Source organism: Hordeum vulgare, chromosome 4H (genome assembly GCF_904849725.1).
Source record: "Hordeum vulgare subsp. vulgare chromosome 4H, MorexV3_pseudomolecules_assembly, whole genome shotgun sequence".
NCBI lineage: Eukaryota > Viridiplantae > Streptophyta > Magnoliopsida > Poales > Poaceae > Hordeum > Hordeum vulgare.
Window position 1 is genome coordinate 198,686,909 of NC_058521.1, and position 72,089 is coordinate 198,758,997.

Sequence of the window (72,089 nt, forward strand, 5' to 3'; positions counted from 1 at the left end):
CCGTGTTGTAAGTTTGTTTGTCGCATTCGTAATCGCATCATTCGCATCATCCGCATTGCACCGGCATCCCGTTGTCGCCAGTTTTCAAACTTGCATCCATTATTAGTTGTCGGTTCTCTCCGTTCTCGTTGTTGCCCGTTTTGAGCCCGACCACACTCGCACGTGTCGCCGCATCGTCAAAATCATGTTTTTAAAAGTGTGTATAAAGTATTCTAGGATTGGGATGAAACCTGGTGTGCGGTCTTATTTTAATATAGGTAGGCTACCTGCCAATTTTCGTCGCAATCGGAGTTCGTCTCGTACCCGAACGGTCGACCGTACAGGTACCGTCTTCGGTTATCGTCGGACGTTTCTCGGTGTTATAAACTCGTTGCCGGGTTGCCCGTTTTCCCCCTCATCTCTAGCTAGCCACTCTACACAGCCCACCTAGCCATTCCCGTGTCCGTGGCCGTCGATCGCGATCCCGTGGTCGAAAACGGAGCCGGGTTCGGATAACCCTAGCCACGTGTCTATATATAGACAGCCTAACCCTAGTATCCCCTCGGGATCCGTGCCCAGCCGCCAGCCCCGCGTCTCCATGCTCTCTCCTCGCACCTCGTGCGCACCAGGCCCGCCCGAGGCCGCGCGCGGCCCGCCAAGCCCATCTGACGCCGCCACGGGCCCACGCGAGCTCGTGGCACCTACCCCGCCGAGTGGCTCTCATAGCCCCGCCGCCAGCTCCTCCCGTCGCCACTTGCTCCCGATGGTCGCCGGAGGACCTCGCCTGCGCGCCGCCCCAGTTCCCCGTGCCGCTCCGCCCCGAGCCCGGCCGCCGATGCGCCGCCGTCGCCCGCCGGTGTAGCCCATGTCCCCGGCCGGATCCACCTCGCATGCAGACGCAGTAGCAGCCTGCAGCGCCGTGCCGCCAGATGTGAGCCGGCCATCGGTCGCCGCCGCCGACGAGACTCCGGATCTCGCCGGATCCCACCGCCCCGGACCAGTCCTTACCGGATCCCTTCAACCTCGCCAACCCCGTCGTCGTCGGCCTCCTGCTCGGGATCGAGCTGGCAAAGGAGGTGATGACCCAGTGCCCCCTCGCTCGCTGTCGCCTCGCCTGGGCCGCCAGCCCCGTCATAGGATGGGCCACGTGGACCGACAGCCCAGCTCGTCCCCAGCGACGGCCCAGCCCTCCACTGCCTCGGCCTGCCTCCTTTCTGTCCTGGGCCAAAGCCCACGAGGTGAGCTAGCCCCTGCCGCCCTATCCCGTGCCCTGGGCGCTACATATTAAATTGCGCATGCACAGATTCGGCCCGTTTAGATTTTTAGGTTTTGCGAATTAATATTCCAGAAAAATGCTAGATTTTAAAACGCCCTTATCTTTTTACTCGTGCGTCGGATCGCGGCGAATGATATATGGAACTTGTGTAGATTTTCGCGTAGAATATTATTTTACCAATTGCATGCATGTTTGAAGTAGTTTGACCCGCCGTTTGCCTAGATTTGTGTGCTGTCCTATTAGTGTTATATTCTATAGTTATTTTTTTGCGCGTCCGGATTGTTCCAACCCTGTAGATAAAATCTTCATGTTGTTCGGGACCCTTTGCCATATATTTTAGAGTAGTTGTTTGCATTTTTGCATGTAGGTCCCGTCGCTTGTTTGCTATGTCGTGTTTAGGACATATTCTCGCATATATGTGTGGCGCTAGTTTTATTTTTCTAACCCCACATATTATATATGTTTTCGGGGTAGAAAAATCCATAGAATTTAACTGTGCATGTAGTTTTGTCTTTCGAGTAAGTTGGTGTGCATGATATTTCTGCCATGTGACCCTCTTGTCTATTTTGTGGGATTTATTCCGTGCGTGATATGCATGAGTTGTGAACTAGAGATATGCCCTTGGATATGTATGCTAGCCCCTGGTAATTTTGGTTGCACTAGAAATCCATGTTTAGGTGTTGTTTGTTTGTTGTCAACATGCTAGAAAATAGTGCTGATTTGGAGATGCTGAAATATTTCTAAGTCTGAAATCTGTTATATTTTGTTGCTGTCTTTCCATGAGTTTTGCTAGTGATCTATAGCTCCTTTGAGATTGGTCCAATGGAGTTATTTGTAGTCCTTAAGATTCTCTAGAATGCTGTAAATTTTCACGCCATTTGGTGCCCTGTAGCATATAGTTTTGCTGCTGTCAATATGCCTTCAGATCAAAAACTGCACTGCCAAAAACGGATATTTTCACTAAGTCTGAAACTGTGTGTGAGATGCCATTTTGTGAGTTCTTTTCCTAGTGATCCTTGCTGCCGTACTAGATGTTATTAGTAGTATGTTGTAGTGCATCTTGACCACTACTGCCTCATGTCTTGTATGAGCATTTTAGATTTATATAACTTGTTGTTCTGGGGTGTAGAAAATGACATGTTGCTGTTTTTGGCAGATTGTAGCTATTTCTTGTTTAGCTTGTATTTTTTGAACCGTTGCTCCATTTTGATTGTGTCCTATATGAAACTTGCTTAGAATCTTGTGTAGGTTCATATTATCTTGGTGCTTGTATGTTTGGAATGCTTATGACTATCATTGCACACATATTGCATTCCTGCCATCATATCTTGCGGTGATCGTAACTTTGAACCGTAGCTCCGTTGGAGATGTTCCATATATGTAAATGGACTAGAACGACGTGTAGTTTCACGTGAACCACTTTACTTTGCTGTTAAACAAATATTAAAACGTGTTAGTTCAGATTTGGACAGAATTACAAATTAACGTATGGGGTCACCTCGGAGATGTTATATGTCGCGTCCGACCTCATTTAAATGTCTAGATAGGTAGCTTAATTACGCTTCACCTCTTGCCATGTTTAACCAACATTTAATATTGTCGTGTACCTAATCGGGATAGAACTAAATAATTCGTATGTGGAGTTCCGTCAATATGCAACTCGTTGCATATTAAACTTCACTTAATGTGTAGTGTTTGATTGGAGTCAATTGCGTGTCATACCGTGCATAAATGTAACTGCTCATGCATCATTTGTGTTGTGCATCACATGGTGAATATTGTGTGTTGATTCTTGTTCCATGTTTCCTTCGTCTCGATAGAGTTCCGCAAGCGTGTCGAAAAGTGAGGATCCGTTCGACTACATCGGTTTGTCTGCTTCACGGAGTCGTTCTTCTTCCAAGCGGGATCTCAGAAAGATGACCATTTCCCAAGATATCATTACTATCATTGCCATGCTAGTTGTTTCGTTTCTATCGCTATGTCTCGCTGCCTACCACTTGTTAAATATCAGCCTCCCAACATTGCCATGAAAACCTTCAACTTGTTCTCCACCTAGCAAACCACTGTTTGGTTATGTTACCGCTTGCTTAACCATGTGTTAGCATTGCTAGTTGCGGGTGCAATTGCTTTCATGTGATAACATGGGTTCCTTGTTATATCACCATATTAATTGTTATTTAAAATAATGCACCTATATACTTGGTAAAAGGTGGAAGACTCGGCCTTTCTAGCCTGGTGTTTTGTTCCACCTTTGCCCCCTTAGATTCAGCTACCGGTGTTATGTTCCATAAATGAACGCTCCTAACATGCTTCGGGTTGTTATGGGGACCCCCTAGATTTTCGTTTTGGGATAAAGCTCGTCTGTCAAGGCCCAACATTGGTACTATATTTGCCCAACATAATAATTTTGTTAATACTAAAAAACATAGGGCGTCATGAACCCGAGGAGTAATTCAACATAATACAGGTAGGGCAAGTGCTGGTCCAAAACAGAGCACCGTGTGGGGTCAACCCGGGGCAACTCGGGTCATGTCTATCAGGCCATCGTACGCTTCGCTTATCTATCGTGTCCTAAGAACGAGATACGCGGCTCCTATCGGGATCGTCGACACGCCGGGCGGCCTTGCTGGATTTGTTTTACCTTTACCGAGCGTCTCTTGCGAGGGATTCCGAGGATGCTTTGATTAATCTCGAGGTTGAGGTTTTCCAATAGGAACCCGAGGAGATCATGGGTTATCCATGATCGAGGTCATTCAGTCGCAGTGTGTGGTAGTTTGTATTGGACTAGTTGGAGCACCCCTGCAGGGTTAAATCTTCCGGAAAGTCGTGCTCGCGGTTATGTGGCAACGTGGAAACTTTGTTTAACATTCGGTTCTAGATAACTTGAAGTAATCTTAATTAAAATATGTGAACTGAGTGCGTAACCGTGACTGACTCTTTCGTGAGCTCCTTCTCCGATCGAGGACACGCTGGGGTTATGTCTGACGTAAGTAGGTGTTCAGGATCATTCATTTGATCGTGAGTAGTTCACGTCCGCTATGCGTAGATCTTCCCCCCTCTTATTCTTGTACTCGTAAGTTAGCCACCTCATATAATGCTTAGTCGATGCTGCAACCTCACCACTTAACCATACCTCGCCTATTAAGCTTTGCTAGTCTTGATACCTTTGAAAATGAGATTGTTGAGTCCCCTGTGGCTCACAGATTACTACAACACCAGTTGTAGGTACAGGTAAAGTGATTTTAAGACGTGAGCACGGTGATTGTTCATTTGAAGTTTCTTCTTCGTCGATCTAGGATGGGTTCCAGCCCGGCAGCCTGGGATAGCAAGGATGGACGTCGTTCTTTTATCGTTTGTTTTCGTCCGTAGTCAGACCCTGCTCTTCTTCATGATGATTATATATTGTACTGATGTGACATTGATGTAGTTTGTGGCGAGTGTAAGTCAATTCCATATACTCTTCTTTTTAGTACATGTACTTGTAACGATATCCATTCTTACGAAACGACGAGATGCGCTTCTATCCCTGTCGAGGCCCTCATGCCAAAATAAAGATAGGGTCGCATCTTGGACGTTACAATGATACTACCTAAGTTACTCCCACTATGGTCAGCCTCATGTCTCTCGTTATGCTTGTTGTTGCATGTGCAATGATGTTGTTTTGTTCATCTAGTATACTAGAGCTATATATGCTAATTACTGTTCTACTCATGAATTATTTACTAGAATTAACCACAAAGCAGCCTAGTTTCCAAACGGAAACCAGTTTTCAACAAATATAGGCTCTGTTTGGATCCTAGGGTTAGAGTTAGAGTGGGTTAGATTTAAGCCATCTAACCCTCAAAGATCCAAACAGGTGGGTTAGAGTTGGTTAGATGCATCTAACTCATCCAAAAACTCTAACCCATCCAAGAGGTGTTTTTTTGGGTTAGAGTAGGTGGGGTCCAAGAAAAGAGAGAGGTTCAAAGTAGTCAAATGATTAAGAAAGAGCATTTATTGTCAACCTAACCCTTTCATCCAAACATCTTTAGAGTTAAAGTTAGTTCAGGTTAGTTCAAGGATTAGAATCTAACTCTAACTCTAACCAGGTTAGAGTATCAAACAGGGCCATAAGCCACTTTCTGCCAAATAGCCAAATAGAAATTGCTTTCCAAAAACAGCGTAAGGTGCAACGCCCCGCGGGTACATGGCGGCTTTTGGTTAGCCAGGAGAACGTTCGGACTCCGGCGAACCTCCCTTAACTTTGCAACCGGTTTGCCGTAATTCAAGCACATGGATGCGGAGATGCCCTTATCACTGCACAGCAAAGTGATGGTACCTTCTGCACAAAAGCAATCGCTACCCCCTCAATGTGACACATCGTCCACCGCTCATAGCAATCACTGTCATCTCTCTAGTGCACAATGTCCTTATCCTGTAGCGGAAGTACAGCGCGTAGAAGCCAGAGCAAACGGCACACTGCCTTTGTAACAGCGTGTGCATGAGCAAACGGCACACTGCCTTTGTAACAGTGTGTGCATGAGCCGCCGCAGGAAATGCATACATGTCTAATATAGATTTTTCCCATTAGATTACAAGTGGGTTGGATAGCGTTAGGCCCTTCCCAATGATCCAACAGTGTACAGTGCTAAGCATACTACATAGGCAAAAAAATGAAGTACAGCGCGTACAAGCCAGAGCAAACGGCACGCTGCCTTTGTAACAGTGTGTGCATGAGCAAACGGCACACTGCCTTTGTAACAGTGTGTGCATGAGCAGCCGCAGGAAATGCATACATGTGTAATATAGATTTTCCCATTAGATTACAAGTGGGTTTGATAGCGTTAGGCCCTTTCCAATGATCCAACAGTGTACAGTGCTAAGCATACTACGTAGGCAAAAAAAATAATGCGGCAAAGCAATTAAAGATGAGACAAAGCACTTTGGTCACCATAGAAAGAAACAATGTCAAGCGAGTAGACCTATGCCAAACACTTAAACGAAGAAAAATTACCAAAGCGTTTACTGGCTAAATAATTGAACGAATAAAGCTTAGCTAGTACAAACTAAGGACATTAGCATTGAAGGCTTTACTTCTTTCATGTTCTTAGCACCTCATCTAAGTACTTGTGCACTGAAAGAGACCTTAGAAAGAAGATCAACAACAAAATCAGAAGGATCTAAAGATGGCATGTCTTAACCATCCAACAGTTATTTCATCCCCATTGTTCATTGAGCATGCTCTAAAAATCCCCCTTATCCAGATTATTACCAATATAATCAGAAAAGGCTCATTCGATTGGGGTCGTTGTTGACCCATACGACATAATTCCAGCAACTACGAAAGCTGCAAAAGAATAGCCTCAATACTACCGAAAAGTAAAGTTTCAAAAAAATCGTTTGGGAAGGTAGTCGTGCGGCGGTAGCAGTCTGAGGCAAGGAAGGAAACATACCAACTTAAGTACTACAGTAAATATCGAGTATAGCATATCGCTTTTATCAGGAATTTAGACCCGGGGTACATTAAGGTTGGTACAACCTACAAGTACAAGACCCCAATTAGGCAATCACAGTAACATCAAACTCAAGGAAAAAATACATAGTACAACGCATTCGGACATAGTACAAGACTGACTCTTCTCCTTGGAATGCACATGCACTCTAAATCCTGGAAGAGGTAATACGGATGTCCTTTCGAAACGCATGCCTTCTAGGAGACGCCAAAAGGGAAAAGAAGACACTCAATCGCTGGATCATGCGAAGCATTTTCGTCTCTACAAAAAAAGAAATAACATTAGTTGACCACTATGAACATGTGTAATAAGAATATATTTTTGTATTTCTCAAGTGAGATCCTCACCCATCTCTCAACTTCTGATGCTGATTCAGAAAGTCTCCTCTTAAGAATAGACTTCTCTGCTTCACAACTCTCTACATCAATATCTGCATGCAAGTCAAAAAAACTGAGGCTGAATTGTGCACCTTCAGATTTCAAATGAACAAATATCTATGACATAAAGCTAGCCCACAAAAGAGAATACCAAAAGACAACTTACAGTTATGAATTGTCACTCAACTATGTGCGTACAGACATAATACTAGAGGCAAACAGAGGAAAATAGTGCAACATGGAACATGCCAATTTTACTATAGCACCGAACAAAAACGAGGCAAATCTGTGGACCTTGCTGACCTAAAGTTTTAGTACTCAAATATGGTGTTCTAGTCAGTGGGATAACCCTATATTACCTCTCAAGCAAGAGAGAGAAATGTACTCAGGTTCACTTGTGGACTCTGGTTAGGAAAAGCATTCAGTATAGGCAGTGGCAATGCTGGCGTTAAATCCTCACAGGAGAGAAGCTGGTACTAGAGAATTGGGGCGGACGGACGCCGGCGGCGTCTGGGAACGGATGTAGGCGCAAGACACATGACGCCGATATACCCAGGTTCAGAGCCCTCCGGTGAGGTAAAACCCCTAATCCTGCCGATTTGACTATAGGCGATCACTGTACAATGGTGCTCCTCGAGCTGTTCGTGAGGAAGGGCACGGAGTTGACAATTCAATCAAAGTAAGAGATCATAGATCTTATCCATAATTGGCTTATTGCTTTATAGTCCAGCCATGGATGTGTGTGTGCGTGTGTGTGGGTGGGGTGGGGGGGGGGGGTATTTGAGTGTTCGCGGGGCTGGGGTTTTGCTTTATAGTCCAGCCATGGATGTACAATAGTGGGGAAAAGAAGGAGGCGGGGCTCGGCTAGCCGTGGGGCCCGCCGGCTGTCGGGCCTTGTCCGATGCGGGGCCCGCCGGCCGAACGTTACAGTGGCCAGCACGCCGGTCGTCTGGTAGTAGGTAGGCGCAGGCATGGCTACAGGGCCGCCTCGCCAGTCAGCCTCCGGGGTGACCGGTGGCCCTGTAGCCTCGCTGCCCCTCGCATCATCACGCCCGTGGCCACGCCGGGTGTTGGGGCATAGTTTATGCCTAAGTAATTTTGGTGATTGATGACAGTACCGTACAGGACTAACCGTGTGTGTTAAGGTTTCAGATAACACACGTCAACGGCACAAGACGACACGTCTCCTCATACATGGAACGGAAGCACGGCGCTCTCTACGATTCTCTTTATTTGAGTCATAGGAAAGCCGTACTATTAAGAGGGGATCTGTAGTGGAAAGGCTTGGGTGGAATCTATCTTTGCACGCGCACACTTCACATTCTCCCTTTCCTTCATCTTTGGAGCGGCCCCCGCCACTTTGTTTATCGCATCTTTGCAAAATGGTCCCCAGCGGTAGTACCGCTGGATTGCTAGCGGTAGTACCGCTGCAGCCAGCGGTAGTACCGCCCTTGGTCAGCGGTAGTACCGCTCCAGGAGCTTTGTTCCACCTGCCTAGCGGTAGTTCGTGGACGGACCTTTTTGCGAAGACTTTCTTGGCGGTAGTAGTGCTTTTGCACTACCAAGGGGCCAGCGGTAGTACCGCTAGTGTCAGCGGTAGTACCGCTGGAGTCCCAGCGGTAGTACCGCCAGGCGGCGGTAGTACCGCCCCTGTTCAGCGGTAGTACCGCTGCAGCCAGCGGTAGTACCGCTGGAGCTCGGGCAGAGAGTGGGAAAACGGTCTGATTTTTTCCCCCACTATATAAAGGGTTCTTCTAGCTGAGGAACCCTATCTCTTACCTCTCTAAGCTCCATTGTTGCGCCCAAGCTCAAAAGTGCCCGATCTCTCTCCCTAGCCAATCAAACTTGTTGATTCTTTAGGGATTGGTTGAGAAGGCCTAGATCCACACTTCCACCAAGAGAAAAGTTGATTCCCCACCAATCCCTTGCGGATCTTGTTACTCTTGGATGTTTGAGCATCCTAGACGGTTGAGGTCACCTCGAAGCCATATTCCATTGTGGTGAAGCTTCGTGGTCTAGTTGGGAGCCTCCAAGCTTTGTGTGGAGTTGCTCCAACCTTGTTTGTAAAGGTTCGGTCGCCGCCTTCAAGGGCACCTATAGTGGAATCACGGTACCTTGCATCGTGCGAGGGCGTGAGGAGAATACGGTGGCCTTAGTGGCTTTTTGGGGAGCATTGTGCCTCCACACCGCTCCAACGGAGACGTACTTCCTGTCAAAGCGAAGGAACTTCGGTAACACATCCTCGTCTCCATCGGTTCCACTTGTGGTTATCTCTATCCTTTACTTTGTATTTGCTTATGCTTGTGACTATATCTTACTTGTCTTAATAACTCTCGTTGTTAGCTTCTTTAGGGTTCACCTCATTGTCGTATTATTTGTGAACCCGTATGTTGTTTACCTTAACTTGCTAAGATTATTTAAAAAGTGGTCGTTGTCTATTCACCCCCCCCCCTCTAGCCAACCATATCGATCCTTTCACCGGGCCTGTCAACGCGTATTGTAGCCACGCACGCTTCTGCATCAGGGATCTGGTTTAGTCGCCGTACGTCGGTACGGCCGGATGGGACGGGCGCTGACCCGCCAGCTGTCGTTCGGGCCAGCCGAATGGGCCGGCCGCCGCCAGCCGGCCGGCAGCACAACGGCCAGACGGGTCGGCTGCCGCCAGCCGGCCCAGTGGGCCAGTCGGCCCCCAAATGCCTTGGGGAATGGTTTCCTCCGCTTTGGTATACCCAGGGGCCATTACCCCGTCAGGAGCCCCCGAAACCGTTGGGGTCCGGAAACCTCCGGGCGAGGGGGGCCAGCGGTTTCCTACCACCCCCAGAGATTGATCGTTGTTGGAGTTGATGCGCCCGTCGGAGCCGGCGAGCGAGACGCTTGGCCACCGGCCGGCTGGAGCAGCAGTCGACCGAGGGCCAGTCGGACGCCGCGACGCGTGGGGCGGCAGCCGGCTGAGGGTCAGTCGGACGCCGCGGCTCCTGGGGCCCCGCGCCAACGGCATCGGCGCCGGCCGACGAGCACCACGTGTGGCTCAGTCATGGGTGGCGGGCCCGCCACCACGCGCGCGACGGGACGTCGCCGCGGGTATAACCTGATAGGCCTCGGCACGCGGACGGGGCCCTTTGTGGCCGCGGGCCACCGGTTGGGGTGCCCCGCGCGATTAATGCACGCGGGCGTCATGGGTTAGTGAGGGGCATGGGCGTAACTGATCCCACGCCCCCGCACCTCCCTGGGCCTTAAAAGGAGGAGGGGGAGGCCGAGGTTGTCGTTGCCTTCCCACTCCTCGCCTCCGTCTCGCCCTTGCGATGCTTCAAAGCTCGCCACCGTTCGCCCTTCCTCCTCGTGCGCGCAGTGCCTGTCGCCGTCGTTCCTCCCTCCGCGTGCCCGAAACACTCGCCGCCGCCATCCCACCCTCCTCGCGCCCGCAGCGCTCTCCCACGGTCGACCCGCCGGGGGGGCGTCTCAAGCCTCTTCTTTTCCGCCCCGCCGCCGGCGAGCGTCGAGATGGCCGCATCAAGTACCTCCGAGGGACGCGGAGGATCCCGTCCCCAGAGCACGTGGGGGCGAGCGCGTGCCAGAGCCCCGCACCGACGAGCGTGTCGTGTTTGGCACGCACTTCACCGTCGGCTTCGGGCTGCCGGCAAGCCGCTACCTGCGGCAGTTCTTGGGTTTCTTCGGGCTCCAGATGCATCATCTGGGGCCGAACTCGGTGCTATATCTCGCGTGCCTCGCCACCCTGTGCGAGGGCTACCTGGGGTTTTGGCCCTTTCCTGCCTTGTTCCCGCTCTTCTTCCACTTCCACGCCCAGAAGAACAACGACGTGTCGTACTCCTGCGGCGGCGTGGTGGTGCACTCGCGGCGGAACAGGCTCTTCTCGAAGATGAGGTGGATCGACTCCTTCAAGAAGTGGCAGCGGTCCTTCTTCTACGTTCACAGCGTCGAGGAGGGGCGGGACTAGGTCAACCTCCTGTCGTTTGCCGACACTCCGACGACTGGTGCGAACTGGAGTCTCGAGGTACGCAACGACAAGATGACGGTGATCGCGGGCCGGCTGAAGGAGCTCCATGCTTCCAAGGGGTTGATGCCCGCGGACCTGGTGGCGGCCTTCATCTCCTGCCGGGTGCTGCCGCTACAGGAGCGGCCACACCGGATCTGCGACATGAATCTCCGAAAATACCCCTGCCAGTTGTCGACCGTCGAGCTGCTGCCGGGCAAGATCGCCGCCAAGGTGAACGCCATCACCCGATTCGGGCTGGACAAGGAGGGGTGGCGGTTCGGCATGGCGCCGTTCTATCACGACAACCGTGCGCTGCAAGTAAGTTTGGTCCGGCTCAAGTTGCTTTTACTTTTACTTGTGGCGACTTACGCAAGGTCGCACTTCACTTCAACTCTTTCCTCGGCAAATGACTTTGGACGATCCGAACCCGCAAATCTTTACGCAGGACCGCACGGACTCCGACTCCCTCGGCAAATGACGCTGGACGATCTGAACCCGCAAATCTTTACGCAGGACCGCACGGACTCCGACTCCGAGGAAGGCTAACCCCGCCGGCCCCGGGGACTCGGAAGCGCCGGAGGCGGAGGAGGAGGCCTGGTAGGGTCGAGACGTCAAGCGGTCCCCTCCCCAAGGTGACTTTGAAGGACTGGACCAATGACGACGACGACGACGTGCGCATCGTGGAGGCGCCGCCTGCTGCAACTAGAATGCCCCGACGCCACCGGCGAGGAGTGAGCACGGAGCTCCCGACTGGGGGTCGGCCGGCTACGGGGCAGTCGGTCCGCCGCCAGACGGCAGAGGATCGACGCAGGGAGAAGCGGTCGATCGAGAAGCGGTCGATCGAGGGGCCGATCGTCGCACCGGCCGCCAAAAGGCTCGGTCAGTTGTGCTGCCGCCGAGCACCCGTCCGCCGCCGAGGAGGGCGCCAAGGCGTGGTGCTCGTCCGCTTCCCCTCGTTTTGGGGTAAGTTTCCTTCGGGGCTCGTGCCCTTTCCTTCTTTTTGTCCTTGCCACGTGGCGTTGAGCTCGTGCCCTTTCTTTTTGGCAGCGAGGCCATCGATCTCTCGCCGCCAGCCCTATCGGGTCCCAGGGGCGAGAGGGTTGCACAGCTGGCCGTGGAGCACGCGACAACGACGCGACTTGAACAGGAGCGCGCCTCCCAGTTACGCGCGGCCAAGGCGGCGGCCGCGACGGCTGCAGCGGCCCTTTGGCCAAGGCGTCGTCAGTGACCCTCGAGGCTTGTGCCTCGAAGGCCTCGCCGGCGTGCACGGCGACGCGCCAGGAGCCGGCCCCAGAGACGGAGGCGCCGCCGGTTGTGGAGCCGGTGGGGGAGAAGGTGTTGAGTCCGACGTACGACCAAGGGCGCCGGCCGGGTCTGAGGCTAGGGGCGTCGATGAGCGGGCCCTGGTCGTTTCGTCGGTGCAACCGAACCCGGCGGCACCTGGGGCGGACGCTACTGGCGGGGCCAGCCGGACGGGCCGGTCAATGTCCGCCGTCTCGGACGAGCGGGCCAAGCTGAGCCGTGCCCTGGGGTCAGCCGGGGCAAGCTCCTCGGCCGGCGGGCAGGTCCTTGTGTCGACCGGCGTAGCCGACCGATGGCGCGGTACCACCAGGGAATAGCCGGCTTTGCCCAGTCGGCGGTGAACAACTTCGCGCTAATGGAGAAGGCGGTTCAGGTAAGCCATGTGGAATTTTTTTCTCTTCGCATGTTTTTTAGTGGGAGCGCCCGAGCACACCCACTGGGTGTAGTCCTTGAGATTCAGGCCGGCTGCGCGGCTGCGTGTTTACTTCTCTCGTGTTTACTTCTCACGCTGACGCGGCGAAATGCGACGCGCTCTTCAGGGAGGCGACCGCGTTGTACCGCTATAGCAAGACTTCGTACTTCAAGGTCCGGAAAGAGCTCAAGATGCAGAAGGCCGAGCTGCAGAAGGCCCGCGATATGTCTTTGAGTTGGTGGGTGCGCGTGAGCGCACCCACTCGGTGTAGTCCCCGAGATTTGGGTCGGCTGCGCGGCTGCGTGGCAGCATGGCCAAATCGTTCTGCTTTGGATAATTCTTCATAGAGCCGACTGTTGACTTCGAGCTTTGTACAGAGGGGGGCGTTTCCGAGGGCGAGGTGGCGGAGCTACGCCGCTCGCTTGCCGACGTCCGATGCAAGCGCAACGAGGTCGCCGGCGACCGTGACCGGCTAGGGAAGGATCTTGAGGCCGAGCGGGCGGCCGCAAGGCAGCTGAAGGCGGAGGTGGAGCGGCTCACCGAGGCGCTTCAGCGGGAGACGGCAGCCAAGGAGGCGGCGTCCCAGGCGTCGGTCGCGAGCGGGCAGGAGGCGGGGACTCTCCGTGTCGAGGTTGCTCGGCTCGAGGAGGAGGTCCGTCGGGCGGGGGCGGCCAAGGCGAGGGCGGAGCGGGAAGCGGCCGCCGCGCTCAAGCTCTTGCACGAGGTGGATGTGATGTTCGCCGGTGAGTGTCTTGGTCCTCATTTGTTGTGTTTCGCTGATCCTCTGTCTTATCATCTTTCATCGGGCCAGCTCACTTTCCAGAGACCCAAGCGTGGGCGGAGCGGGCCGTGAAGGCCGCCAGGAGGAGCTGCGCTGGGGGGTGCGAGGCGGATGCTGGCGACGGCTGGGGGATGGAGGAGGTGGTGCATGCCTGCGAGGCCCGGCTGACCCATGTGCGTTGCTCTACGAGCAGCTTCAAGCGGCGGGCGGGAGCCTTATCCAGACTCTTTGGCCCGACCGGGCGGAGATTCCCGTCAGCCAGGTCGCACGATGGCTCGAGTACGCAGTGGATTGGTTCGACACGTGGAGGGCGTCAGCGGCGAGGGGTGGTGCTCGGATGGCGTTTACCTTCAACCTCTCCTGGTACCCGTACATTAGCCTGGGCCAGTTGGCCACCGTGCGGGCGGAGGCGCAGGCGGACTTGGCACGGCGCGACGAGGCCATTGGCTTTCGCGCCAACGAGCTCGTCAGCCACGCTGCGTTGGATACGTACTACCCCGGTCTGGGGAAGGACGGTGCGCCCATCCCGGAGGATGAGTTCGGCGTCCCGATCAGCTGCAGCGACGAGGAGGTCGGCTCCAGCTCGGAGGAGCCTGCTGCAGATGACGAGGTCAGCGAGGCGGGCGCCGGAGGGGCGGCCGCGTCCTTTGTGGAGGCGGCGGAGCCGCCTGCCGGCGATGCTGAGGCGGTCCAGACGGAAGCGGGCGTCCTGGTCGTCCAGCTGACGCGGGCCGACGCGCTCAGACACCGGGCGTCGGGGCGATGGCCCCTCGGCCGCCCGGTCGCGATCTTCGCGGTGGGTGCTTCGTGCCGGCTTGCGGTTGCCCTGGCCAGCCGGCTCTTTCGCGTGGCTGTTGACACCGACGGGTTGCGGTCTCGCTGACCGCGGTTGCCCGTGTGCCGACTATCGCGGTGACGGTTCGCCTTGACAGGCGAAGATGCCTGGCGCGTATCTCGCCAGCCAGTCGCCGGCCGACGAGGGTTGACGGGGTCGTCGTTGGTCCTCGAGCAGGAACCGGCCAGGTCGCGGAACGACCGTGCCGGCCGCTCCTGCTGCGCGTTGGCAGCCTCCACGAGAACGCAAATGCGCTCCTGCTGCGCCACGCGGGCCAGTCCCTTGAGCCCTCCTAGCTTGCTGAGGGCGGCTTGCGCAACTCGCATGTTCTTGAGGTGTCGTATGCGGGGCGGCCGGGCCACCTCCTGGCCGATGGCGCCGCGGCGGCGCCGCACTTCCCCCAGACAGCTAGGCCAAGGGCAGCCGGCATGAGGCCGGGGGCCGCCTTGAACTCGCGTCGAGTGGCCTCGAACTCACGCTGGGTAGCCTCCAGCGCTTCCGCCCCCCTAAGCAGGTGCTGGCGGTGGCCGTCCAGCTCCGCAGTTGCAGCCGCAGGGTCGGCCACCACAGGGATGGGTGCACGCAGTGTGTCAACAACGGTGCGAAGCGGGGTCCGGACCATGATGTACCGCTAAACGAGATGGCGGTCATTACCTCTACGCGGGTGTAGAGGTCGCCAAGGTCGGCGAAGAGGTCGCCGTCGTCGGGCAGTGGCAGGTCGCCAAGGTCGGCGAAGAGGTTGCCGTCGTCAGGCAGTGGCAGTTCGTCGCAGCTGAGCACCTCGGAGGGGTACTCGTCGGGAACGACCGCGACATACACGCGGTGCGAGCCGAAGAGGACGATGGAGTCGTCGACGGGGAAGTCCGCGTCATCGAGACGGTGAGCGTTGTCATTGACGCAGTCGAGCGCGCCGTAGCGCACGACCAAGCCGTGCGCCACGCGCTCGCCAGAAGGGGTGAAGGATCCCGCCCGGGACGTTACTCCGACCGGCGTCGCTGCCGGCCCCACGGTGGGCGCCAACTGTCGTGGTATTTCCGCAGCAAATGCCAGGGGATTGCTTAGATCGTGGTTTGGGGCCGACGGCCGCCGGCGACGTCTGGGATCGGGTGTAGGCGCAAGACACATGATGCCTATATACCCAGGTTCAGGACACTCCGGTGAGGAAAAACCCCTAGTCCTGCCAGTGTGGCTATAGGTGATCACAGTACAATGATGCTCCTCGAGTTGTTCGTGAGGAAGGGGGCGGAGCTCTCGTTGTCGGTCTCACTACCTCTCTGGTGTGTTGCATGGGGGGGAGGGGGGGGGGTATTCGAGTGTTCGGCAGCTCCTCTCTCGAGGGGCTGGGGTTTTGCTTTATAGTCCAGCCACGGATGTACAGTAGTGGGGAGGAGGCAGGGCCCGCCGGTTGTCGGGTCTTGTACGACTCGGGCCCACCAGCCGAACGCTACAGTGGCGAGCACGCCAGTCGTCAGGTTGTAGGTAGGCGCAGGCATGGCTACAGGGCCGCCTCGCCCGGTCAGCCTCGGGGGTGACCGGTGGCCCTGTAGCCTCGTTGCCCCTCGCATCTGTTAGAGTATATATATAATATAGCCATGTACCCCTTCGTATTTATCCAGTTGTATAAGGGGTTTTCTGCATATAGTCCAAACCTGTACATGTATATATATCTGCCTATGGCCTCATGGGAATACAAGTTGCATATTCCTAACATGGTATTAGAGCCTAGGTTCTTTTTTGCACGCGCAACTCGTGCTCTTCCCGATCCAATCCGCATCTCGTCTGCCCCCATCGATCTCTGGTGCTAGCTGGTTCTGTAGGCCGGATCTCGTCCCGCTCGCTGGTTCTGCTCGTGGAGGTTCCGCTCGCAGGTTTTGCACTGGTACGAGTCCGCCCCGTCGATCTCTGGTGGAGTTCCGCTCGCATCTCGTCAGATTTGTCCGCTCCCGTCGACCGTTGCTGATTCCCGCTGGATCCGCTCCCGTCGGCCGCTGCTGATTCCCGCTGGATCCGCTCCTTTTGGGCCCTCGTTTGCAGCTGGTTCTGCCAGATCTCGCGGATCACGCCCAGTCCGCTCCTGTCGTCCTGCTGCCTCGTCTGCTGCTGGTTCCGGCAGATCTCGTGGATCACGTCCAGTCAGCTCTCATCGCCCTCCCGTCACGCAGCTGCCGCCGTCCAAACCGGCAGTTGTTCTGGATCCTGGTCAGAGCTAGATCCCATGACTCTCTGTTGGCTGCTGCTGTTGAGGGTTGTTGACCAAAAAAAAAGAAAAAAAATGTCTGCTGCATCAGGCTACGTTGTTGTTCCTCGTTGTCCGGTGATTTTTTATGGCACTAACTACACCGAGTTCATTGGCTTCATGCGCATTCACATGCGTGGCATCCGTCTATGGGGCGTTCTTTCTGGCGAGATCCGTTGTCTGCCACGTCCGGTTCCTCCTGTGGCCCCCACTCCACCGACGCCACCGGTTCTTCCTACGGATGCTAATCAGGCTGCGAAGGATGCAGCTAAGCTTGCTGATGAGGCCGCTGTTCGTACTTATGATGAGCAGGTTTTGATTTATGAGGAGGCTCTTCAGGTGTATCATGGTGCTCTGTCTGTTTACACCCGGTGGCTTGATGATGATGCTTGTGCTGCAGCTGTTCTCACTACTAGTGTTCTGCCCCAGTTTGCCTCTAAGTTTCTAGGTCTTCCTACTGTCTTTGAGATGTGGATCAGTCTTCGTCAGCGTTATGAGCCCTCTGGTGATGCCTTATACCTCTCTCTGGTTCGTCAGGAGCATGCTCTTCAGCAGGGTGACTCCACTGTTGATGATTTCTATGCACAGAGTTCTGCTATCTGGCGTCAGCTTGATTCTCTCTGCAGTGCTGGTTGTCGTACTTGCCCATGTTGCCAGGCTGTACAGGCCAATTTGGAGTTTCATCGTGTCTACGAGCCCCGACGTGATCAGTTGTTTGCTCGTGGCCGTATTTCTCTCATGGAGGCACTTTCTGAGATTCGTGCTGAGGAGACTCGCTTGCGTGGTGCTGGTTTACTAGAGATTCCCTCTGTGCTCGCTGCTCGAGCCCCTGCTATGACACATGCTGCACCGACTTCGTCTCGCTCGAGTACTCCGTCGCTCTTGTCCACTCCTCCTGGCGGCTCGGGCCGCCCCCGTCCAGGACCGTCGCACGCACACTCTGGTTGGGGCTGGCCCTCGCCACCGTGATTCTCAAGGCCTTTGGGAGTTAGACTGGCTTCATGTTCCTTCCGCTGCCACCACTATCGTCAGTTCCTCCGCTTCGGTCGCCTCTGCTACCGGTTCCTTCCAGCAGTGGCATCATCGACTTTGTCATCTTTGTGGTTCTCGTTTGTCGTCTTTAGTTCGTCGAGGTCTTCTGGGGTCTGTATCGGGAGATGTCTCTTTAGAATGTCAGGGTTGTCGTCTTGGCAAGTAGATTCAGTTACCATATTCGCATAGTGAGTCGGTGTCTAAGCGTCCTTTTGATTTAGTCCATTCTGATGTATGGGGTCCGGCTCCCTTCGCTTCGAAAGGGGGTCATAAATACTATAATATTTTCATAGATGATTTCTCTCGTTACACATGGCTTTATTTCATGACTTCTCGTAGTGAGGTGTGGTCTATTTATAAGCATTTTGCTGCCATGGTTCACACTCAATTCTCTTTGCCCATTCGTGTGTTTCGTGCTGACTCCACTGGCGAGTATATTTCTAAGATGTTGTGTGGTGTTCTTGCTGAGCAAGGGACTCTTTCTCAGTTTTCTTGTCCTGGTGCTCATGCTCAGAATGGCGTGGCTGAGCAAAAGCATCGTCATCTTCTTGAGACGGCTCGTGCATTGATGATTGCTGCCTCTCTCCCGCCTCATTTTTGGGCTGAGGCCGTCTCCACCTCCACCTATCTCATCAATCTACAACCTTCTGCTGCTCTACAGGGTGGTGTTCCTTTCGAGCGTCTTTTTGATCGTTCTCTGATTATTCGATGCTTCGCTTGTTTGGTTGTGTTTGCTATGTTCTTCTTGCCCCTCGCGAACGCACCAAACTGACCGCTCAGTCTGTTGAGTGTGGCTTCTTAGGCTATAGTGATGAGCATAAGGGCTATCGTTGTTTTGATCCTATCGGTCGTCGGATGCGTATCTCTCGGGATGTGACTTTTGATGAGTCTCGTCCCTTCTACCCACGCCCATCTTCCTCGACCTTTTCAGTGGAGGATATCTCTTTCCTCACTTTTCCTGATACACCTCTCACCCCCATCGAGACTTTGTCTATTCGTTCTACTACCTCTGCTTCTCCACCTCTTGTCGATTTGCCACCACCATCTCCCACGGTTTCCTCCCCTAGCATGTCACCGGATTCTGCACCTTCATCTTCGGTGACTTCTTCGTCTTCACCCCCCGATTCTACCTTGGCGATCCCTCCTTGCATTGTTCCATCTTTTCCTCAGTGTTACACTCACCGTTCACGTCATGTGGATGCCTCTGCGGATGTGTCGTCATCCTCATCTCAGCCTCCCTATGCCTTGCGTTCTCGCCGGTTGATCGCCTTGGGTTTCCCACCGCTGGTGCTGCTGTTCTTGAGTCGACTTCCTATCGTCAGGCTGTTGTTCATCCTGAATGGCAGTTTGCAATGGCAGAGGAGATTGTTGCTCTTGAACGCACTGGTACATGGGATCTGGTTTCCCTTCCCCCTGGTGTCCGTCCCATCACTTGTAAGTGGGTCTACAAGGTTAAGACTCGCTCCGATGGTTCTCTTGAGCGTTATAAAGCTCGTCTTGTGGCTCGTGGCTTTCAGCAGGAGCATGGAAATGATTACGACGAGACTTTTGCTCCTGTGGCCCATATGACCACTATTCGTACACTTCTTGCCGTGGCCTTTGCACGCCATTGGTCTGCCTCTCAGCTTGATGTTAAGAATGCCTTTCTTAATGGTGAGCTGCGTGAGGAGGTGTACATGCAACCACCACCTGGGTATTCTGTTTCTGATGGCATGGTATGTCGTCTTCGTCGCTCTCTCTATGGCCTTAAGCAAGCCCCGCGCGCCTGGTTTGAGCGATTTGCCTCTGTGGTAACTGCTGCTGGTTTTTCAGCCAGTGCTCATGATCCAGCATTATTTGTCCACCTTTCTGCTCGTGGTCGGGCTCTTCTTCTTCTCTATGTTGATGACATGATCATCACTGGTGATGATCCCGAGTATATTGCCTTTCTAAAGGCCCGTCTTAGTGAGCAGTCTCTTATGTCTGATCTTGGACCTCTTCGTTACTCTCTTGGGATTGAAGTCTCTTCTACCTCTGATGGCTTTTTTATATCCCAGGAAAAGTATATCCAGGATCTTCTTGCCCGTGCTGCTCTTACGGACGAGCGCATTGTTGACTCCCATGGAGCTCAATGTTCACCTTCGTGATACTGATGGTGACCCTCTGCCTGACCCGACGCGTTATCGTCATCTTGTTGGCAGTCTTGTCTATCTAGCTGTCACTCGTCCGGATATCTCTTATCTGGTTCCATATTCTGAGTCAGTTTGTCTCCGCTCCCACCTCGGTTCACTATAGTCATCTCCTTCGTGTTCTCCGATATCTTCGAGGCACGATCTCTCACCGTCTATTCTTTCCTCGCTCCAGTTCTTTACAGCTTCAGGCCTATTCGGATGCTACGTGGGCTAGTGATCCTTCAGATCGCCGTTGACTTTCTGCTTACTGTGTTTTTCTTGGTGGTTCTCTCATTGCCTGGAAGATCAAGAAACAGACCGCAGTTTCACGTTCGAGTGCAGATGCTGAGTTGCGAGCGATGGCTCTTTTGACAGCAGACATGACTTGGTTACGGTGGTTACTTCACGATTTTGGTGTTTCTGTCACTACACCTACTCTGCTCTTATCTGACGGTACAAGTGCTATCAGCATTGCGCGCGATCCTGTGTAGCATGAGCTCACCAAGCACATTGGTGTTGATGCTTTTTATGTGCGTGCTGGTGTGCAGGATGAGGTTATTGTTCTTCAATATGTGCCTTCCGAGTTACAGTTGGCGGATTTCCTGACGAAGGCCCAGACTAGAGCGCAACATGGCTTCTATCTCTCCAAACTCAGTGTTGTTCATCCACCATGAGTTTGAGGGGGGGGTGTTAGAGTATATATATAATATAGCCATGTACCCCTTCATATTTATACCGTTGTATAAGGGATTTTCTGCATATAGTCCAAACCTGTACATGTATATATATCGGCCTATGGCCTCATGGGAATACAAGTTGCATATTCCTAACAGCATCATCACGCCCGTGGCCATGTCGGGCCTGTCAACGCGTACTGTAGCCACGCGCGCTTCTGCATCAGGGGTTTGGTCTTGTCGTCGTACGTCGGTACGGCCGGATGGGACGGGCGCTGACCCGCCGGCTGCCGTTGGGGCCAGACGGCCGGACGAGCTGGCGGCCGGACGGACCGTCTGCCGCCAGTCGGCCCCCAAATGTCTTGGAGAAGGGTTTCCTCCGCTTTGATATACCCAGAGGCCATTACCCCGTCATAATATTTTCACAGGTTAGCGTTTCTTCATCAGCAATAACTCTAGAGTGAAAAATGTCTACACGGGTAGGGGTCTGAAATTCTACTTAACTAGATGATACCCCTTGTGTTGCCGTGCAAGTGGATATATAGTTTCTAAATACGCTGTAGAATACTAATTCAGTCCTTACAATTCAAACTATGTGAGAGACTTCTACATAAACAAAAAAATATTAACATGAAAAGTTGTGCATGCCACAATTAAATGCAATGTGATTTAAAGCCTACTTAGAATGCATTTATGCATGGTAGAGGATTCTCATGTGTAGATCAGATAGATGCTAGTGGATCAAACTAGTAATCTAACGGCTACAACAATTTTGAGTATGTGGAAGCATGCATGTTGAGATAATTAGAATTAACGGAGATCACTCTCTTAGGTATACATAGGATATGATTAGCTATAGAAGCTTCATATTGACATCTATTCAACTACTAGAGAAAAAGAACTACTTTCAATGATAGAGAAGATCAACTCAATATGTAAACATCACATGTATTTCATAATAAATTGTCTAATCGTCTAAAGGGCATGCAATATAACAAGGAAGCTTTGCATATATGCTAGTGTATTTTGTTTGTGGTAATGATGTTCAAGATACAAAAAACAAAAATAAAAGGGGGACGAAACAAGGAATTTCAGCTGTTACCGTAATAGTATGTCGACAGAATCTCAATGCGCTCAATTGGCTGAAGATGGAATAAATACATAAATATGGTGCAATTTAGCATGTGGAAGAATTTCAAATATTTACCATGCGCACTGGAGAGGTAAATAAGGTGGGACAGATTGCCCATACATAGGACTAGCATTCCCAATACATACCATTACAAAAATGCCTTCTTTATGGGTTGGCAGGCGCTCTAGTTTTCTTAATGTATCGTCACCCTTAGTCACCCTCCCGAATACAGCATACTGAAATTCATTAGGCGCCATCTCCATTCAGTTATTTTAATGGAAATTAAATATGGGTCTTTTCAAGAAATGCTAAATACCTGACCATCAAGGTGGGGAGCATCACCAAGGAGGATAGAAAAGGAAGAGGAGGCACTGTCTGGATCAGAATACCTTGCAGATGGGAAGAATAAGTAAATATCATAAGCTGATAAATGTAATTGTAGATACAAAGCAGCTTCTTTTTTGTGCAGGGTATAATGTACATTGCATTCATCTGGAATTGTATGGGACGATAAAAGGAACTATGAACAACCATATGAACCAATGCATACAGAAAGATACTACATGACCTTATGGTTTAGGCCAGAACCAGATGGTTTGATAAGACAGGTTTCTGCCAAAACTTCAGACAGGGAGTACCTTCCCATTGAAAGAATTCCTCTGACATGCTTGAAAGTACTAAATTCACCAACAATTGATTTCTCTGCCTGTTGTTCCTGCTCTTTATTCATACGGGCTTTTCTACCTCCCATGACATCGGCAACTTGCGCTACGAAACCCTTGTCAACCTGCAACCAGTAACAGATGTGCATGCATATGATACAAAGTAGTCCATAACAAACAAACAAAATTGTGTCAGCAAAGTTATCAAATTTATTCATACCCGGAAGAAGTGATTTGTATTGTAGCATCCAAGCTGCACAAGTTTAAAAATGTGTTCAACTGTCTTAGGTGCAACATGAGGAAAGAAGCCGAACTCAATATCACCATGATTTAACTGCAGGTACAATTGCAATACAAGTAGGTGATGTCAGTAAGAAACGGAAACAAACGCAGCAGGTAATTATCGCGAAAAAAATGATTAGCATACTACATTCGAGGATTAACTGAGCCATACTGTATAAGGCAACATAAGTACCAACAGATATAGAAGAAAAACACAGGAAGTTCTTGCAAAGCAAAATAATAATAATAACTAGGTATGCTAGGATTCGGTTAAAAATAGGTTTCATGATGATAAATTTAAGGAAATTTTTGGGATAGCAGAGGTCTGAGGGACTTGGCTAAAAGAAGATTCCTTGCGGAAGCATCCGTTGAGCATAAGTTGGACTTTATTGCCTTATTAGAGACAGGCAGAGATAACTTCACCTCACAATTTCTCAACACGATTTCTAGTGGCGTTGAGTTTGATTGGCACTGTCTACCCCCAAGAAGATCCAGTGAGATTTTACTTGGGGTCAAGTGCGAGACGCTCGAAGTTCAGAACATGGTGTTCGGGGACTTTGCCGTCAAATTTAGGGTGCGCTCAAAAATGGATGGGTTCCGAACTTCCGATGGACACTTGTTTCCGTGTATGGAGCTGCCCAATCGGAATTATAGCCGGACTTTCTAGCCGATATGGTGCGGGCATGTGGCGATGAAAGGCTTCCCATCTTGGTTGGAGCTGATTTTAACATTATCAAAAGAAGAGACGAAAAGAACAATGACAACTTTGTTGCCAGGTGGTCATTCATGTTTAATACAATCATTGAGAGCCTGAACCCGAGGGAGATAGACCTAACAGGAAGGCAATTCACTTGGGCAAACACGTTGCAGACTCAAACATACGAAAAGTTGGATCGAGTTCTAACCGGTATCGAATGGGAACAAAAACTTCCCATAGTAACGGTTTGAGCTTTGAACAGAGGCATTTCAGACCACAGTCCTTTGCTTGTTGACTCTAGGAAGGCGACCCATTTGGGAAACAACAACGTTTTCTCTTTTGAACTAGCATGGTTCAAGAGAGAGGGCTTTATTGAACTAATAGCCTGAGAGTGGGCTAAGGACACTCGAGGGAGGTCTAATGTCGAGCGCTGACAAAATAAAATTAGGCATTTGCAGCAGTTCGGGATGGGCCAAAAATGAAAGTGGAGTATATAAGGTGGAAAAAGAGAGGCTTCTCAATCTTATCAATGAGCTGGATGTGAAGGCTGAATCCACCCGGAATGGGCATCTAAGAGGGAAGCCGAGGGTAAATTACGAACACTGCTCAGGGAAGAGATGAGATGGGCACTTAGAGTGAAAGTTAGACAGGTAGTCCAAGGGGATGACAATACACAGTTTTTCCATTTGATCGCAAATGGAAAACACATAAAGAAGAAGATATACCAACTTGAATAGGATGAGGGTACAGTTGTAGGCCATGAGAACCTAAAATTGTACATCTCTAATTATTATAAACAACTTTTTAGAGCTCCTGAGCACAATTTTCTGTCTCTCGATGAGCAAAGGGTACATGACATATCTCAACTCGGGATAGACGAGAATGAGGTGTTATCCGCGCCATTTACTAAGAAAGAGGTGTTCAAGGCTATATCACAAATGAAGAATAATAAGTCATCGGGTCCGGATGGATTCCCGGCAGAATTTTATAATAAGTGTTGGCATATTATTAAGGGTGACCTCCTACCCATGTTCCATGATTTGTTTAATGGGCAACTTCAGCTATTCCACCTAAACTTTGGGACAATAACATTGTTGCCAAAAAGACGGAGGTGGTACGCATCGAGCAGTCAGGCCGGTATGTCTGCTTAATGTGAGTTTTGAGGTTTTTACAAAAGTTGCTACAAACCGACTGACGCGGATTGCACATTCTGTGGTGCAACCGACTCAGACAGCTTTCATGCCATGCAGATACATGCTCAAGGGAGTAGTGGTCCTCCAAGAAACACTTCACGAGATTCACTCCAAGAAACTAGATGGAGTCGTTTCTAAGGAGGATTTCAAAAAAAGCATATGATAAAGTTAAATGGCCGTTCCTCCAACAAGCCTTACGTGTGAAGGGATTCAACGATTCATGGAGGAGGCAATCGATTCGTTTGACATGAAGGGAGCGTCGAAATTAAAGTGAATGATGATACAGGTCACTACTTTCAGACGCAAAAGGGTATCAACATAGTGACAGACATGTTGGCAACACTAATAGGTAGAGCTAAGGAGGACGAACAAGTCGGAGGACTAGTTCTGCATCTTGTTGATAGTGGAGTGTCCATTCTACAATATGCGGATGATACAATCATATTCATGGAACATGACATGGCCAAGGCTAGAAATATGAAGCTTGTGTTATGCTTATTTGAACAATTGTCGGGATTAAAGATTAGTTTTAATAAGAGCAAATTGTTTTGCTTTAGGAGAGCCAAAGATGAACAAGATGCTTATCAACTATTGTTCGATTGTGAATTAGGTAACCTACCGTTTAGTTATTTAGGTATACCAATTCACCATCGCAAACTTTCTAACAAAGAATGGATGTATTGAAGATCGATTTGAAAAAAAACCAAGTTGTTGGAAGGATAAGCTTATGTCATATGGAGGTCGGCTAATACTAATAAACTCAGTACTCACGAGTATGCGAATGTTCCTCCTATCTTTCTTTGAAATACCGGTGGGGGTACGAAAAAGATTAGATTTAAATCGATCAGGATTCTTTTGGCAAAGCGATGAACTACAACAACAACAACAAAGCCTTTAGTCCAAAACAAGTTGGGGTAGACTAGAGGTGAAACCCATAAGATCTCGCGACCAACTCATGGTTCTGGCACATGGATAGCAAGCTTCCATGCACCCCTGTCCATGGCAAAGCAATGAAAATAAGAGAAAATACAGGCTTACTAAATGGGATATAATTTGTCGCCCCAAGGACCAGGGGGGCTAGGTATTGAGAATTTAGAGGTAAAAAACAGATGCCTATTTAGCAAGTGGTCATTTAGGCTTTCTGTTGAGACTAAAGATATGTGGGTGCAGTTGCTAAGGAACAAATACCTACATTCTAAAACATTGGCCTAGTTTACCATTAGATCAAATGATTCACCTTTCTGGAAGGGGTTGATGAAAGTGAAAGCAGAGGGGTTGATGAAAGTGAAAGCAGCTTTCTTCTATAGAACAAAATTCATCATTGGGAACGGTTAGTCTACTAGATTCTGGGAGGATACGTGGCTAGGGGAGACACCGCTGCCTATACAATGTCCATCTTTGTATAATATTGTGCAACGTGAGGACGCATATGTTGCCACAGTATTACAGTCGATACCTCTAAATATTGAGTTCCGTAGGTCGGTAGTAGGAGACTGATGGAATGATTGGCTTCACCTTGTCAGGAAGTTGATGGACGCCCATTTATCTGATGAGCCAGACTCCATTCACTGGAAGCTCACGATGTACAAGCAGCTTTCAGTGAAATCCATGTATATTGATTTAATCAACTTCGGTCCAATTCCGAGATCGGCGCATATTTGGAAAATCAATGTGTTCTTAAGAATCAAAGTTTTTATGTGGTTCGTTCACAAAGAGGTGATTCTAACTAAGGACAATTTAGCAAAGCGTGGTTGGGTGGGCAGTCAACGATGTTGTTTTTGTGATCATGATGAAACGATCAAACACCTCTTTCTCGACTCTCGAGTGCCCGATGGCTACATTATTATGGCGCTCAGTTCATATAGCTTTTAACATCACCCCTCCAAATAGTATTCAGACATTACTTGGGTCGTGGCTAAAGGGGATTGACTCAACTATTGCGACACATGTTCGGATAGGAGTATGTACGTTACTTTGGGCTATATGGAACTACAGGAATGATATGGTTTTTAACAGACAAACTCGGATTATTTTTTTGCATATAGTTTACAGGACCACTACCTAGTTGGTCGCTACTCACTCCTGCGGAGGTCAGGGAGCTTTTGGTTACTAGGTCTACCCGATCGGAGATGGTAGCTTAGAATTTCTACAACTGATTTGGATGGCGGTCCAACAATAGATTAGGTGTTTAGTCATCTTAACCTATTGTTGCCGGTTGTGGTGCTTTATACTTTTTTGTTTCCATTTATTTTCATTTCAGCTCGGACTGAGCTTGTACCACTTGGAGGCTGTTTGATTTTTCGCTTAATAATATGGCCACATGCATCATGCTGATGATGAGGTCAGGTGTCTTTCATCCTTTAAAAAAATGCTACACAACAATGCAAATAAACTACTCCCTTTGTTCCTAAATATAATTCTTTTTAGAGATTCCAGTACGGACTACATACGGAAGTATGTAGACATACTTTCGAGTGTATATTCATTTAACTTGCTCCGTATGTAGTCTCTAGTAGAATCTCTAAAAATGATAGCTTTAGGAACGGGGTGTAAGTACTACGGTACCTACATCGACGCTCAGGAGTGGAGGGAAAGTCAATGGGCCGGTGTAACAGATAGCGCGAACTGAAATGGGCCGTCGAGCCTAGTGTGGGCCTTGAGCCATGTAATTAAACATGAGACGCCGTTATAAGCGGCCGAGGCGCGCGATGGTCGGCATAGATGAATTAAAACAGAATATTCCTATCTCCTGGTTGTCTCCCTCTTCCTCTCGCTCTGGCTCTCCTTTCCTCTCTTCTTACGCTACCGATTTCAAATTGAACCCTCTGAATCTCGTTCCCCAGCTCAAGCTCGTCGCCGACCAGCTACCCAGTTCAATAGGTCATGACAATCTGGTATCAGAGCCGTCGATTCTCGGCGTCCACAAAAAAAAAATTCCCTGAGTCGCCCAGCAAATCCGACGCGAAGGTAGCAGATCACCTGAGGGTTCATTCTGCGTAAATCCGGACCTGAGGTGGGATGATTTGGGGGGATAACCACGGCGGCGTCCAAACCGAATCCGCAGACACGCTGCTTGGTCAAGCAGATGAAGGCATTCCAGGAGCGGATGCTGCAGGAGTTCGCCGACATCCGCGCGACGCAGTGCAAGCAGGATGTGGTGGATGGCATCTGTGCTCAGCTGGAAGCACTCGACGTCAAGCTAAATGAGCAAGCCGCTCGCCTGGATCAGGTCTCATGTGATGCTATTGGTCGGGCTCAGCAAGGGCCACCATGTACTGCACAAGGTGGGAAGCGAACACATGGGTCAGGCAGTGGAGGAAGTTCATCACCAACAGCTTCAGAGGTGTCAGACGGCATACTTGGCGCTCCTCCTGTGTTGATCACACAGCGACCACCTCCGATTCGGTATCCCCGATTCAGGTACGTGAGCAGAATTCTGACCAGCAGATACAGTTACCAGTGGAGGACACAGGTAGCAAACGTGGATGGATGCCTAAGATGGATTTCCCTAGATTTGATGGTACCGAGGTCCGGATTTGGATAGATAGATGTAAATCCTTCTTTCAACTTTACAATATTCCTAAGAACTTTAAGGTTACTTCTGCTTCTCTGTACCTGACGGATAATGCTGCACACTGGTACCAGTCAGTTAAGCAGTTGGCTGATGTTCACTCATGGGAAAGGTTTTGTGCAGCGGCTATCCTGGAATTGGATGTGAATGTGTATAGGCAGAAGATGAAGGAACTACTATCTCTGAAACAGGTGGACAATGTGGAAGTGTACAAGCAACAGTTCCTGCAATTGGTGTATCATGTGAAGTTGTATGAGCCAGCCCTGAGTGACACCTTTCTATTCACAAGGTTTACCATGGGGTTAAAGGAGGAGCTGAGAAGTGTAGTGGAGCTGCAAATGCCCACTACCATACAGTTGGCAGCAATGTATGCCTCTGTTCAGGAAGGGCTACTGTCAACACAGAAACAATCCAGAGCTTACTATGGGAAACCTGCCATGGGAAAGTTTGAAAGTAAGGGACAACTTTCTACAGGAGAGCTCTGGAAGGCTAAGCAGCTGAATGAATACAGACGTGCAAATGGCTTGTGTTACAAATGTGGGGAGAAGTTCATACCAGGCCATACATATGTATTCAGCAGACTGTGCCTGGGGACATTTAAAGGCTACAGATCTGGTGGATCCTCATGAGATAATTTCTGATGCAATACTGGATGCTTTGGTCACTGATAATTCTGGAGAATGTGCCACCATATCCATTACTGCTTTGTCAGGTATTGTTCATCCTAAAACAATTCAGTTGAGAGCATTAGTGGGAAATGAAGTAGTACTCATACTTATTGACTCTGGCAGTACTCACACATTTGTGGATCAAGCCTTACTGAACAGGATAACAGTAAAAACTGAGAAGCTGCCAATGCCTTTGCAAGTTAGGGTGGCTAATGGAGATCTGGTGTCTTGCACTCACATGGTACCTCAGTTGACTTGGTGGATTCAGGGGCACAATTTCAACAATGCCATGCAAGTCCTTCCTTTGGGTTGGCATGACATTATACTGGGTATGGACTGGTTGGAGCAGTGGGGCATAATGAAATGTCATTGGGCTGAAAGATGGATACAATTTCAGCATGAAGGTCAAGAAATCAGACTGCAAGGAGTCATGCCGGTAAAACAGGACCAGCTTAAGGAGATATCTGCTGAACAACCTTCAAATGGGAAAAAGGCAATGAGGTATGGGCTACAGCTATCTTGAATCACATTATGATGGCACCATCTATGGAAGTACCTCCTGCAGTGCAAGAGTTGTTGACAAAGAATCAAACAGTGTTTCAAGAGCCTAAAACACTGCCTCCTCATAGAGCCCTGGATCACTATTCATCTGGTACCTGATGTTGTACCAGTGAACTGCAGGCCCTACAGATACCCTCCACTGCAAAAAGATGAGATTGAGAGACAAGTGCAAGAGATGTTGAAAGTTGGTTTGATCACACCTAGCATCAGTCCTTTTGCTTCTCCTGTCCTGTTGGTTAAGAAAAAGGATGGTACATGGAGGTTCTGTGTGGACTACAGAAGATTAAATGCCCTCACTATTAAAAATAAATTTCCTCTACCTGTGATTGATGAAATCATTGGATGAGCTTGGGGGGGGGCCTTAGAGTTGAATACCATCAAATCAGGATGAAGGAAGAAGATGAGTTTAAGACTGCTTTTAAAACACATCATGGGCAATTTCAGTTCAGAGTAGTTCCTTTTGGTTTGGCCACAGCCCCAGGGACATTTCAGTGTATTTGCTGATCCCAACAGAAAGTATGTGTTAGTCTTCATGGATGACATCTTGATTTTCAGTGAAACTTTTGACGAACACTTGGACCATCTACAGTCTGTGTTTGATATTCTTAAGGAACAATAGTTATATGTGAAGGAAAGGGTCACACTATATCTGATAAAGTTGTGGCAACTGATCCTGCTAAGACTGAAGCTATGCTTAAATGGCCTGTTCCAACAACAGTCACTGAACTGAGGGGTTTTCTGGGACTTGCTGGATATTATAGGAAGTTTGTCCAGAACTATGGGCTGTTAGCAAAACCTCTAACTGCTTTACTCAAGAAACAAGCTTTTCTATGGTCTGAACCTGCACAACAGGCTTTCCAAAGTCTCAAACAAGCTATGACAAACACTCCTGTGCTAGCTCTACCAAACTTTGAAAAAACCTTTGTGGTTGAAACTGATGCATGCAACACTGGAGTAGGAGCTGTGTTGTCTCAGGAAGGACACCCTGTTGCTTACTATAGCAAAGCTTTGGGAGTGGCTAGCCAAAAAACTTCCATATATGAGAAGGAATTCTTAGCTATTATGATGGCAGTTGATAGATGGAGATTTTATTTGTCTAGGGCACCTTTTGTCATCAAAACAGATCATCAGAGCTTGTGCCATCTTGGAGATCAGCATTTAACTTCAGATCTTCAGAGAAAAACAATGACAAAACTGGTGGGACTGCAGTTTACCATTCAATATAAGAAAGGAGTGGAAAACACAGTAGCAGATGCTCTGTCTAGAGTGGCCCATCTGTTTGTAGCTCAGTCCATATCTATTAGTAGACCACTTTGGCTGCAAGAAATTTTAAACTCATATACAATGGATTCTTTGGCTCAGAATATGTTACAGAAACTGGCTTTGGATGCAAATGCTTGCCCTGGGTTCCAGCTCCAGGAAGGGCTCATCAAACATGAGGACAAGATTTGGGTAGGAGCAAATATTGGACTTCAGACCAAACTCATTCAAGCTTTTCATACCAGTCCCATTGGAGGGCATTCAGGCATGTTATCCACTTATCACAATGTTAAACAACTATTCAACTGGCAGGGTTTAAAGTCAGCAGTGAAAAACTTTGTCAAATAGTGTGGCATCAGTCAACAGGCTAAACATGAATTGTGCAAAAGAACAGGTATGCTACAACCTGTACCCATACCTGATGGTCCTTGGCAGGAAATTAGTATGGATTTCATTGAGGGATTATCTAAGTCTGAGGGATATTCAACAATTTTGGTGGTGGTTGGCCGTTTCACCAAAGTAAGTCACTTCTTGCCATTGAAACATCCATTCACTGCTGCATCAGTTGCCAAAGCTTTTCTCAACAACATTGTCAAGTTGCATGGTCTGCCTCTGGTTATTGTGTCTGACAGAGACAAGATTTTCACCAGTGCTTTCTGGAAAGAATTGTTCAGGGTATGGGGAACAGAGTTGCACATGAGCACAGCTTATCATCCACAAATAGATGGACAAACTGAGAGGGTCAATCAATGTTTGGAGATGTACTTGAGATGTGTTGTGCATGATTTTCCAACCAAATGGGCACTGTGGTTGCCGCAGGCAGAATTCTGGTATAACACAACATATCATTCTTCTTTGGGTTGCACTCCTTACAAGGCACTCTATGGACATGATCCCATTGTTAGCCAGTTAGTGGGTCATCGCAGTTCTTGTAATACTGATGCGCAGACTTGGTTAAGAGAGCATACTCAGCATACAGCAGCACTAAAGGAACATTTGGCAAAAGCTCAGTGCAAATATAAACATTTTGCTGACAAGAAAATGTCTGAAAGGGTGTTTGCAGTAGGTCAGATGGTGTATCTAAGGTTACAACCATATGCTCAATCTTCAGTAGTTAACAGGCCATGCCCTAAGTTAGCCCTCAAGTATTTCGGACCCTACAAAATCCTGGACAAAATTGGGGAAGCTACTTACATACTAGAATTACCAGGTGGGAGCATGCTACATCCTCTGTTTCATGTGTCTCAGCTAAAGGGGCATGTACCTGATCATACTCCGGTGTTCACAGTGTAACCCAAACCAGTGGATATGTCAGTGCCCGGGATGTTGCCTGAAGAAGTACTCGATCGTCGCTTGGTAAAAAAAGGGAATGCTCCTTATCTCCAGGTGTTGGTCAAATGGTCAGGGGTTCCAACTACATCCGCAACCTGGGAGGACTATGAGGTGATCAAAGCCAAGTTTCCAGATGCTCCAGCTTGGGGACAAGCTGGTTCTTCACGGGCGGGTACTGTAAGTACTACGGTACCTACATCAACGCTCAGGAGTGGAGGGAAAGGTCATGGGCCGGTGTAACGGATAGCGCGAACTGAAATGGGCCGTCGAGCCTAGTGTGGGCTTTGAGCCATGTAATTAAACATGAGACGCCGTTATAAGCGGCCGAGGCGCGTGGTGGTCGGCATCGATGAATTAAAACAGAATATTCCTATCTCCTGGCTGTCTCCCTCTTCCTCTCGCTCTGGCTCTCCTTTCCTCTCTTCTTACGCTACCGATTTCAAATCCAACCCTCTGAATCTCGTTCCCCTGTTCCCCAGCTCAAACTCGTCGCCGACCAGCTACCCAGCTCAATAGGTCGTGACACGGAGGGAGTACCGGATCCAGTTTGTACTGTTACAGTCGTATGATCTAGCAGTTGGAGTAGTTAGGTGATTCGGCCAATAGGAGTAACCGAGAAAATCAGAATTTTGACGAGAAATATGCAGCAGTTCACTCACCAATCCTAGATTCCTAGTATACAAATCCTGCAATCCTCTCACTCTTAACTCCAATACACTCTGGCCGTACCACCCATGCTAAACCAATTACACAACGAATCTTTCTAGAAATACAGCAGCGGCTCGGAAATTCCCACGATTCACAAATCGATCGACAAGTTTCTAAAAAAGAAAAGCAAATTTGTGGACAGATATACAGGATTTAATCTACACAAAGCAATTCCCAGATATGTTTGCTTCCCCGAACGCTAGAATAGGCCGCTCAATTTGCAGGAGTTCAATGCGAAACACCTGGGTGCGAATCTCACGACGGTAAGAGCAGAAACAGGAAGCAGGACCTGGAAGACGACGCGGGCGGATCCGAGGTTGGGATCCGAGGCGTAATAAGTGGAAGCGCCGGCGGCTGAAGCGGCCGCAACGAGGAAAAGGAGAGCGGCGGCGATGTGCCGGAACAAACCCGCCATTTTTCTGTTTTCCTCCATTTCTTTTTGGTGTGCGCTGGTTTAGCTGCACGAGGGCAGAGCAGCTGCGTGTGAGAGAGCCGGAGCCACCGGTGGCAAAATTAACTGTACCTTTTCGGAGAAGTTCAGACGGATCTGATCCTAACATAAAAAACAATCAAATCCTAATCATTTTCCTATGAGGACTGCTAAGCATTCCCTGGTGGATTTATAGTAACCATCCACCACCCTTGTAGCCATCCGATATATTCGCGTGCACGGTCAGATCGTCAGTTCGGTCGCCTCCGTCCATCACAAAAAATCCTAAGACAACGCTCCAGTTGCAGAAACAAGTACGTTGGATCTACGCGCAACCATCCGATCCGCTCCAGCCGGGCACCTCATAATTCCTGAAACGACGGTCAAGTTGCAGAAACTTTCCCTTTGTTGCAAGAAATAAACTTTGGACCCGTTAATTCCTGAAACAACGGTCGAGTTTCAGAAACAATTTGCTTGTTGCAGATTTTTCTTTTGCAACAAGATATTTGTTCTAATTTTTTGAAACAGACCATGTTGCGGAAACTCGTTATTGCACCTACTTGCACTAGCTTCGGTGCCGTCAATCGCAACAACGTCGTCGTTGCAGAAATCCAGTTGCGGATCTACTCGAGGGATCCTGAGCCCGCGGGAAGTCTTCCCGCAACTGTTACAGAGCACCGGTGGCCATAGGAGCTGAGCGTCGGCCTTGTAGCACCGGGGACGAGCCTTGTGGCAGTGTGCCCTGATGGCGCAGTATCAACTGCTAGCAACCGCGAGCAGCTCGACCACATATTCATAAAGTGGCAGCTTGGGGCGCCATAACTTGATGTAAAAAGGAAGGAGTGGGAGGAGTAAGGTCTGCTTGTTGCAAGGGATGAGGAAAAATCATGGCTGCTTGCTACTAGGAGCAGCAAAAGCGCGTTGGTGGCTTGACTGCAAGGGGCTTCTGTGCAAGGAATGGAATATGTATGCGGTGACCTGAGAGATAGAGGAGAGCGGCCAGAGATATTTTTGGGGAGAGGATGAAGCTTTGAGTTCTTTGGAAAGGATAAGACTAAGAGGAAAACGTGGGCCATGGTGACACGTGGCACATAGTGGAGGCGGTTGATGCTCATGGTAGATCCGCGGGTGGAAAGGAAATGTTTTCCTTTTCCTATTGTCATCCATTCACATACCTAAAGGGTGTATCAGATGTGTGACGGCACATCCATAATTTTGGAAAAATATTATTTTCTTCTTCATTAACTAATTTTTACGGGTTATCCAAATCAATTGAAATAGACCTCACATTTTAAGACGTGCACACTCATCATTTCATTTCTAGGTCCACCATTGTCGTCATCCTATATGACGGTCGTCTTTTTTTGTAGCAACACGGACCCGGTCAACAAAGACGGTGTTGTCTCCCCACTCACGTGGATAAGTGACTATCATCACACGGAGTGGCGGTAGGGTGTGGTAGCCTACCGCCACAGCGGGTAGCGGTAGGGCGTTCAACGAATTAATCAACATGTGGGGCTCTAGGTGGGGCCACCCACCCATCAGCACGTTCTTCCTCCTTCCTCTATGTGAATAGAGACCGCGACAGCGCCTCACTCCTCCTATCAGTCCATCTGTTTGATCTCCCTCTACGGTTCATCATATTTGTGGTTCTTTGAGGCAAAACAAAGAGGCCGGTAAGCTCCTTCAATACCTTCAATTACTTTTTTGCAAAAAAAAATGTAGTTTTGTAGTTATCTTTGGCACTAGGTGCAATCTAGGTCTTTTTTAAAATTTTGCTCAAATTTGATGTTGTTTAGTATGATCTGATGTACTATTATCGTTGTTTTGATGAATGCATGAGGAGATGGTATGGATATGATTGAAGTATTATTAATCTATATGGATGAAAAATATGTATGGCATATGTTGTATTATTGTTCTGTGTGTATTCAAATGATATGTATATGGATAGTGGATGGTGAATGTATATGGATGTTGAATGCATAATCTTTGACATTGGGATTTATGGAAATCCATCGGATTACTTGATTGTTTTCTATTCCGGTAGAATATGTATTGTTGAAGTTTTTGTTACTATGTTTGTAATTTATATGGATATAATGTGACATCCAAGTTATGCTACAGTAATCCTTGTAATCAAGCGACTGTAACATAAGGATTAAGCTAATCCATTTTGCTAATCCAAGTATGATCATTCTTGGAGTCAAACCCAAATTCAATTTCTTTTGCAATTCAAATTCATTCGAAAAGTGAAATTAATTTTTTTACAAACCAGTAAATAAAAATCATGAATGGGTTACAAATATTCCATAAGAAATTATAAAATTGTAGCCAACATTTTATGAATTATATTTGGTACCTTAAAATAAATAAAACTAGGGACAAAACAATTATTAAATGCCCTGTTGCATTTTTCCGTTTTCAAATAAATTCTAAAAACCCAAAACATTTATGGCGGTGTATAAAAATACAATGAGAATTAAGGACTCGATACCATAATTTTACAAAAGTATTTTCATTGCTAAAATATATATATACAGGAGAGAATGAAAAAAAAGAAAAAAAAATGAAATAACAAAGAAACCCTCTCCCCCCTTGCCGTGCCTCGGCCCAAATGGTCGGCCCAGCTCACCCACCTAAACCGGGGGGTGGTACCCCCCCACACACACACACCATTTCCCCTACCCCTCCTCCCAAACCCACTCCTCCCTACGGCTCCCCTTGGCTCGTGCTCACCTGGCCGGATCTGACCCCCACCGACATGTCGTCGGCCTCCAGCGACCTCGTCGGCCACCTCGCCTCCTCCTCAAAGGCTCCATCGAACCTCGACACCCCTATCCCCTCCCCCGCACATGAGCAACCACCCCTTCTTTTCCCTCCCCTGGTGCGGCGAGCTCCCTGCTCACTCCGCAAGCCCCGATGTCGTGCGCCCCTCCCCGGGGCGCGCACGCCCCTCCCCCTCCTCGATTGCCTCGCCCCCTTCGGCCACCGCGCGTGTCGCCACCCCCTTGCGTGCTCCCTCGCGACGATCACTCCCGGCTACTACACCGAAAACACCATCGCTGGTCGCGGCCCTTTGCTCGCCCGCTCACGCCACCCTACGCTCTCGCCCCGCTCTCGCCCCCCCCCCCTCGGGTGCACTGTGAGCGCCGGTCGCGCCCATCCCCCACCACCACATCGGTCGACCCCTGCTCACCCTCCCACCATTGGCCACTCTCGGTGGCCTCCGCGGCTGCCCCGCACTACGCCCTACCGTCGCCGCCACCCGCCACCCGGCCGCTTACGATCGGCGTCGCGCCACCGGCCTGGCCTCGGTCCTGAGCCCCCCGGCGTGCCCATGCCTCTCGCCGGCCCGATCCCATTAGTGGGGCTAATCCCCCACTAACCCCGTGGCCGAATGACAACAGGGGCCCACCCCCTATTAAAACGTTTTTATATACATGCAAATAATTAAAATTAATAATAATAAATAAATAATAAGTTAAGTAATGAATTAATTATTAAATAGGTGACTTAATTAACCCCTAATTAGTTTGTCTAATTAATTAGGTTAGTTAAACCTGATTAAATTAAATTAATTTTGTTAATTAAACCCGAGTTAATGACACGTATGACCCACTGGTTAGTTTGACGAGTCAACACGACCGTTGACTCTTGATGTCAGCATGACATCATGCTGATGTCATAAATGAAATTTTGAATTAAATTAAATCTGTTTGATTTCTTAATATTAATAAAGCTTTAAAAATAATATAAAATAATGTGTAAATTAGATAAAAATATTTTATACATGAAAGTTGATCAGAAAAACAAGACGGGCCCGGATACGATGTGTAAATTAGATAAATTTTGAATTAAATTAAATCTATTTGATTTCTTAATATTCCATCGTTTTTGCATGTTCGGTAGTAGCCAAAGACCAGGGAAATATCTTTGGATATTTTCCCGATCCGTCTATGACGTGTAGTACTGCGTCAGTTCATGCCTAACACTGCATGTTGCCATGGCATGCATCATGATGCACGTGTTTGTTGTCATTTACTGTTTCTTCCCGTCTTCTCTCCGGTATACGCCAACGCTGATGCTTCTACTGAGTATGACTACACCACTGACGACCAGCCTTTTGCAGCAGAGCAACGGGCAAGCAACCCCCCTTGATCATTCCTATATCGCCCATTCTTTCTCCCTCATGTTTGCATTAGATTTTGCTACTATTGTGGATGGCTCTTATTCTGATGCCTAGCCTGTTTTTGATACACTGCTATTATACTCTACGGCATATTAAATATTTAGTATAGGTGGAGGAGTGATCCCCATTGACCCCCTTAGTCCCAGTTGCCCCCGCTTTATCATCAAAGTCTCGATCAACTAATCCACGATCCATGACCCATCACATCACTCACCCCCGTTGTTGTACGACGCTGCATAGCACTATAAAGTACCGAGGGTGACACGTTGTTACGTACTCCTATGTCATCTCCGTACTGTAGTTAACTGAAGGTGGTTTATGGAGGGTGATTCCTCCTTCGCCACTTCCGATAACGGCTCCGTCGTACAACCCATCAAGCGTAGACCATCAAGGGGTGATTCCTGGAATCCATCGAGGGTAATACCTCGGCTCCCTCTGATATTACAACCACACAGTTACTTGACCTTGCTATTGGGAACATGGTGAGGTGTGTTGCGGGTGGATTCCCGCGTCGATGTGACGAGGAGTGGCCGGGCATTCTTTGCACTTGCCACACATCCTCGAGGCGGGGCGACGAGACAACATATCGTTGATTACTGATCGTCGCCATAGTGTTAATTAAAATGCTAATGGGATTTGGGTATTTGATCTGAGTTAGTCGCAGACCTTTTTGCACTAACCTTCATGTGGAAGAAGTTATGGGTACTCGACGTCGTAGTATCAGTCAAAGCTCTTCAGACGTCAGCAATGGAGCGGTGCGCGCTCGAGTGGTTCGCGTAAGCATTGTTCTTGTATAAGAGATGTCAGGACTGACATAGGTCGCTCACGTATCGTGCATGAGTGCAAAGGGTGATGGGCCCATGACCCCTGCGTGCTTAGGATTTAGACCGACGGGTTGGCCTCTTTGTTGAGCCTATGTTGGGTTGCGACGTGTTGACGTTCCGAGGTCGGGTATGACCCACGAAAGTGTGTCCGGCCAGAGTTTATCAAGCGTGTTGGGTAATTTGGTGCACCCGTGCGCGGATGAGTGTTAACTATTCGAATAGCCATGTCCACGGTTACACGACGACTTGGAGTTGTATCCCGATCTAATACAACTAGAACTGTTACTTAATTGGAATGTTTGGCTCCGAGATTGCTTTCTATAGGGAGTCAAGGAAGAATCTCTCGGTGTACCTTAATTAATTTTGATGCAACAATATGACTATATAATTGTGTTACTCCTGTTGGAAATATGCCCTATAGGCAATAATAAAATAGTTATTATTATATTTCCTGTTTCAAGATAATCGTTTATTATCCATGCTATAATTGTATTGAATGGAAACATAAATACATGTGTGGATACATAGACAAAATACTGTCCCTAGTAAGCCTTCGGCTGACTAGCTTGTTGATCAAACATGGTTAAGGTTTCCTAAACATAGACAAGTGTTGTCACTTGATAACGGGATCACATCATTAGGAGAATGATGTGATGGACAAGACCCAAACTATAAACATAGCATGTGATTGTGTTATTTTGTTGCTATTGTTTTATGCATGTCAAGTATACATTCCTATGACCATGAGATCATGTGACTCACTGACACCGGAGGAATGCCTTGCGTGTATCAAATGTCGCAACGTTACTCGGTGACTATAAAGATGCTATACAAGTATCTTCGAAGGTGTCCGTTGAGTTGGCATGAATCAAGACTGGGATTTGTCACTCCGTATGACAGAGAGGTATATCGGGGCCCACTCGGTAATACAACATCACAAACAAGCCTTGCAAGCATTGTGACTAAAGAGTTAGCCACGGGATCTTGTATTACGGAACGAGTAAAGGGACTTGTTGGTAATGAGATTGAAATAGGTATGAGGATACCGACGATCGTATCTTGGGAAAGTAACATACCGAAGGACAAAGGGAATGATATACGAGATTAAATGAATCCTTGACATAGAGGTTCAATCGATAAGATCTTCGTAGAATATGTAGGATCCAATATGGTCATCCAGGTCCCGCTATTGGATATTAACCGAAGAGTGTCTCGGTCATGTCTACATAGTTCTCAAACCCGCACGGTCTACACAGTTAAGGTTCAGTGATGTTTCAGTATAGCTGAATTATTGATGTTGGTAGCCGAAGGTTGTGTGAAGTCCCAGATGAGATCTCAGACGTCACGAGGTTTTCCGGAATGGTCCGGAGGCGAAGATTGATATATAGGAAGTATCCATTTGGCTTCTGGAAGGTTTCCGGGCATTACCAGTGAAGTACCAGGAATGACAAATGGGTTCCGGAGTTCTACCGGGAGAGGCCACTTACCCGGGAGAAGATCAAAAGGGGGCCAAGGGTGGCACACCAGCCCCTAGTGGGCTGGTGGCCAGCCTAAAAGGGCCTAAGTCGGCCGAAGTAGGGGAAAAGGCAAGGAGAGGAGGTCAATCCGATTTGGGGAAGGAAGACTCCTCCTTCCAAGTGGAGTTGGAGGAGGACTCCTCCCTCTCCCTCTTGCGCCGACTGAAACCCTAGGGGTTTCCCTAGGGCACCGCCCCTCCCTCCCTCCTATATATAGTGGAGGGGAGAGAGGCTTTTGGCACTCAAGCCAAAGTGCAGCCCTCTCCCCCTCCATAACTTCGACACCCCATAGCTAGATTAGTCAGGCACAGCGAAGCCCTGTCGAAGTAGCTCCACCACCATCACCGTCACGCCGTCGCGCTGCCGGAGTATTGAGATACCTCTTCGCCCCTCTTGCTGGATCAAAAAGGTGAAGATATTCACCGGGATGTATGTGTGTTGAACGCGGAGGTGCCGTCCGTTAGGTACTAGATCGGGACGGAGTTCATGGGACGCATCATGATTGGATCACAAAGACATTCGACTACATCAACCTTGTTTCTTAACGCTTCCCGCTTAGCGATCTACAATGGTATGTGGATCCGATCTCCCCTCTCGTAGATGATCATCGCCATGATAGGTCTTTCGTGTGCGTAGGAAAATTATTGTTTCCCATGCAACGTTCCCCGATAGTGGTATCAAAGCTAGGTTCATGCATAGATGATATCTCGAGTAGAACACAAAAGAGTTTGTGGGCATTGATGTTCAATTTGGTGCCCTCCTTAGTCTTTTCTTGATTCGACGGTATTGTTGGATTGAAGCGTCCTGGACCAACATTACTCATACACTTATGAGAGACCGGTTTCATCGACTAACATGCAACTTATTGCATAAAGATGACTGGCGGGTGTCTATTTCTTCAAGTTTAGTTGAATCGGATTTGACCAAGGCGGTCCTTGGAGAAGGTTAAATAGCAATTTGCATATCACCGTCGTGGCTTTGTGTAAGTAAGAGGCGGTCATACTAGATACCCATAGCAGCCACCTAAAATTGGCAACAACAAATTAGAGAACGTCTAACTTGTTTTTGCAGGGTATGCATGTGATGTGATATGGCCAAAGACATGATATGATATATTGGATGTATGAGATGATCATGTTGTAATAGTTAAATATCGACTTGCACGTCGATGCTACGGCAACTGGCAGGAGCCATAGGGTTGTCTTTAATTATTTTTGCACTTGGTGATGCTTTGCTTTATCGCTAGTAGTAGCTTTAGTAGTAACAGCATAGTTAGCACGACAACCTCGATGGCAGCACAATGATGGAGATCATGGTGTGGCGCCGGTGACAATGGAGATCATGCCGGTGCTTTGGTGATGGAGATCAAGAAGCACAAGTTCATGGCCATATCATGTCACTTATGATTTGCATGTGATGTTAATCCTTTTATGCACCTTATTTTTCTTAGGACGATGGTAGCATTATAAGGTGATCCCATTGTTGCAGTCAGCCCACATATAACCCCATCCATTCGATATTGATGCATAACTTAGCATAGTTTTGATGTCAGACATGCAAGTACTTTGGATGAGTATTCACCATTGCTTTGCTCCCCTTTTCCCCTTGATACGATTATCGCTACTAGATGATGGAGCCCAGGAGATGGCATATCCCGTCGATGACGTCTACTACCCCGACGGTTCCTACTACTACGTGGAGGCCGCTAACGACCAGGAGTAGTTGAGGAGGTTCCTAGGCAGGAGGCCTCACCTCTTTCGATGGATGCATCTTTTGTGCTAACCTTCTCTAAGGCATTACCTTGTTTTATGTTTGTACTCAGATATTATTGCTTCCGCTGACTCGTGTGTTTTCGAGCTTATGTATTAGAGCCCTCGAGGCCCCTCGCTTGTAATAGGGAACTTGTATGATTTTATTTGTGTCTAGAGTTGTGTTGTGATATCTTCCCGTGAGTCCCTAATCTTGGTCGTACGCATTGCGTGTATGTTTAGCATACAATCAAAACCAGTGGCGTCACAAGTTGGTATTAGAGTCGACTGCCTATAGGTATCCCCTTTCCAACTCCTTGCCCGAAGTTGAGTCTAGTCTTTGAAAAACTTTTACTAACATTGTTGTGTGGCTTACGGGTCCACATCTCAATCGGGTGGTATTAGTATATTTTACTCCTCTTCTATTCTCTGGGTTCTAATCTCTATTTTCTTTCAAGTTACAGATTTTGCTTACTCTAAATTTAGGTTCTCATAACTACTTCCTCCCGGCGAGCCGCTCATTACAGACGATGGCTTGATTTATGAGAAGGCTACGAAGATATTCTCTGAAGTTCTCCCTAGAACATGTGCCCATTGCTTTTGTGATTCCCTTCCTCTGTCAACCCCTATGGATGACTACATACAAATGTCAATCATACTTTGTTTCCAGCTGCTCTTGTTATTACAAGGTACATCGAATTATCTTACAGGGATTCATTCGTCCTCAGTTGTTCATGTCTTTCAAAAAATCCTTCGAATTGCTATTCGATCTTCCAAAATGACAATAGCCTATTGCTCTTGACCTTCCTCACCTGCTTGCATTGTGGTTAATTCCATATGTCTAGCAACATTCACTAAGATCCTTTGGGATTGTCATATGATCTTATTGATTCAACTTGTGTGTGAATGAATGCACTCATCAGTTGGTCCTCATAAATTATCTTTTCGCCTCAGACAACTTTCCAAACATGAGTTGGTTCTCGACAAATCAACCTTGATTGATTGCCCATCCAAGTCCATTCAACTTACTTGTATTTGATTGGAGCATCTGATTCTGATACACCAACCTAGAAATTGTAATCCCTTTGGCATTTAAATATCGATGGTACTCACATGATCTCTCATCCGATGCCTTGTATTTCTTCTTCCTTTGATTGAGTACCAATACTCACATCAGGTCCTTTGTGGACCGTCAGACCCATTGTTGGGTTATTATCTGATGGCATCCTTCACATTCAAAATTCTTGTGATATTGTTCCCCTGATACATAATTCCATTCGTAAATTGTATCTTCTTCCTGTGATAAGTTGTATCCTATGCTTTTTCCAGCCATGCTCTTCAAGCATGTGTTAATTACTCTTGAAGTTTGTGGTATATGTTCCTAATATGCCCCGATGGGTTGAACATATGCCTTCCTAAATCCGTGTGATCCCAAGAGTTTTCATGTTTCTTACTCTTCTGGTGTTTTGCTAGATAATCTTTCAAAACTACAACCTTATCAAACGCGAAGAGTAAATGGCAGGTGATGCATTGATGAAGTGGGAGTCGACCTTGAACTTTGTGTTCGTGCCCATGGAAATGATGTTGATATTATCATGGAAACTTCTCATAACAACAAAAATTCCCTTGTTATAATTTGATGTGGTATCCGTGGTCTGGTCCTTTACAATCGTGGTTCCGACCATGTTGTTTTGATTTGATTTCATTATGACAAGTTAAAAGTGCTTGTCTTCCACAGATCAATACACTAGTCTAACCTCTATTCTGATGTACCTCCGAGTATTATCTCTGGTATCTCGAGAATATAATGAAGCTAAATAACTTCTTATGGGCTCCTCATCAACTATGATATGTCACTAATTCCAGTTTCCTAGCATTCTGAGTTGTTGGACACTCAAGGACACTGATAAATGAATCGAGTATGCATTACGATTCAACAAATCTTAATGATCTTCTTTGCTTATGAGTTGTACTCGATCATGTCATTCCGAGCTATTTGGCTACATCATCATCGTCATGCTATAGCTTGACCATGCTATCTCCATCCCTCATCCTCGGAGCACATTTCCAGCAGTGCAATACACTTACATCGATATTTCAACATTATGTTGATTGTCCTAAAAGACAATTTCGATTCTAAGCTAGCAATCTTATATGTGTTTCCGACAACCTTTCACCTCACCATTCCTTTGCTTGATGTCGTCACTGATCGATTACATCTTCATGTAACCTCTCGACACATGTGTCATTATCGCCATCAACATTCTGAGCTCTTCCACGCTATCAATCAGATTCATGATGAGAAATACCATTCTTGCCCGTAGATGATTTGTGTTATCATCGACAACCTTATTGCCTTCCCTCCAACATAAACTTGATCATGTTTTGTGTTGTCCCTTGAGTTCCTTGTTATCGAGCTTATGTCATCTTCTACCTTGGGGTATTACCATCTTTATTTCTAGAGTGTTGTGAGAATTGATGCACCTCTTAAGAATTCTTGATATAGTGATACTTCTCTCCATCACCATTCATTTCTTGGTCACCGTGTTGTTTCTAACCAAAATACAGACAAGTGAACTCTGATGGGTGATTTCAATACCTCTGGCAGACCTATTGCTTTGAATATTGATGACTCATAGTTTCATTCTTAGAGTGTTGGTTGTTGACTCACCATTTTAGCATTGGTCGTGCTACTTAGTCCATATTTTCGAGTGCACCCTTCGACCAATGTTTAGTTGTCAATGTTTCATTGAGCATACGTCATTATATCATTTGATCTGACAAATGGTATCTCCTCATTCTATAAATCTTGGAAATTCACCCCTACTGAAATCTTGAGGGATTTTTGTTGAGCCCATCAGCCACACACTCAACTTCTCCATGTTTCTTGATGAAGCTTGTGGGAGCATTATCTTTGTGCCTAGCTCATGAAGGGTATGTTTAATGGAAGAAGTGTTTCCCCAAGTTCACGTGCATCTTGCTTCCGTGAATATTTGAAAGTTTTGTTTCACTTCCTCTGGGGTCATACCAAATCATTCACGCATGTGTGAGGTGTTATATGTTTTGAAGATTTGCTATCTTTACTTCATATAACTTCTCATACCACCCCAAGACACTGACTGATTCGATAAATGAAAATAAGTTCCTTCATAATAGCTAATACAGGCTTACACAAGGACCTTGGTATCCTCGATGATGGTTCCCAAATTAGAAACTCGGATGCATTTCATGGTAATAAGCGCCTATGGTCACAAATGTCTTGACATTGTGTTCATGTATCTTGTAATCCAACTCAGGATTGAAGACTTGCCTTCTTAGTTCATATCCCGAGAATCTTGCATCACCATCTTGTCAATTTTTTAACCCCTTTTCTTCTCAGGCATCCTGAGTCTGAGGTGTCCTGACACCAATCAGTTGTGAATCTCAAGCCGATATGATGGTTTGAACATTTATCTATAATTATAACTTTGGTCTTTATATAACCCGGTACGGTGATGTCTTGTCTAACACACCGGGCCGAAGGACCTATTGTTATATTATCTTCCATATGTAAGGTTAGCCATTCTTCCATGAGGAAATTGTAAGACTTAATTTATAGGTTGTTCCTGATGGATCCTTTGTGTACCCCAAAGTCCAACCTTTATATGATGACCATGTCAACGCTACCTCTAAGCATTAATGTGGTACTTCCAATTGCAACAGGAACATTGGAAGCGTCATGGTAAAATGTTCTTGATCAATTATCCAAACAGTGTTGTATGGGTAAACATCATGATTCTCCTTGACCTTTTTACCTAAATGATTATCTACTTGCTATCCTTTCATGGAAAACATGCTCTGGTTGACCTTGGGAAGGTTATACTCGTGATAATTGTGTTTAAACACAATTTCCCTTCCATCGGTTTGTTTAACCTTTCTTGAAATCTAAACTTATCTGAGAAGTGGTAATTCCCTGCTTTGGTAAAAACCTCGATGTCACAACTATCAGTAAGACCCTGTTACTATTGTGGACAACATTCCGGTAGCCGCCGGTGGACGAGAACTTTGCCTATTGGTCCGCCTCCTTCAAACGAGCAGGAATATGGTTCTATTCGTCCCCCGCCCTTGGTACCGACGTTGTTGCCAACATAACTGACAACATATCCCCTGACATGTCTTGTTACCAAGACCGTGCAAGGTGTCACCGCTGAGCCTACTCTTGGCCCGCATGGTGGGTCCATAACCCAGAGTTCCACAGGAACGAAACCTGACTCTCCTGTACATATTTGACTCGAGAGTATCCGTTGCACTTGGCTTCGTGTGAAATTTTGGAGCCACCGTCCAATGGGACGATCTATTATGTTATTAGACGCGGTATTTATTTTCTTTGCTATACACCCCCTTTCATCTCTGTTTAGGCATCAAACGATTGCCTAACTATTTGGAACCTTTGTACCATCGCATATTACTCTCAATGAATTCCGTGAGTTACAACTTGAGAAATAAGTCATGTCTTCTTCCTTGAGTTCACCGACAGATGCCAACTTTGTGTAGCTACGTTCTTCCAAAGTTTTCCCTATTATCGCATTCGTAGGATGATGAAGATCCCGAATGAAGGATGACGACTCCATCAGGTTGATATTAATCAGTGTAATGAATACATCAACAAGAAGGACATACCTCTTCAATGAGAGCAACAAAGACAAGGAGACATGTTAGGATTTCGTAACCAAACGTTTCCTGCTTACCCCTACCTCTTAGTTCTCGGAATGATAATTTCTTTTAGTGGTGGAGAGTAGTTGTGACACCCCGGTAGTTAAGCTACAGTAATCGCACCCTAATGATGCTAGGTCATCATATTTAACTAAGCTAGATTGTCATTTAATAAAAATCAAAGTAATTATCATGTTTAAATTAAAGTCTATGGATGGAAGTTTTCGATTGCATAAATAATAAAAGAATAAAAAATAGAATAAAAGAAAGTAAATGGTAAGAGAATAATAATAGTAATAAAAAATATAAATAATAAAACAAAAATAAACAGCAACAGAGAAAAAAGAAGAAGAAGCAAAACACCCCCACCCCCGGCCGAGCTGGGCCAAGAGGCCCAACTGGCCAGGCCCCAACCGCTCCCCACCACCGAACCCTAGCAGCGCCCTGCATGCCGCCAGGAGGGTTTCCCTCGCTAGCAAGAACCCCCCAGGCTCTCCTCGCTCCCCCCTGACTGCTACCGCCGCCACCCCCCACGCTCGCTCTCTTGCCACGATCGCTTCCACCCGCGAGACTCCCGCACCTACCCCCACCTAATCTCTCGGTCACCTCGACCCACCCCACTAACACCTCCCGTCCCAGCCCCCAGATCGAAAGCCCCATCCCACCGAGAGGCTCCTCTCCCTCTCGTTACCCCCCAAACCCCCACCGAAAGACTCCTCTCCCTCCCGCGGCCCCGATCCAGATCCTCCACTCCCTCCCTCGTCGGCCGAGGCCGCCCTAAAATTTCCCCCGTTGGCCTGCCCCCCTGCTACCCCGAGACCCACGCACCGAACCGCCCCACAACCTCCCAGATCGGCAGCCACACACATCGACCTCCCTCCCCACCGCGCGCGCAGGAACCCGCCGGCCGACCGAGCCCACCCGGTTCCCTCATAGACCGGCCCTCCCCTGCATCTCCACCGCGACCGGCTGGCCCACCCCCTTCCTCCCGCTCGGTCCAGGAGGGACCGGACAGGGAGAACCCCCCTTCTCCTCACCACGCCGGCCATCCGGCTGGCCCCGACCTTCGGGGGGTTTTCTCCGGCGACCCGCCTCTCCGATGACCGGCATCACCACCATCGTGCCACCACCGTCACCGTCACCACCAGAACCGCGCCATCACCGTCGTCACCTCCGCCTTCCCGCGAACTCCGGCTTCACCGGGCCCTCTCGTCAACGTCGGTGAGCCCCTCCACGGGCTCCTCCCACGATCTCGTTCCCCTCGCCGTCCCGGTTCTGTTCCGACGAACGGCACTCCGATCCGGCGCCGTTAGGTTCATGTAGGAATTCGTGGAGATGTAGCTCTCTCTCTCTCTCTCTCCCTCTCTGAAGTTCTCTCTGTTAATAGAGAGGTGAGAGTTGTGAGAGTTAAATAAATAAATAAAATAAATGATGTATTAGATGCGTATGTATGTATGGATGTATGTATGAGATGCGATGTATGTATTTGCGTATATAGATATTTGGAAGAATACGATATTTGCATGATTATGTATTTGTGAATAAAATCGAGTATTTGGCCTAAAGCCACTTACCGGTGGGGCCAACGCAACCCGCTGTCTATGACAGGGAGGCCCCACACCCGTTTTAAAGAAAAGTGAAATTAAAATAATAAAATAAAAAAAATGTTTTTATTAAATAAATAAATAGATATATTAGTTAAATTAATTAATTGGATAATTAGAATAATTAGAGTATGACACGTGGGTCCCCCACTAAATTAATCTGATTAATTAATATTTAATCTTAATTAAAACTTGTGCCTATGACGTTCAGGACCCGCTAGTCAGTTGACCAGTCAACTGTTGATGTCAGCATGACATCATGCTGAAGTCACAATAACTTTTTATTAAATTATTTAAATCTGTTTTTATTTCTAATTATTGAATAAAACTTTAAAAATTAATATTAAATAACCCGTAAGTCAGATCAAAAATTTTCAACATGAAAGTTGATCAGCAGAACGAGACGAACCCGGATACACTGTCCATTCGTGTGTCACGCGTCCCCAACATAGCAACACATGGAACATTTCCATCATTTCCAGTATGACCGATAGTAGCCCGAGACTCGGAAAATATCGTCAGATATTCTTCCGACCCGTCTATGACGGATGTTGCTGCGTTAGCTCATGTCTAGCCTGCATCTTGCCATGTCATGCTTTGTGTTGCATCGTTGCTATTATTTATTGTTTCTTCCCCCTCTTCTTACAGGTAGACCCCGAGACTGACGCTGCTGTCGGGTTCATCTACGACCCTGCCGATCAGTCCTTTGCCGCAGAGCAGCAAGGCAAGCAAACCCCCCCTTGATCATTCCTATATCGCCTATGTCTTTCTTCCTACTGCTTGCATTAGTATTTTGCTACTGTCGTAGTTAGCTCCTGTATCTAATGCATAGCCTGTTTTTGATGAACTGCTACTTTCAGTCCTGTACCTTTAATCTGCTTAGTATAGGTGGAGCAGTCATCCCCTCTGACTTCGTAGTTCAGTTGCCCCGCTTGTTTTCAAATCTCGATCCCTGATCGACGAGCCAATCCTGACACAACACTTACACCCCCTTCGTTGTACGACGCTACAGGGATACTATCGGGTACCGAGGGTGACACCTCGCTAAGTACTCCTGATGATATCTCACTAGTATAGCTAGTCGGTCGTGGTTATCGAGGATGATTCCTCTTTCACCATTCCCGATGACGCCTCTGTCGTGCAACCCCTCAAGTGTAGGACCCTCGAGGGTGATTCCTCTAAACCCACCTTGACGGGTACATCGTTCGGAATCCAACGAGGGTGATACCTCGGATTCCCCCCGATATTAGAACCACATAGTTACTCAACCATGTTACTGGGATCTTTGGTGACTAGTTGTAAGACGGGTGGATTCCCGTGAGACTATGTTGATGGCCTAATAAAAATGTTAAGAGATTTGGGTATTTGATCTAGGTTGGTCGGAGACCTTTTCGCACTAACCGGCTACGCGGGAAGAATTATGGGTACTCGGCGTCGCGGTATCAGCCGAAGCTTTTCAGATGCCAGCAATGTAGCGGCGAGCGCCTGAGTGGTCCCGAGATGCATCGCTCTTGTGATTAAGGGATGCTAGGACTGACGTCGGCCGCCCACGCCACGTGCAGGAGCGCGAAGGGGAACTGGGCCCACGAACCCTTTGTGCTTAGGAGTTAGACTGGCGGGCTGGCCTCTCTGATTTGTCTTAGGTGGCGCTGCGACGTGTCGATATTCCGAGGCCGGGCAGGACCCAGAAAAGTATGTCCGGCCAGAGTGTTATCGAGCGTGACGGGACATGTGGTGCACCCCTGCAGGGATGAAAATTAACTATTCGGATAGCCGTGTCCACGGTTACAGGACGACTTGGAGTTGTGCCCCGATCTTATACAACTACAATTGTTACTTAATTGGATTTAGTTTGCCTCGGGATTGCTTCCTCGCAGGGAGTCGAGGGAGGATCTTTAGGCGTGACCTCACTTTAATATTGCTGCAACAATATGACTATTAATTGTTTTCCCCCGTTCTACTCTCGTCTATTGCTGCAAGACCCTGAAGATGCTAGTCTTCGATAGGACTAGGCCTTCTCTCTCTATTCTCGCATTGCTGCAGTCAGTCCACATATAAACACCCCCTTCTTTGATACTGATGCATACTTATAATATATCTGATGTAAGACTTGCGAGTACTTTGGATGAGTACTCACCGCTGCTTTGCTCCCCCTTTGCCCCCTTGATCCGTGCTGCGACCAGATGATGGAGCCCAGGAGTGGAGTTTCCTGTCGATGTCTGTCATCCCGATGGTGTCATCTACGTGGAGGCCGCTGATGATCAAGAGTAGTTAGGAGGTTCCCGGGTAGGAGGCCTCGCCTCGTTCGATCGTTGTATCTTTTGTGCTAGCCTTCTCTAAGGCACCCCATGTTTTATGTCTGTACTCAGATATTTGTTGCTTCCGCTGACTCGTGTGTTTATCGAGCTTCCGTATTCTAGCCCTCGAGGCCCCTGTCTTGTAATATGAAGCTGATATTATTTTATTTGTGTCTAGAGTTGTGTTGTGATATCTTCCCGTGAGTCCTTGGGTTTGATCGTACGCATTTGCGTGTATGATTAGCGTATGATTAAACCGAGGGCGTCACAAGTTGGTATCAGAGCCGACTGCCTGTAGGTAGCCCCCTTTCCAACTCCTTGGCCGAAGTTGAGTCTAGTGTTTGAAAAACTTTACTAACACTGATGTTGTGGCTTACGGGCCCACATCTCAATTGGGTGGTATTAGCATATTTTACTCCTTTCCTATACTCTGGGTTCTACTCTCTCTTCTCTTTCGGGTTAAAGATTTTACTAACTCTAACATTAGGTTCTCGTAAATACTTCCTTCCGAAGAGTCCCTCATTCCTGATAATGACTCGATTCGTCAGGAGACTCCGATGATATTCTCCGATGCTTTCTCTTGAGAACTTGTGCCCATCGCTCTTGCGATTACCCTTCCTTCGTCAACCACTATGGATGACTACCTGCAAATGTCGTTCATACCTTATTTTCTTATTGCTCTTGTTTTACGAGATGCAACGAATTATCTTATCAGGGATTCGTCCATCATCAGTTGTCATGGGTTTCGAAAGTTCTTCGGATTACTATTCGATCTTTCGGAATCCCCAGTAGCCTATTGCTTTGACCTTTCTCACCAGCTGGTGTTATGGTTAAATCCATATGTCTAGCAGCCTACACTAAAATCCATTGGGATTTTCCTGTGACCTTATTGATTCTGCCTTTGTGTGAATGCACACAATCATCTGTTGATATTCATGAATTATCTTCCGGCTCAGACGTCCTTCCAGACAGAGCTGGTTCTCAACAATACGACTTTGATTGATTGCCCATCTAATTCTAATCAGCTTATTCATCCTTCATCGGAGCCTCTGAATCTGATACACCAATCTGGAAATTATGAATTCCTTTGGTATTTAAGTATCGGTATTTTTCATATGTTCTATTTACCCGATGCATTGCATCCTATATCCCTATGATTGAGTACTGATACTCACATAAGATCTTTGTGGACTGCCAGAATCATTCTGGGTTATTATCCGACGACATCTTTTGCTTTGGAAAATTCTTGTGACTGCTTCCCCTGACACATGATGCCATTGGTAAATTGTGTCTCCTCCGTGTGATAAATTCTATCCTATACTTTTGTCGGCCATGCACTGTTGTCAAGCATGTGTTAATTATTCTTGGAGTGTATGGTATATGTTCCTAAGAGGCCCCTTGGGTTGAACCTATGCCTTACTAAATCAATATGACCCGAAGAGTTTTCACGAGTCTTGCTCTTCTGGTGTTTTGCCGAATGTTCTTTCAAAGCTACAACCTGATCAGGGGCAAGGAGTAAATGGCAGGTGATGCATCGATGAAGAGGGAGTCGACCTTGAACTTTGTATTCATGCCCATGGAAGCGACGTTGATCCTATCATACAAACTTCTCGTATCAATAATCATTCATTCCGTGGTCTAATCTGGTATCGGTGATCTTATCCTTTGCAATTGTGGTTCCGACCATGTTATCCTACCTTGATTTCATTCTCGGACGAGTTAAAGCACTTGTCTTCTTCAGATCAACACGCCGGTACAAACCTTAAAGTTGATCTAGCTCCAAGTATTATTCCTTGTAGCTCGAGCATATCGCGGAGCTATGGAACTTCTTGTGAGCTCCTCATCAACTATGATATTTTCCTTAATTCCAGTTGCCTCGTGTTTGAGTTATTGGACACGCGAGTACATCGATAACTGAATCGAGTAGTCGAGTATGCATTGCGATTCAACAACTTTTCGTAATCTTCCTTGTTTACGAGTTTGTATTCGATCATGTCATTCCAAGCTGTTGAGCTACATCATCGTCATGTTGGAGCTCGACCATGCTATCTATACCCTTCATCCCTAGAACACAATTCCAACTGTGTGTTAAGCTTGCATCGAGTTTTCAAAATTTTGTTGGTTGTTCTGAAAGGCAATCTCAATTCTAAGCTAGCAGCCTTATCTGTGATTCCGACAACCTCTTGCTTCATCATTCCCTTGCTTGATGTCGTCGCTGAATGATTACATCTTCATGAAGTTTCTCGACAACAGTGTCGTGATCATCATCAACATTCCGAGTTCTTGCAGGGTATCAATCGAATGCATGTCGACAAATACCATCCTTGCCCCTCGATGGTTTGTGTTTTCATCGGCAACCTTTTTGCTTCCCCTCCAACACAAACGTGTTCATGTTTTGTGTTGTCCCTTGAGTTCCTTGCTAGTTCAGCTTATGTTATCTTCTACCTTGGAGTATTACTATCTTTTTTGTCAAGAATGTTGTGAGCATCATTGTACCTTTTAAGAATTCTTGATATAGTGATACTTCTCGACAATGCCATTCATTTCTTGGTCCCGTGTTGTTTCAAACCGGAATACCAACAAGTGAACTCTGATGTGTGATTCCAATACTTCTGGCAACCCTGTTGCCTTGAGGTTAACAACTGATTGATTCATTCTTAGTGTCTTGGGTGTTGACTAATAATTTTAACATTTGTCGTGCTACTCACTCAGTAATTCTGAGTGCACCCTTTTACCAATGTTTAATTGTTGTTGTTCCCTCGAGCATACGGCATTATACCATTTGATTTGACAAATGCTATCTCTTTGATATTATAATTTTGGCTGTCAAAATTTTGAGGGATTGTTGTTGAGCCCATCAGCCACACCCTCAACTTCTCTATGTTCCACGATGAAGCTCTTGAAATCATTATCCTTGTGCCTAGCTCATGAAGAATATGTGGATAGTAGAAGTGTATTTCCCAAAGTTCACGTGCACTCTTTCCACCGTGAATATGTGAAAGTTTTGTTTCGCTTCCTCTCGTGAAATACCAAATCATTCACGCATGTGCGAAGTGTTATATGTTTTGAAGATTTACTATCCTCACTCCATATAATTTCTCTTAGCACGTCAAGGTACTGACTGATTTTATCAAGGAAAAGAAGTTCTTTCATAAGAGCTAATCCAGACTTACACATGGAGCCTTGTTATCCTCGATGATGGTGTCCAAATGAGAACCCAGTTGCATTTTGACGTACGAATTCTATGTGGGCACGAATGTCTTGACATTGTGTTCATATGTATTAAATCAAACTCTTGATTCAAGAATTGCTTGTGTAGCTCACCTCATGAGAATCTTGCGTTTTCATCCTTCTTCTCAGGTATCTTGAGCCTGAGGTGTCCCGGCACCAATCAGATTTGAATCTCGGGCACGTATCCCAATAATTATAACTTTGGTCTTTAGGAAAACCGGTACAATGATGTCTTGTCTGGCACACTGGGTCGGAGGACCTATTGTTATAAATCCTTCCATATGTAAGGTTCGCCATTCTACCATGAGGAAATTGTATGACTTAGCTTTGTAAGTTGTCCCTCCTGGTTCCTCTTTGTATACCCATAAGCCCAACCTTTATCTGATGACCATGTCGATACTACCCCAAAGCACGGATGTGGTACTTTAAATTTCAACAGGAACATTGGAAGCGCGATGCTAAATTGTTCCTCGTCAATTATCCAAACCGCATGGTATGGATAAGCATGATGATTCTTCTTATCTCTTTACCAAGATAGTTATGTACTGGATGACCTATCATGTATACCATACTCTATGATTTCCTCGGGAATGGTATACTCTAATACTTGTGTGTGTGAACACATTTTCCCTTCCCATTGGTCTGTTTGATTTTTATTGTGGCATAACTTATCTAAGCAGTGTTAATTCCCTGCTTAGGTAAAATTCTTGGTGTACAACTCTGTCAGTAAGACCGTGTTACTATTGTGGATAACATTCCGGTAGCCACCGGTGGACAAGAACCTTGCCTATTGATCCGCCTCGTTTCAACGAGCAGGAAAATGGTTCTATTCGTTCCCCGCCCTTGGTATCGACGTTGTTGCCAACATAATTGACAGGTTATCCTCTGACATGTCTTGTTACCAAGACCATATAATATGTCACCCGTCTACCTACTCCCGACCCACATGGTGGGCTCATAACCCAAAGTTCCACAAGATTGAAACCTGGCTCTCCTGTACATCTTTGACTCCAAAGTATCCTTTGCACTTGGCTCATATGGAATTCCCGAGCCACCGTTCAATGGACTGATCACTCCTTGGTCCAGATGTTATCCAACATGCTAAAGATCGAGTCCGCATTAATTACGACAATTTGAAGGCTACTCAGTTCCGTCAGAAAAGTCAGTATGACCGACATCATCAGGATATGGTCTATCAACCTGGCGAAAAGGCATATCTTTGTGTCACACCAATGAGAGGCGCACACTGTTTTGTAATCAAGGGCAAGTTAGCTCCTCGCTATATTGGTCCTTTCACTGTTCTCGAAAGGCGTGGAAGATTGTCTTATCAATTGGAACTGTCGGCGAACCTTCCTCAGGATCACGATGTCTTCCATGTGTCTCAGCTCCGTCGCTGCTTCAAAGATCCTATTCGAGAAGTGGATCATGGTATGCTTGAGCTGCAACAAGACCTCTCTAATAAAGAGCATCCGGTCCGCATTCTCGATCAAGCTGAACGTAAGACTCGTCGCAAAGTCACCAAGTTCCTTAAAGTGCAGTGGTCAAATCATTCTAAAGATGAAGCCACTTGGGAACGCGAGGTTCATCTTCGTGATGAATACCCCGAGCTCTTTCCTTCTACCTCTTGATTCTCGGGACGAGAATTCTTGTTAGTAGGGGAGAGTTGTGACACCCCGGTAGTTAAGCTACAGTAATCACACCCTAATGATGCTAGGTCATCATATTTAACTAAGCTAGATTGTCACTTAATAAAAATCAAAGTAATTATCATGTTTAAATTAAAGTCTATGGATGGAAGTTTTCGATTGCAGAAATAATAAAATAATAAAAAAATAGAATAAAAGAAAGTAAATGGTAAGAGAATAATAATAATAATAATAATAATAAAGATAAATAATAAAAGAAAAAGAAACAACAACAGAGAAAAAAAAGAAGAAGAAAAACACCCCCCACCCCTGGCCGAGCTAGGCCAAGAGGCCCAACTGGCCAGGCCCCAACCGCTCCCCACCACCGAACCCTAGCAGCGCCCTGCACGCCGCGAGGAGGGTTTCCCTCGCTAGCGAGAACCCCCCAGGCTCTCCTCGCTCCCCCCTGACTGCCGTTGCCGCCACCCCCCACGCTCGCTCTCTCGCCACGACCGCTTCCACCCGCGAGACTCCCGCACCTACCCCCACCTAATCTCTCGGTCACCTCGACCCACCCCACCGACACCTCCCGTCCCAGCCCCCAGATCGAAAGCCCCATCCCACCGAGAGGCTCCTCTCCCTCTCGTTACCCCCAACCCCCCACCGGTCTCTCCTCTCGTCTAGACCGAGAGCTCCCGCGGCCCCGATCCAGATCCTCCACTCCCTCCCTCGTCGGCCGAGGCCGCCCTACAGTTTCCCCCGTCAGCCTGCCCCCCTGCTACCCCCGAGACCCACGCACCGAACCGCCCCACAGCCTCCCAGATCGGGAGCCACACCCGTCGACCTCCCTCCCCACCGCGCGTGCAGGAACCCGCCGGCCGACCGAGCCCTCCCGGTTCCCTCGTAGACCGGCCCTCCCCTGCATCTCCACCACGACCGGCCGGCCCACCCCCTTCCTCCCGCTCGGTCCAGGAGGGACCGGGCAGGGAGGACCCCCTTCTCCTGACAACGCCGGCCATCCGGCTGGCCCCGACCTTCGGGCGGTTTTCTTCGGCGACCCGCCTCTCCGGTGACCGGCATCACCACCACCGCGCCACCACCGTCACCGTCACCACCGGAACCGCGCCATCACCGTCGTCACCTTCGCCTTCCCGCGAACTCCGGCTTCACCGGGCCCTCTCGTCAACGTCGGTGAGCCCCTCCTCGGGCTCCTCCCACGATCTCGTTCCCCTCGCCGTCCCGATTCCGTTCCGACGAACGGCACTCCGATCCGGCGCTGTTAGGTTCATGTAGGAGTTCGTGGAGATGTAGCTCTCTCTCTCTGTGTGTGAAGTTCTCTTTGTTAACACAGAGGTGAGAGTTGTGAGAGTTAAATAAATAAATAAAATAAATGATGTATTAGATGCGTATGTATGTATGTATGAGATGCGATGTATGTATTTGCGTATATAGATATTTGGAGGAATACGTTATTTGCATGATTATGTATCTGTGAATAAAATCGAGTATTTGGCCTAAAGCCACTTACCGGTGGGGCCAACGCAACCCGCTGTCTATGACAGGGAGGCCCCACACCCGTTTTAAAGAAAAGTGAAATTAAAATAAAAAAATAAAAATAATGTTTTTTATTAAATAAATAAATAGATATATTAGTTAAATTAATTAATTGGATAATTAGAATAATTAGAGTATGACACGTGGGTCCCCCACTAAATTATTCTGATTAATTAATATTTAATCTTAATTAAAACTTGTGCCTATGACGTTCGGGACCCGCTAGTGAGTTCACCAGTCAACTGTTGATGTCAGCATGACATCATGCTGATGTCATCATAACTTTTTATTAAATTATTTAAATCTGTTTTTAATTCCTAATTATTGAATGAAACTTTAAAAATTAATATTAAACAATCCGTAAGTTAGATCAAAATATTTTCAACATGAAAGTTGATCAGCAGAACGAGACGAACCCGGATACACGGTCCATTCGTTTGTCACGCGTCCCTAGCATAGCAAACATGGAACATTTCCATCGTTTCCAGTATGACCGGTAGTAGCCCGAGACCCGGAAAATATCGTCAGATATTCTTCTGACCCGTCTATGACGGATGTTGCTGCGTTAGCTCATGTCTAGCCTGCATCTTGCCATGTCATGCTTTGTGTTGCACCGTTGCTATTATTTATTGTTTCTTCCCCCTCTTCTTACCGGTAGACCCCGAGACTGACGCTGTTGCCGGGTTCATCTACGACCCTGTCGATCAGTCCTTTGCCGCAGAGCAGCAAGGCAAGCAAACCCCCCCTTGATCATTCCTATATCGCCTATGTCTTTCTTGCTACTGCTTGCATTAGTATTTTGCTACTGTTGTAGTTAGCTCCTATATCTCATGCATAGCCTGTTTTTGATGAACTGCTACTTTCAGTCCTGTACCTTTAATCTGCTTAGTATAGGTGGAGCAGTCATCCCCTCTGACCCCGTAGTTCAGTTGCCCCGCTTGTTTTCAAATCTCGATCCCTGATCGACGAGCCAACCCTGACACAACACTTACACCCCCTTCGTTGTACGATGCTACAGGGATACTATCGGGTACCGAGGGTGACACCTCGCTAAGTACTCCTGATGATATTTCTGTAGTATAGCTAGTCGGTCGTGGTTATCGAGGGTGATTCCTCTTTCACCATTCCCGATGACGCCTCTGTCATGCAACCCCTCAAGTGTGGGACCCTCGAGGGTGATTCCTCTAAACCCACCTTGACGGGTACATCGTTCGGAATCCAACGAGGGTGATACCTCGGATTCCCCCCGATGTTACAACCACACAGTTACTCGACCATGTTACTGGGATCTTTGGTGATTAGTTGTAAGACGGGTGGATTCCCGTGAGACTGTGTTGATGGCCTAATAAAAATGTTAAAAGATTTGGGTATTTGATCTGGGTTGGTCGGAGACCTTTTCGCACTAACCGGCTACGCGGGAAGAATTATGGATACTCGGCGTCGCGGTATCAGCCGAAGCTTTTCAGATGCCAGCAATGTAGCGGCGCGCGCCCGAGTGGTCCCGAGATGCATCGCTCTTGTGATTAAGGGATGCTAGGACTGACGTCGGCCGCCCACGCCACGTGCAGGAGCGCGAAGGGGAACTGGGCCCACGAACCCTTTGTGCTTAGGAGTTAGACCGGCGGGCTGGCCTCTCTGATTAGTCTTAGGTGGGGCTGCGACGTGACGATATTCCGAGGCCGGGCAGGACCCAGAAAAGTATGTCCGGCCAGAGTGTTATCGAGCGTGACAGGACATGTGGTGCACCCCTGCAGGGATGAAAATTAACTATTCGGATAGCCGTGTCCACGGTTACAGGACGACTTGGAGTTGTGCCCCGATCTTATACAACTACAATTGTTACTTAATTGGATTTAGTTTGCCTCGGGATTGCTTCCTCGCAGGGAGTCGAGGGAGGATCTTTAGGCGTGACCTCACTTTAATATTGCTGCAACAATATGACTATTAGTTGTTTTCCCCCTGTTCTACTCTCATCTATTGCTGCAAGACCCTGAAGATGCTAGTCTTCGATAGGACTAGGCCTTCTCTCTCTATTCTCACATTGCTGTAGCCAGTCCACATATAAACACCCCCTTCTTTGATACTGATGCATACTTAGAATAGATCTGATGTAAGACTTGCGAGTACTTTGGATGAGTACTCACCGCTGCTTTGCTCCCCCTTTGCCCCCTTGATCCGTGCTGCGACCAGATGATGGAGCCCAGGAGTGGAGATTCCTGTCGATGTCTGTCATCCCGATGGTGTCATCTACGTGGAGGCCGCTGATGATCAGGAGTAGTTAGGAGGTTCCCAGGCAGGAGGCCTCGCCTCGTTCGATCGTTGTATCTTTTGTGATAGCCTTCTCTAAGGCACCCCATGTTTTATGTCTGTACTCAGATATTTGTTGCTTCCGCTGACTCGTGTGTTTATCGAGCTTCCGTATTCTAGCCCTCGAGGCCCCTGGCTTGTAATATGAAGCTGATGTTATTTTATTTGTGTCTAGAGTTGTGTTGTGATATCTTCTTGTGAGTCCTTGGGTTTGATCGTACGCATTTGCGTGTATGATTAGCGTACGATTAAACCGAGGGCGTCACAGTTGTGACATCCCTGGATTATGCTACACTAATCCTTGTAATCAAGATGCAGTAACATGAGGATTAACCTAATCCATTTTGCTAATCCTAGTTTGATCACTCTTGGAATCAAACCAAGATTGAGTTTCTTTTGCAATTCAAATTCATTTGAAAAGCGGAATTAAAAGTTTTTCAAACCAGTAAATAAAAATCATGAATTGGTTGCAAATATTCCATAAGCAATTATGAAATTGTAACCAACATTTTATGAATTATATTTGGCACCTCAAAATAAATAAAACTAGGGCCAAAACAATTATTAAATGCTCTCTTGCATTTTTGTCGTTTTCAAATATACAAAAAACAAAACATTTGTAGTAATGTATAAAAATACAACGGGAATTAAGGACTCCATGCCATTATTTTACAAAAGTATTTTCGTTGCTAAAATATATATAAACAGAAAAGAATAAAAACAAAATGAAAATCAAAAAGAAAAGAAAATAAATAAATAATAGAGACCCCCCCCCCCCCCGTGCCGGGACTCGGCCCAAGTGCTGGCCCAGCTGGCCCACCTAAACCACGGGTATAACCCGCTCATCTAACCCTAACCCCCACCAACTCCCCATTTCCCCAACCCCTCGAGACCCACTCCCCCCCGCGGCTCCCGTCCACTCGGGCTCACCTAGACAGATCCGACTCCCACCGGCATGCCGTCGGCCTCGAGCGACCTCGCCGGCCACCTCACCTCCTCCCCAAAGGCTCCACCGAGCCTCGACGCCCCTCTCCCCTCGACCACACGTGAGCAGTCCCCTTCCTTCCCTGTGTCCGGCGAGCTCCCTGCTCACTCCGGCGAGCCCAATCGCCGTGCGCCCCTCCCTCGGGCATGCATGCCCTCCCCTCCTCGCTGGCCTTGCCTATTTTGACCACTGCACGTGCGCCGCCACCTCCTTGTGTGCTCCCCCATGGCAGCCGCTCCCGGCCACCATGCCGCAAAACCAGTCGCTGGCCGCGACACTTTGCTTGCCCGCTCGCGCCACCGTGCGCCCGCTCCCCGCCCTCGCCCCACTCTCCCCCATGCACCGTGCCCGCCCCCACGACATTGGTTGACTCCTCCTCATCCTCCCACCATCGACCATCGCCGCTGGCCTGCGTGGCTGCCCCACACTACGCCCTACAATCGCCGCCTCCGGCCATCGGACCGCTTGCCGCAGGCACCGCGCCACCAGCGTGGCCTCGGTCTCGAGCCCCCCGGCACGCTGGTGCCCCTCGCCGGCCCGATCTGGTTAGTGGGGCTAATCCCCCACTAACCACCCCCTTGGCCGAATGACAACACGGGCCCACCCCCGTGTTAAAATGTTTATATATATATACAAATAATAATAAAAATATTATAATAACATTAATTAATTAATTAGTTAAGTAATTAATAAATGATTAATTAGTTGACTTAATTAACCCCTGATTAATTAGGTTAGTTAAACCTAATTTAATTTAATTAATTTTGTTAATTAAACCTGAGTCAATGACACGTAGGACCTCCTCGTTAGTTTGACGAGTCAAGATGACCATTGACCGTTGATGTCAGCATGACATCATGCTGATGTCATAAATGGAATTTTGAATTAAATTAAATCTATTTAATTTCTTAATATTAGTAAAACTTTAAAAAATAATATAAAATAATGTGTAAGTGAGATGAAACTATTTTGTACATGAAAGTTGATTACGAAAATGAGACGGACCGGGATACACTGTTCGTTCGTTTGTCACGTGCTCCTAACATAGCGAACATTGAACTTTTCCATCGTTTTTGCTTGTCCGGTAGTAGTCACAGACCCAGGAAATACCGTTAGATATTTTCCCGATCCGTCCATGACGTGTAGTATCGCGTTAGCTCATGCCTAGCGCTGCATGTTGCCATGTTATGCATCGTGATGCACCTGTTTGATGTTATTTATTATTTCTCCCCCTCTTTTCTCAAGTAGACGTCGATGCTGACGCTGCTATTGGGTACGACTACACCACTGACAACCAGCCTTTTGCAGTAGAGAAACAAGGCAAGCAACCCCCCTTGATCATTCCTATATCGCCCATTCTTTCCCCCTCATACTTGCATTAGATTTTGCTACTGTTGTAGATAGCTCCTATTCTGATGCATAGCCTGTTTTTGATACACTACTATTATATTCTACTTCATATTGAATGTTTAGTATAGGTGGAGCAGTGGTCCCCATTGACCCCCTTAGTCCTAGTTGCCCCAGCTTTATCATCAAAGTCTCGATCAACCGATTGACGAGCCATGACCCGTGACACCACTCACACCCCCTTGTTGTACGATGTTGCCGAGCTACTATCGAGTACCGAGAGTGACACCTCGTTACGTACTCTTGATGTTAGCCGTGTAGTGTAGTTAAGTGGCGGTGGTTTATGGAGGGTGATTCCTCCTTCGCCACCTCCTATAACGGCTTTGTCGTACAACCCCTCAAGCGTGGACCATCGAGGGTGATTCCTCCCTGGTTTCCTTGACGGTTACATCATTTGGATTCCATCGAGGGTGATACATTGGGTCCCTCTGATGTTAAAGCCACACAGTTACTTGACTTTGCTCCTGGGAACATGATGAGGTGTTTTGTGGGTGGATTCTCGTGTGGATATGACGAGGCGTGGCCAGGCATTCTTGGCCCTTGCCACACATCCTTGAGACGGGGCGATGGGACCACATATTGTGGATTGCTGATCATCACTGCGGTGTTAATTAAAATGCTAAGGGGATTTGGGTATTTGATCTAAGTTGGTCGCAGACCTTTTTGCACTAACCTTCACGTGTGAGAAGTTATGGATACTCGATGTCGTAGTATCAGCTGAAGCTCTTTAAGCATAAGCAATGGAGTGGCGCGCACCAGAGTGGTCCGCGTAAGCATTGTTCTTGTATAAGAGATGCCATGACTGACATCGGCAACCCACATACCGTGCAGGAGTCCAAAGGGTAATTGGCCCATGACCTGTGCGCACTTATAATTTAGACCGGCGGGTTGGCCTCTCTGTTGAGCCTAGGTAGGGTTGCGACGTGTTGATGTTCCGAGTTCGGCCAGAGTTTATCAAGCGTGTTGGGTAATTTGGTGCACCTCTATAGGGATGAAAATTAACTATTTGAATAGCCGTGTCCACGGTTACAGGACGACTTAGAGTTGTATGCCGATCTAATACAACTATAACTATTACTTAACTGGAATGTTTGGCTCCGAGATTGCTTTCTAGCAAGGAGTCGAGGAAGAATGTTTGGGCGTGCCTTAATTAATTTGCTGCAACAATATGACTATATAATTGTGTTACTCTCTACACTCTTCTAATGCTGTAAGGCCGTGAAGACGCTAGTCTTCGATAGAACTAGCCCCTTCTCCCTATTATCGCATTGCTATAGTTAGTCCACATAACCCCATTCCTTTGATATTGATGCATAACTTAGCATAGTTATGATGTCAGTCTTGCGAGTACTTTGGATGAGTACTCACCGTTGCTTTGCTCCCCCTTTTCCCTTGATGTGATTGTCGCAACTAGATGATGGAGTCCACGAGATGGCGTATCCCGCCGACGATGTCTACTACCCCGACGATGCCTACTACTACGTGGAGGCCGCTGGCGACCACGAGTAGTCGAGGAGGTTCCCATGTAGGAGGCCTCGCCTCTTTCGATCGATGTATCTTTTCTGCTAGCTTTTTCTAAGGTATTATGTTGTTTTATGTCTATACTCAGATAATATTGCTTACGCTGACTCGTGTGTTTCCGGGTATATGTATTCGAGCCCTCGAGGCCCTTGGCTTGTGATATGAAGCTTGTATGCTTTTATTTGTGTCTAGAGTTGTGTTTTGATATCTTCCCATGAGTCCCTAATCTTGGTCTTACGCATTGCATGTATGTTCAACGTATGATCAAAATCGGGGTGTCACATATTATTTTTTTGCAAATCGTTTCTTTCATATATATGTATGGAAGATGATGCCTAATATTTCATAAAAATTGTATATTATGTGAGGATGGCCGATGATGAAGATAATGGACACGTGTAAATGGGACTTGACATGGATTTTGACAAGAACCATCGTGCCCATGCTATCGAGCGTGGATAGGTAACAACCAAAGTCACAATAACTTTCATGTCATTGTTTGTAACATCCTCAGACCGACACTCCAGATTCCTTCCATTTATGTCGAGTGTCATCATGTGTTTTATTTGTTTGTCGCATTCATCATCGCATTATTCGCACCCTTCGCATTGCATCGGCACTCTAGGGCTATTATTTTTCAAAACTTGCATCCGTTCATAGTTGTCAGTTCTCCCTGTTTTTGTCATGGACAATTTCGAGACCAAACACACACGCGTGCACCCACGGCATTGTAAAATATTGTTTTATTAGTGGCATAAAAAGTTACTCAGAATGGGTTGAAAGTTGGCGTGCGGTCTTGTTATAGTGTACGTAGACCGCCTACCAAATTTCGTCGCATTTAGAGTTCGTTCGATATCCTAACTGTTAAACATATAGCAACACTATAGCCGTTTTAAATCGCACATGTTTTCGGCTTTACCAAATTGTTGATGGGCCACAACTTCTGTGTTATCTCAGCCCACCCCCTCTACCACAGCCAATCAGCCCACCTAGCCTACCCCATCGTTTTGAACCGTCTGATCAAGATCAAACGGACCGAAAATGGGAAAAACCCCCTAACCTAGCCATCCCTCCCTATAAATGGACATTCCCTCGTCAATATTTGAAAACCCTAATGCCCACCTTGATTTCCACTCCCTACGACCTCTCGCCGCCACCTATGCCATCTACTCTCTCCTTCCGCCGACACGGTCCGTCGAAGCCTGGATTTGGCCTACGTGGGCCTGAACCAGCAGTCGCCGCCGCCCGTGAGTCGCACCTCCTCAGACTCCATGCCCGAGCCGCCAGCGAGTGCTTCTCGAGCACGTCGTCATCATCCTCACCGTCGCCCTGACCATCTCCAACGATAACCACAACTACTTCTTGAGCTTCCGTTGGTTTACCCATGAAGAGGAAAGGTTGATGTAGCAAGGTAGATAAGTATTTCCCTCAGTTTGTTGAGAACCATGGTATCAATCCAGTAGGAGGAACAAGCAAGGCCCCAGTATTAGCACCTACACAAACAATCAAACGCTTGCACCCAACGCAACAAAGGGGTTGTCAATCCCTTCACGGTTATTTGCAAGGATGAGATGTGATAGAGATAGGTATAAAAATTACGGAAACAAAAAGTAAATAAATTGAAGGAATATATTTTTGGTATTTTTGGTTTATAGATCTGAAAATATAATATGGAAAATAGACCCTAGGGCCATAGGTTTCACTAGAGGATTCTCTCATGAAGGAAAATAATACGGTGGGTGAACAAATTATTGTTGAGCAATTGATAGAAAAACGAATAATTATGAAGGCAATAATTATGCATATAGGCATCACGTCCGTGTCAAGTAGATTGAAACGATTCCGCATTTACTACTATTACTCCACATATCGGCCGACTCCTGCCTACATCTACAGTATTAAGTTCATGAAGAACAAAGTAACTCATTAGGTAAGATGACATGATGTAGAGGGATAAACTCAAGCAATATGATGAAAACCTCATCTTTTATCCTCGATGGCAACAATGCAATCCGTGCCTCGCTACCCCTACTTTGTCGCTGGGTGAGGACACCACAAGATTGAACCCAAAACTAAGAACTTCTCCCATTGCAAGAGTTACCAATCTAGTTGGCCAAACCAAACCAATAACTCGAAGAGATTTGCTAAGATATGAAATCATGCATATAAGAATACAGAGAAGATTCAAATAATATTCATAGATGATCTAAACATAAACCCACAATTCATCGGATCTCGACAAACACACTGCAAAAGAGTATTACATCGGATATATATCCATGAAGATCATGTAGAACATGGTATTGAAGAACAAAGAGAGAGAAGAAGCCATGTAGCTACTAGCTATGGACCCGTAGGTCTGTGGTGAACTACTCACGCATCATCGGATGGGCAAGGAGTTGATGTAGATGTCCTCCATGATCAATTCCCACTCTGGCAGATTACCGGAAAAGGCTCCCAGATTGGATCTCACGGGAATAGAGGTTCCTGGCGGTGGAGAAGTATTTTTGTGGCTCGTTCTGGTATTGGGGGAATATTTGGAAATTTATAGTCCAAGGATTAGGGTTACGAGGCCTGCAGGGGACCCACAAACCAGGGGGCGCCCCCTAGGGCACGCCCTGCACGCTTTTCGCCTCTTGACAGGTCTCCTGAGCCCTTCTCCAAGCCTGGCGGGTGTCTTCTAGTCCAATTGTCACATCCCTGATCCCCATTAGGGTTTAACAAGCTTGAGCTCATGTTTTCTTCTATTGCATCTTAAGATTTTGAATTGCACTCAAGGAAGGAAATAAAATCCAAAGCAAAGTAAAGAAAACCAAAGCAAAACCTTAGCCACCCCTTATTCAAAAGAATTCCAACAAGTGCCAAATCAATGAACCCAAAATGGCCATTAGAAAAGTTCATCTTTTCTGATAAATGTAGAAAACAAGATATTAGAGATGAAACCTGTTTTCAAAATACTTTTGGCATGTTAAATTTAAGTTAAAAGCTACTGAAATCAACTATATATTTGATTTCAAATAATTCAAAGTTTCCAAAAATGTTGAAAACTTTATGAGTGGTTGGAAATATTCCAACTAACACTCTAGTATTTTTCAAACTATTTTAGGAATAGTTTGGAGCCAAAAATAAAACAAAACAAATGTCAGAAAGAATAAACAGAAACAGAAAAGAAAAGAAATCAGAAAACCTTACCTGTCGCTTACCTGGCCCAGGCCCAGCTCCTCCCCGTCGTCTTCCTTGTGCCAGTCGGAGCAGGAGGTGGCCGCCGCTCCTCCCGGCGCGCCCACGCAGCTGCGTGCCTGCCTGGCCACCGCATCGCGCTGGCGCGACGGGGATAAGATCCCCGAAGGCCTCCCCATGCTCATCCCCCTCTCCATTCGCCCATGCTCTCTCCCCCTCTCGGCCGCCATGACCGCAAGCTTGAGCTCGAGCTCACCGTCGCCGCAGTCCTTCTGCCTCTCACGTGAGCTGTGCGATAGCTTCGCCGTGACCCCCTGAAGCTCTCCAGCTAGTCGTGCGACGCCAAGAACCCTTGAAACGCCGTGACGCCGTCATCTTCCTCCTCGGGTCATCGGAGCTCGCCGCCGTCCTTCTCCCTCCTTAGGCCATCCCCGAGCCCACTCTCGACGCCTCTGCACTCCTCGTGAGCTCAGGAATCTTTCCCCCTCATTTCCCCCTTTGATCCCGAGCTCTAGACCCCGATTCCACCGGAGCCCGACGTGATCCGCCGCGGGACCCCGTCGCCGGTAGCTCTCTCGCGATCGGCTGGTCCATCTGAGGCCACCAATGGCTTCAGTGCATCGTGTAGGTGCTGTAGGAGCCCAGCCCCGCGCGAAATGCCCTCTGTTTCAATGATCCTGACATAGCCCGAGCTTCGGCCGCCGCCAAGCTCGTCGCCGGTGTCATCTTCGGCCATCTTAGGCTCGGTTCTTTGCAGAAATGGAACTGTGGCTGAGTGCTGGTTCGTTTGGTGCCCTCTGTCGTGCAAATGGTCGCCGGAATGAGATTCCCGAGCCCCTCCGCCGTCTCTGTGGTCGCCGGAGGCTCACCGCCGACGAGATCGACCTCGTCGCCGGTGGATCTGGTTTCCGTGAGTCACTGACAGGTGGGGCCAGCCCCCAGGCTAATTAGGATTAGTCTAATAAAAATAATTAATTAAATAAAAACTTAAACATACACTGACATGTGGGTCCAGCCCTGTTAAATACCTAATTAAGTTTAAATTTAACTAAAAACTGGCCAGAGTCACTGACCAGTGGGTCCCACTGGTCAGGTTTGACTTTCAATGGCCAGTTGGACCTGTTGATGTCATGCTGATGCAATAACTCATTTTCTGTTAAAAATAATTCTAGAATAAGTTCAAAACTTTGGAAATTCATAGAAAATTGAATATAACTCCAAATTTGACAAATAATATATGTAATAGGATCAGAAAAATTCAAGGAATCCAATGGTGCTATTTTCATGCATGAAAAACAAAGTTATGAAACAACATCAGGTCAAATCAATTAAAATAATTTGCTAAATTATAATTCAAATGATATTTGAATTATGATTTCAAATCAAGATCACCCAAAGGGTTCTGCTAGTCATCTCAAACCATGCTACATTGCATTTCATGCATCATTTTGTTGCATATGTTTGATATTGATTGATTGTTGTTATTCCGGTAGGCTCCGCCCCTTCGGATACGTCTGATTATCTGACTGACGGATATCACCCCTCTGCCGAGCAACAAGGCAAGCAACCATTTTGATCATCCCGATAAATCCCATGTTCTCGCTCCTGCTCTTACTTATTGCATTAGGTTCAAATGCTTCAAATGCTTTTACCACGTTAGTTGAACCCACTTCCTTTGCATGACCTGTCCTTGTCACAGTAAATAGCTGAACCTTGCAACCTAGCATACCTGGTAGATGCTTGAGCCATGATGTGCCTTATCCTGCTATGCATGCTATGCTTAGAGTTGTGTATGGTCTGTCATCTGGGTGATGAACATGATCGTGAGAATGTGTCCAGTTAGTAAAGGTTGTGTGTTGAACCTGATTTGGTAAAGGTACCAGTGAAAGGCTATGTAGGAGTACAAGGCGGGTTGTTTCATTGGAACCGTCCTTAGGAACTGCGTTCCGTGTATGTAATCCAAGACAAGATACTACCACATGCTGGGCCCTGAGATATGACCCCGCTCGACTTATTAACCGTCTAGTACTCGGTCCAGGAGTTGCAAGTAGTTTCTGGTGTTTATAGTCATGCTGGAGGCCGTGCGTAGCGCTGACCTTAGAGGTGGGCTATGATACGGTAGGCAGTGGCACGGTGTACCAAGTGGCACCCAGATGGTGGGCTTGGGAACCCTGCGCACATCGTTTGGGGCCATGGCGGAAACCTCGGCCGGACTTCCATGCGGGTTACCCTCAGATAGGCGACAGACCTGGACTAAGTATTAGCGTGGTCAACGGTCGTGGCCGACTCCCTCGCTGGGCTTCCGCTTGAAGGTAGCCGAGGTGCATGACGTGCACATAGCGATAAGTGGCGAGAGCGTGTGTGAAGAAGTACACCTCTGCAGGGTTATGATCTATTCGAATAGCCTCGTTCACGGATATGGACTACTTGGAAACATATGTTGTTCATAGATAACTATAATGGCTACTCATAAAATTGTCAAGACAAGTGTGAGTGTCGTGGACGGCATTTCCGTAGGGAGACGGAATGATTCCACGATGGAGTACTGTTGTGGTGTTAGTGGACTCGTGTGCGAGAAACATAGTTGTCAAAACTATTTAAAAATGCAAGTTGTCTAGCCAAGAGTCAAATGCTGGCTTTATGCATGAAACTCCACAATTCCTTGTTGATACATTGCATGAGTAGATAGATTATCCTAAAGTCTTGCTGAGTACTTTTGTACTCACGTTTGCTTAATAATTTGTTGCATAGGTTGTTAATGACCCTAATGGAGGGTTCTACCTAGACGTTGACGACGATGAGTAGCTGGTATCCCAGTTATGATCTGGCCCTAGGTTGGGTCTGTGGATAGTCAGGCCACGTGCCTTTATCTTTCCATCTGTCTGTACTCAGACAGTTTAAATCTCCCGCTGGCTTGTAAGACTTGTGTGTATGACTTGTGATGATGGGTCGCGAGACCCCTATCTGTGTAATATTATGTGTGAGGCTCTTCCGAGCCTTCTAAAATAAAGTTTCCATGTTTATGGTTATGTTGTTATGCCATCGATGTATCTATACATATCAGTATGCAATGCGTACGTGTGTTGTACTTGATATGTATGGGGTTCAGATACCTAGTCGTATGCCTTAGCAGCACTCCTTATAGGGAAATGCCCCTTTGTGATTCAATCGAGCCATGGTAGTTCGCTACTGCTCCGGACACATTGGTTGACCGGCATGTGTCCTTCTTAGCTGCTGTGTCTGTCCCTTTGGGAAATGTCACGCGTATGTAATGGAGTCCTTGTAGCTTGTTACGACTCGTCTACATTCGCTGATGACCGACACCTATTTTGCTGGGCCATGTATGCCTGTCCTTGTACGGAACTGCCACTTGAGTTTATGACTAGACATGTCGATTCGAGTTCTTTGACATTGGATTTCTAGCGACACAATTCCATACGCGAGTCAAAAGGCGCAAACGGTCCCGGCTAAGGTAAGGCTGTAGTCGTGGGGATAACCGTGCGTGAGACCGCAAAGAGATGCGATGTGTTATATGCTGGATTCCTATGGCTTAGGATCGGGGTCCCGACACCAATAAAATCATTCCGGAGATTTTATTCCGTTTGGACTCCGTTTAATATTCCTTATCTGCAATACTCAAAAACATGAAAAAAAACAGAAATTGGCAGTAGGCTCTAGATTAATAGGTTACTCCAAAAAATAATATAAAATAGCATATTAACGCATATAAAACATCCAAAACAGATATATAATAGCATGGAACAATACAATATTATAGATACGTTGGAGACATATCAAACATTCCCAAGTTTAATTCCTGCTCGTCCTCGAGTAGGTAAATGATTAAAACAATTTTTTTGATGAGGAATGCTACCTAACATATTTATACATGTAATATTCTTTATTGTGGCATGAATATTCAGATCCATTACTACAAGGAATATGCTAATACACGACGCTATTTTTTCGTTGCTACATCGTCACGGTTTTTAATTTACGACGATCTCACGACGAAAAACCAAGCGTCGAAAACGGAGCGTCACAAATGAACAGCAACGACGTTTTGATCAAAATCGTCGTAACTTTTACGACGATTCCTGGATTGTCGTAACCTTTACGACGATCCTAAATCGTCGTTGGCAATCAAACACAGTCCTACGTGGCAAAATTACGACGAAATCAAAACGTCATGTTTGAAATCAGCCCAACCCATTTGATCACATGGGCTGGTCCAGTTCGGTGCTTTACGTGGGCCGAGCCCATTAAAATAGCCCATTGTGTATTTCTTTTCTATGCTTTGATTACCTACACGGGCCTGGCCCAACAATTCGGCCTTTTTAATTTCTGAACCATAAACTTTTACTATCCATTTCTTTTTTGGGCCTCAACCTTTTTTATGCATTTCTATTTATATTTCAGCCTTAATTGCTGCCAATAGATTCAGTTCCTCTTTTCAAAGCGCAACTATATTTTGTTCAAAAGTATCTTCAGTTGGAAGCGGGTCAAATTTGAACTGCAGCTGCATTATAGTTTTCTCTTTATTTTTCCCAAAAATCACTTTTAGGTACAAAAGTATCTTCTTAATCAGAGAAACACCAAAACTAGGATGAGGTGGGATAGAATGGACCCACGAGTGACATGTCAACATAGTTAAAACATGTTACGACATTTTTATAATCGTCGTAAAAGTTATGACGGTCTCATCTTATGCGGTTACGACGTTTTTGACTCACATCGTCGTAATTTATATGTAGATTTGATCCCCTCAAACGGTTTACGACGATCTTGTATGAAATCGTCATAGATTTATGACGAATTCATCAAGGACATCTTAAAAAACGTCATATATGAGCATATTTCTTGTAGTGCATAAGATTCAAAACAAAAGTCTAATATTGACATAAAAACAATAATACTTCAAGCATTCTAACAAGGCAATTGCTTCCTTCTGAAATAACATGGTCTTAGAAAGTTATCCCTACAAAATCATATGGTCTCGCTATGCTCCATCTTCCCCACACAAAGTATTGAAATCATGCAAAACCCCGATGAAAGTCAAGCAATTGTTTCATACTTTTTATGTTCTCAATGCTTTTGAACTCTCACGCAATACATGAGCGTGAGCCATGGATAAATCACTATAGGTGAAAATAGAATATGGTGGAGGTTGCAAAAAGAAAGAGGAGAAGATAGTCTCACATCAACTAGGCGTATCAATGGGCTATGGAGATGCCCATCAATATTTCCCTAATAATAAAGCACATAGTGCTTCTGCCGTAGGTCACGGTCGTTTTGCAGAAAACCCCCTAGAGTTTCCCGAAATCAACCCGCGGTCCGGATTTAAGTGAGAAAAAGAATCGTTTTTTGTAGTTTTACAGTAAACTCCATGTGTTTTCTCGAAATCAACCCGTAGTACATACATAAGTGAGAGAACGAATCGTTTTTTGCAGTTTTACAATGAACCCCTTGTATTTTCTCAAAATCAACCCGAGTACAAACATAAGTGTGAGAACGAATCGTTTTTTGCAATTTTGATAGAAACGTCCTTTAGTTTTATATTAATTAATTTGCAGCTCAATTATAAGTGACAAATACTTTAAAAAGTCATATCTTTTAAACGGTAACTCCAATTTTAAATTATTATATATGAAATTTTATTAGAAACATACGTAGAATCTGAATATAATTTTAGTTTATCTATTAAAATTTTTAAAATTCTGTTTATAATGTATTTTTCATCAATAGTGACGCGCAGAGTCTAAATATGATGTTATTTTATTTAGTTAACCATTTTAAAATTCTATTTGTGCTGTAACTTTAATCAATAACACATAATCCATTTTTTTATACTGAGGTCGATCCGTGTTGCAAATGAACACCTCGTCAAAATGATATTGAAGACAAGAAAAACTATCAATAATCGGCAAAACATTACATGAAAACAAAAAAGTTGATGTTCACCTTAGGGAGAGAAAGAGTTAGAGAGAGAGAGCATAGATGTATTCACAAAAAAAGACAACGTAGATGTGAGTTTAAATAAAGATCTCAAGTCATGATTATTATGTTAGGACGTGTCGTATGGTTTGCTTTTGTTGCAACACACGGGCTCTTTTGCTAGTAGATATCAATGTGAGTGAGTAGGGATTGCCATGCAACATATGCACTAGAGCTATAAGTGTATGAAATCTCAAAAATAAAACTAAGTGGTCGTGCAAAAGATGAAATTCCACTAGTTATATGAAAGTGACAAAATAGGAGATTCTCTATGAAGAACATGGTGCTAGTTTGAAGCACAAGTGTGGAAAAAGATAGTAGCATTGTCCCTTTTCCCTTTCTCTCATTTTTTGGTGGGCCTCTTTGGCCTCTTTT

General features: G+C 47.0%; 1 protein-coding gene across 2 annotated transcripts; it reads right to left on the reverse strand.

The window, feature by feature from the left end:
* Positions 1-6,674: 6,674 nt before the first annotated feature.
* On the reverse strand, positions 6,675-33,130 carry LOC123448381 (peptidyl-prolyl cis-trans isomerase CYP23). Of its 2 annotated transcripts, none has more exons than XM_045125237.1 (8): positions 32,896-33,130; positions 22,555-22,668; positions 22,311-22,459; positions 21,989-22,061; positions 21,819-21,908; positions 21,643-21,682; positions 7,095-7,177; positions 6,675-7,008 (listed from the first exon to the last, which is right to left on the reverse strand). In XM_045125237.1, the coding sequence occupies exons 1-8, from the start codon at positions 33,037-33,039 to the stop codon at positions 6,988-6,990; spliced, it is 714 nt and encodes a 237-aa protein (XP_044981172.1). In that variant the 5' UTR covers positions 33,040-33,130; the 3' UTR covers positions 6,675-6,987. The 2 variants fall into 2 exon arrangements, with proteins under 2 accessions (XP_044981172.1, XP_044981174.1); XM_045125239.1 differs by lacking the exon at positions 32,896-33,130 and adding an exon at positions 28,633-28,659.
* Between the last annotated feature and the right edge of the window lie 38,959 nt (positions 33,131-72,089).

What these genes read in the sequence shown, in the direction of transcription:
- LOC123448381 (XM_045125237.1), bottom strand. Translation starts at nt 33,039, where the DNA reads ATGGAGGAAAACAGAAAAATGGCGGGTTTGTTCCGGCACATCGCCGCC. An exon ending in CCGCCCGCGTCGTCTTCCAG is followed by an intron (nt 22,669 to 32,895) that starts GTCCTGCTTCCT and finishes TTGTACCTGCAG; the next exon opens with TTAAATCATGGTGATATTGA. An exon ending in TCTGTCGACATACTATTACG is followed by an intron (nt 7,178 to 21,642) that starts GTAACAGCTGAA and finishes ACTTGCATGCAG; the next exon opens with ATATTGATGTAGAGAGTTGT.